The following is a 70,991-nucleotide window of genomic DNA, read 5'->3' as shown; positions in this document are numbered from 1 at the left end:
GCCGCTCCCTCCTTCTCCTTTCTTCCTTCTTTTCGCCGCGGGCGAGTCCGTGTACTCACTCGTGTCCTCCGAATCTGGGTCGTTTGATTATTGTATATTAGTTACTCGAGAAAATGTCCAGCATAGCTTTCAAATCCCTTTTGCGTATCTATAAATGAGAGAAGAGAGTACCTACTGTGGGCAACGGATGAGAGAAGGGAAAATGTGGCGGCTCAGCCGGCGGAGGCAGCGTCAGCAGCGTCGTGGCAGCCTGTTGTTGCACCGGCAAAGGCATTACCGAAGGCTGACCCAAAGCCACTTTTGCGAAACCAGCATAAGGCGGCACATTAGCCGACGCCGCCGCGGCCACCACCGTCTGATCTTTCTTGTCCACCACGTCCACCAATGCTTCGTATATCTGAAGTAACATATTGGAAGGCAAATTGTTCTCTCTTCTCTCATTCTTCTCGATTTTCCAGTACGATTTATCTTCTACTTCCGCATCCACTACTTTCCTCTCGTACTCCCTCACTTTCTTGAAATCCCTCATCAAATTATCCCACTTGTCATTACACTGATTCTGACTCCTAAAACACCCATTTTTCCAGCAATAATCTTCCACCCATTTCCATCTCAGCTCCGCCTGCTTCGCCCTCTGATCGCCGCCGCTTCTCTTCATCCTTCTTTCATCGTCCATCTTCTTAGCTTCTATCAAAACCATCGTTTCTTGAATCGTCCAGTTCCCTTTTCTATAATCCCTCCCCGAAATATCCTTTCCCTCTTGCCCAGAAACCGTGAGATCCATGCAAAAAAAAACACACCAGTGATGGATTCAGACAGAGACAGTTTGTGCGTGTTCAATCTCGTGTGTGGATGTGCGTGAGTGGAGCAGAGGGCTTAGTGAAACCTGAAAAGTGAAGCCACCTAGCGAGAAAGATGTTAAAAATAAAGTGCCCCTTTTTTTTAATAAAATTAAAATTTTTTAAAAAAAAAACCAAAAATTCGACACTTAAATTAACTTCTCCCTTTAATGATTTCTGTACATTTTCGTCACAAATATGATGAGGAATTAAAAGGGTTTGAATTGATCGAATTTCAACTCAACTGAGTACTGCTGGTATTATACTTCACAAATTACTTGCAGTACTGATCGATGACGATGATGATGATGGGAGGAATGCAACCAATTTACTCGCAGTACTCATTACACACTTTCTTATATGTCTACACCTTCGAATTATTCGAAAACTATACACATGTATCGTCGTTTGGCTCGTGGACGAGTAATGATACATGATATAAGAATCAATATATTTGGATGAGATAATATTGCATTTAACTGATGTTTTGTAAAACTTGAGGCAACTATTTAACAAAAACAAAAACGAGTAATCAATCAATGTTTTATGTTTCTTTCAAGCTATACAACGATGTATTAAAAAAAAACAATTTATTTGACATATTGTAGCGTGGGGGTGGTGTACTGGTGTTGGTTGTCAAACTTATCACTCTCTCTCTCAATCTCACTCGGGGATGGTGTATGTCACTACTACTCATGAGTGGCCTGGTGGTTATAATTATTGAATGCTTTTTAATGACTGTGGATCTTAATAAGAAAATTTTCGTCTTGAAACTTACGTAGAAAAATAATTTGGGGCTTATGTTTTGTCCCATGTTTTTCAAATTGATCGTGTAGCATGTATATCGAGATTCGAGACGAGGACGAGATCATGTCCGCAACATATGGTTCTACACTTCGTGCTATGATAAACATGAAAATGATATCATTATCACAAAATTTTCATTGTTTCATAAATAATTTTTTACATTATCGAAATTATTATGTTACGTAGTCATATCATAACGTGAAATGTAGCAGTATGCGTAGCAAAAAATCTCGTTATCCAAAACAAAATTTCATCTCAAATTTAAGATTATAATATTAAATGAGCTAGAAATCAGCCATGTATATGTTATTTTCTGAAAATATAATATGTTGGATAAAATAAGCTTAGATATGTTTGTTTTTAGTGTTTTCAATGTGAAATACTAGTATTTATATTCATGCGTCCAAGTCAGGGAGCATTTAGAGCAGGTTATCCATGTGCCACGTCATCGAACCCTTCCCCACTTTTGCATCTTGCCAGCGAGGACAGCAGAGTGGGCCAGGGTAACTTTGACCGGCTCTGGGCTTTGACCGGCGGAGGACGGTCCATTGGAGCAGGTGATCCATGTGCCACGTCATTGAACTTTTTCGGCTTTTCCATCTCGCCAGTCGTGACAGCAGAGTGGGCCATGATACTTTGACTGGCTCTGGGCTTTGACCGATCGAGGACGGTCCATTGGGCCCCTCACTCTTCAGTGTCCTTCTTGCTTATTGGACTTTGGCCTCATCCTGATTTCGAATCGAGGCAGCTGATCACATTTATGAAATTATTTTTTCCATTTTTAATTTATTATAAAAATATGTATTCTTTTCAATTCAGTTTATCGATTTTTTTTGGGTAAATTATAAATTCATACCCAAACTTATTTTCATCTTACATTTTAATACATCATCCATTTAAACTTATTTTCTACTCCTTGGAGAGAGAAAACTTTGTTTAAAAATACCAATTCTACTCTTATCTATTAAAAATCCTAATAAATCACTAAAATCATGAGTTTGAATTAAAAAAAACAGTGAAAGAATGGAAACTAAAAACAAAACTAATCCAAATAGCATTTATATAAAAATACAAATTAAAATAAAAGAACATAAACCATATCATATACATGCTTATGTTGATACAGGAGCAAGTATGTGTCTAGCAAGTAAACAGATACTCCCAAATCATTATTGGAAGAAATATGATAAAAGTTTAAAAGTTCGAATTGAAGATTGATCAATTATTATGTTAAACACAGTAGCAGAAAAATTAAAAATAGAAATCGAAGAAACAAAATTTGTAATACCAATTATATACCAAATAGAATCAGGAATGGACATTATAATAGAAAATAACTTTTTAAGACAATATCTTCCTTTTACACAATTTGAAGATCACATAACTTTAAACAAAAGATCATCAATGATTTATATTCCTAAAATACGTACACGATGTAGGAAATGAAGGATTTACAAAGAATTTTCATAAACGAAATACAAATCCAATAGAACTAAAAATAGAAAATATTTTAACAATTAATTTTGAAAAAGAAATCATGAAGAAATTTCGTGATATTTGTTCTGAAAATCTTCAGGACAAAATTAAGAAAAGAAAACAATTCATTGCCTCAATAAAACTTAAAGACCCTAATATCACAATCCGTGAAGCACCAAGAAGATGCAACATGGATGATGTAAAAATATTCGAAAAAGAGGTCCAAGAATTACTAAAACTTAAGATAATCATCACAAGTAAGAGTCCACACTCTTCACCAGTCTTTTATGTCAGTAAGAAAAATATTGATAAGAAAAAAATGGTAATTGATTATCGAAAAATGAATAATGCAACAATTATGGATGGATATTACATCCCAAACAAGAATGATTTACTATCTTATATAGGAGGAATGAAATATTTCTCCAGTTTAGATTATAAATCAGGATTCTGACAAATTCAGCTAGAACCACAAACACAACTACTTACAGCATTCAGCTGTCCAAAGGGACAATATCAATGGACTGTATTACCTTTCGGACTTAAACAAGCTCCAGGTATTTTCCAAAGATACATGGATGAATCTTTTAAACCATATGTAGAGTTTTGTTGTGTTTACATAGATGACATATTAATTTACTCAAAAATATTAGATCAACATTATAAAGACCTCATGACAGTACTAGATATTTGTCATAAAGATGGAATTATACTTTCTGAAAAGAAAGCACAATTGTTTAAAACAAAAATAAATTATCTAGGATTACAAATAGAAGATGGAAAACATTGTTTACAACAATATATATTTAAGAAAATTCATGATTTTCCTAGTGAAATCAAAGACAAAGATCAATTAAGAAGATTTCTAGGATTATTAACTTATTCTGGAAATTACATTAAGAAACTTGCAGAAATCAGAAAATCTCTTCAGGCAAAACTTAAACAGGACTATAAGTGGAAATTGTCTAAAGAAGATACTAATTATATAGACACTATTAAAAAGAAAATAATTAGTAATCTTGCTGAGTTATATTTTCCTTCCAAAAAAGACATAATAATAATCGAAACAGACGCTTTAGATGAATACTGGGGAGCATGTTTAAAAGCCTATACAAGAGAAAGAAATTTAGAAGAACTTACTAAAACAACTACCAGGAATAATGAAGAATTATGTAATTATACATCAGAGACTTTTCAAGGTGCACAACTAAATTATCACTCAAATGAAAAAGAATTATTAGCTTTAATATTTACAATCAGAACTTATGAAATTTATCTTATCTCTAAACAATTTCTAGTAAGAACAGATAATATGAATTTAACATAATTCAAGACAAGGAAAATATCAAAAAATGCAGGAAGAAATGCAGCAAGGTTAATTAGATGGCAATTGGAATTGAACCATTATCAGTTTGAGATCCAGCATGTCAAAGGAACGGATAATTCATTATCTGACGCATTAACCAGAGAATTTCATCCAAATTATACTATCCGTAGTAACGGAATAACAAAGGAGATCCTAAGTGATCCAGAAAATGACTGCGAGTCATCCGAACATGCCTTAGAAATCATGGAGAATATAAGTTGATGAAATGAGATTTATATTCAGAAACATGAATTACTCTATGAGTAAAAAATAATCAATCTCATAAAGATTGGTTCAATTCTTGCAAAGGAATTCATAAATGCAATGATATGCATAATAAAACTATCCGAATTACTCACGATAAAGAGTTAAATTTCTAACCATTTATATATATATATATATATATATATATATATATGTTTTCTTGTGCAGGATGGACAAACTAAATCAATTAGAGAAAATATTGATCGATATACAGGAAGAAATTCAAATTCTTCAACAAAAAGAAAAGAATGTAATCGAAAAAATTCAGAGGATAAAAGAGAAGATGACAACCTTATCATCATCATCTTCACCAAGAACACCAAAAAAAGATAGCAACTTCATTTGATAAAATAATGGAGATGAATGAGAAACAGTCAGTGGTCACAGCCAACACTGACAACAAAGAAAAAGAAATGAAAAAAGAACCGGTGGTCACAGCCAACACCGAGAAAAATGAAAAAGAAGAAAGAACGTTTAAAAGCGCCCTCGAAACAAGAGAAAGAAAGATGGTCAATTTGCGACCACAAAAACCAATTTTTGAAAAAACAAATTTTCCAGAAAACTCAAGACCGAATTCTTTGAAACACTAAACTATTTGAGAATAGCCAAACCATCTGCAGGATATTGGCTACAAACTTGTGACACACAAAGCATATCAAGAGCAAGAACACTGGAGAGTGCTCCAGCGCATGAAGTCGCAAGATTCTTTTCAAATGGATTATTAAATTGATTAAAAGTCAGTCCCAACAATCAAGAGATAGAACTATTTCCATATCAACTGAGAAATAGTATCATCAAGTTCAAGAAAGCAGTCTTCAAAGACGATCCAGTATTAACATTGAGTATTCATTCAACTAGGGGTGTTCACGGTTCGGATAACCGCTCGATCCGAACCGAAACCGAAAATTCGGTTCGAACCAAAAACTAAACAAAAAATTCGGTTCGATTTTCGGTTTTCGGATTTCCGGATTTTTGGTTTTTCGGTTCGGTTCGGTTTTTTTCGCGGTTAACCGAACCGAAAAACCGTTTTTTTTTTTGCTTTTTTTTTTTGTTTTTGAATTTGAATTTTTTTACCAATCAATTAATATGTACATCAATATTGTGTGCCCATAAAATTAGTTTTATTGAAAAACTGAAAGAACAAAAGTCATCCTTCGTTCTTTTTTAAAAAAAAATATATAATTGGTTTAATTACTTATCTAATTATTCAAACATACTTGAATTGTGGATTCAACTTGAAAAATGTATTGATTTAGTGATTTTAAAAAATATTGATTTTTGAAATAGAAATAATTAAAAATTAATAAAGTTATTTTATTATATTATATATACAAATATTTGCATTATATATTACATTATTTTTATAAATTCATAAATTATTATTATTGAAATTAAAAACGTTAGAAATTTTTTTGTTCTAAGTGCAATTATTTTCAAATATATTTTTCGAAGTATTAAATCACAAATATTTGATTTAACCATTAATTTTTTCCAAAAAAGTATTCGAATAACTAAAAATATTTATTTTTTTAAAAAAAAAATTATTTTAATTTTTTTTCAAAAAACTGAATTTTAGAAAAAAAAAAGTTCAAATTTTTTTTTTTAAAAAAAACCGAAAAACCAAAAAACCGAAAAACCGAAATAATTTCGGTTAAAAACCGAACCGAACCGAACCACCCATTTCGGTTCGGTTCGGTCCAAACCGCCCGAATGAACACCCCTGCATTCAACCCTTCCAGATTGGGAAAATGACAAATTCTATCAACCAATGATATACATTCAATGTCGAAGAAATAAAGACAAATTCTTATTTAAAGGATCAAATGAAGAGAAACCAGTAATGAATATCTCAACACTTCCTGAGATAAGAATAAATACATTGATTGACGTGATCTCAAAGACAAGAAAAATTGATGGAAATTCAAAGGTTAAAATAAATTTTGCAACTAGTAAAATTTTATTAACCACTGGACACAAGGAGACAATCCAAAAGAAAGATCAAGCCATGTTAGCTCAATTCGATGCCCCAATATATGAAGCAAGAGTTGACATGACCAGAGAAACTCAACAAATGCTATGTCAAAGACTAAGAACAATAATTTCCACTTACAAATGTGGACATTGCCAACCAATTCAGACAGAAGAAGCAGCTGTCAAAGAAGACAAACCAATAAAAAAATGGTCCGAATGTGCCAGTGATTCAGATAGTGACACAATGTAAAAACAAAAGAAATCGTGGACCACACCACATGTGAAAGACATCCACTCAGATGTAAAATGAGCTATTTTCCATTATGTAGTGTCGAGCGCCCCCCCCCCCCCTTCTTTTTCTTTATTTTAATTTTGTATGCGTTTCTCCACGCCTATAAAAGGAGATGTTTGTGTTGTAAATGGAGAAGTGAAGTTTGAGTATCTCTCTCTCTTCTTAAGTTTCTTACAATCTGGTTCATACAAGACGTGTGAAAATTATCAGAAACTAAGAAACATAAAAATCAGAAACAAAAATTAAGCCTTATGGCTAATAACTAAGTAAATAGAGTGAAAGGAGTGACAAGGCTGGAAGCTGATAATTGAAGATCCATGGTTAGAGTAAACCTGAAGATCTGGAAAACAAGTACCATTTGATCAGTAGATCTTTAAGAGAAAGCAAAGATTTGGCCTCTGCTCAAAATCAAGAATCAATCAATTAAGGTAACCTTCCTGAACCTATTGTTGCCCTTAATTTAAAAATTATTCAAAACTCTATCATGTCTAGAATGACTCTGAAGCAAGAAGTACTCATATTAAATAAAAAGTTTCGAGATCTGAGGAATAAAATTCAAAATCTAGAAAATACAGATCCACTCTACATTCAGATCTATAACAAAATGAATAAAATAAATCAACGATTATTCATTGTCGAAACTTATATAATTGTTCGATTTGGTGAAGACAGTATAAAGGAAATATATAATGAAATTGATAATGAAAATAATAATTAAAAAAAAATATTCAAAACATATTAATCATGTCATCGTCCTTTATAAGAAATTGAAGATTAATAATTAAAAACTGGTTTGAAACAGAGGATGATCATGAATATGATACATTTCATGAATATCACATAAATAATTTTGATTTAACTATATTCGAATCAGTTTATCAACTAAAAATTGTAATAGTAATGAATGAATGGAATCACATTTGGATTAAATCATTTATCTGTTACAAATGAATCAGAACTATAAATCGATGTGTAAACTAATAAATAAGAAGAGTTCCGCAACCTGGTATCAGAGCGGTTAAATAAAGCAGATTATTAATGCCTGGATTAACTTTAGATATTGAGATTAAAAATTTATTTGATAAAATAATCTTACTAAAAGATTTACGTCAAATAAATCAATTATGAAATATAATAAAAGATCTTCAAACCCTTTATTTCAAAAATCATAAAAAGAAACATTTTTCAAGCAACTGGAAAATGATAATTCAAATTTCTGAGAATGAAGAAATTGAAGACATAACAATCTATTGTGAATAAGAACAAGCTTTATTATCGAAACACGGTCAACAAAAACAAAATAGTAAAAATAACAATTTTTACTAAATGAAAAATGTATGAAAATACAAAAGCAAATATCTTTAATTTATATTCCCAAAATATAAATTTTGATATAGAAAATTGTGAAAACAAATTGAAACATCTCAAAAATTGTCAATCTTCAATTGACAATTTCGAAGATTTCCAAAATCTATTAAAACAAATAGAATCAACAAAAAAGCTTTTAATAGCTTTAAGAAAATTAAGAAGTTCTATCATCTGTTAAAATGACAGAGATAATAACTTTAAATCAAAACATTCAGATTGATGAATCTGAAGAGCATCAAGAGTATAATTTGAATATTATATTCAATCAAAGTAAGTTTGCTGAAATACAAAAAACAGGATTTTCTAATTCAAAAACAAATTTAATAAATCAACATGAAATATTAAGCTATCTTAAGAAAGTTCTTCCAATATATAAAGGAAAAAGAAAACTGGAAGAAGAACCAACATTCAAAATTGAATCATGGTATAGAAATCTCCTTATTTATGGAAAAACTAAGTATGGAGATTTTTAGTGAAACAAATCAATCTGATTATGAACAAATAGGAATAAATACAGAAGAACTGTATCATTATCATCCAGAAACAGAACAATATAGAGATATGGATATCTCAGAACCAGAATCAGAAGATGATTCTAGACCACGATTAACTCTACGAATGAATGTAGGTAGTGGTAGTGGCACCAAAAATGAAGGATACGAATATAATAAAGACCAATATTTTGGAACATATAAAGATATTAGAGATATTCTTAGAGAATCAAAAACTTTGGGATTTGTAAAACAAAGCATTCTAGATTTAGGATGTTCTACTACTAAGGAAAGAAAATCAAATATAGATCATTGGGCAAATGAACTATCAGTACAAATCCAATTAACACCATTATTAGATAAAAGTGAGAACATCCAAGTATTAACTCATGGAATGGTAAAAATGACATTAGTAGGAGCAGTAAGAACTTGGGCTGAAAACCTGGTAACTACTAATCTATCACAAGGAATGACAGGACATCGATATTTCGAACTATTTGTTGATGCCTTGTACCAAGAATTTTTAGGAGTTTCTAATAATGACGCTAATTTAGTAGCCAAAAATATAGAACAAAATAGAGCAATTTTTATTCTGGATAATATAAAATTATGAAATTTATGTTATCTAGAAGAATTTATTTGTGATTATGAAATAAATTATTATAAGTTAATAGATGCTGATAAAAAAAAACATTATAAATTAAGTATTTTTAATAAAATACCTAATATACCAATAAATAGTAAAGATGAATTTTTAACTAGCGCTTATGCCAAAACACTAGGAGGAGCTATTAAATTTATTAAAGATATTATAACAAAGAAATACCATGAAATAATATTAAATAAAAAAATATCCAAATCTTACAAACAAAATAATAAACTTTGTTGTGACAAAATGAAATTCACAGTAAAAGATTATGATTGCAAAACAAACAAACCACACAAACATTTAAGAAGACATAAACAAAATAAATCTAATAAACATTATAAGTCTTTTAATAGGAAATTTATTCCCTATAAGAAAAAAAAATTTAAAAAGAATTTCTTCAGAAAACCTTACAGAAGAAAATTTTATAAAAAAATTGATAACAAAAAACCACCTTGTTCAAAAGGTAAATGAAAGAATTGCACATGTTGGTTGTGCAATGAAGAAGGACATTATGCGAATGAATGTCCAAAACGAAATGAAAAGAAAAATAAAGTTAAACTTCTTGAAGAAATATATACTATTGAATTTTATCCAATAGAAACAATTGAATTTTCATCTGATGATGAAAATATTTATTATCTTGATGAATCCAGTGAATCAGATTTTGAATCCGATTCCACAGCTGATAATTCACAATATAATAATGATTAAAAGACAAGAGCTTTTTTTGAAACAAACCACTTTGGGTACTAAAATAAAACTTTTGTTTGCCTTAGGTACCTATTTGAAAGTTGCCCTTTTTTTTATATATGTTATGACGTAACCAAATTTTTACCTTAAGTTTAGGGATGCCAATAAGTCAGGTTTAAACCCATCCTCGGGTCAATCTCGCTCCATTCGGTTCAAACCCGGTCAATGAGTTGCAGGACAGGTCCCGAGTTTGAGTGAACCAGTCCCGTATAATATATGTAAATTGTATACATACATAATATATTATTTTAAATATACTATTTTAATGGAATAATTATTATTTTATTTATTATATTAAATATATACTCTCTATATATATATATATAAACACAATATATTATATGGACTTATACATATTATTTTAAATATACCATTTTAATGGTATAATAATTGTTTTATTTATTATATTAAATATATTATAGATATATATACACACACAATATATATAAATATGGATTTGTACATATTATATATATATATATATATATATATATATATATATATATATATAGATTTCATATTTAATATATACTATAAATAATAATTTATTTAAGTTTTTTTAATTAATTGTTAACGGTTCACGGGTCCAACCTAAATTAAGATTTTTTTAACTAAATGCTAGCGAGTTTGCCCGTCAGGTTTTGAGGTGGGTGGGCAGGCTAGCGTCCTATTTTTCCTTGGTGGGACGGGTCTCGGGTTTGGCAAAACTGCTCTGAACCCATCCCGTTGCCATCTCTATTCGGGTTCGGTATGGTAGGACGGATCTTCCAGTCCTCCAATATATGGGTCGACGTGTAAACAAATTGAGCCGGTTCATGAGCTTTTCAAACTTGTACGATAAATATTTGATTTGTATTCGAACTTATCAAACTCGAGCCAAATTTGAACATGTTTGAGTTTTTTTTCGAGCCGAATTTGAACATGTCCGAATTTGAACATGTTTGAACTTTTTTTCGAGCTGAGCTCAAACCAAAATTATTTTGTTCGTTAGTTTGTAAACTTTAATATTTTATCAATGTAAAATGATATAATAAATGTATATATATTTCAAATATTTTCGCACTTTTCGAGTTTTTGAATAAAGTTTTCAAACCTTAATATTTGACCAATAGTTCGAATAGTTCACAAATATGTTCGACTATTTTGAGGCGAACTTGAGCTTGAACTTCATTTCGAACAGAGCTCGAGCCAAAATATTTGAAATTTTCGAGCTTCGAATCGAGTTCGAACATACTTAATTTGAGCCCAACTCGAGCCTTAAATTTTTAAATTTATTCGGATCGATTTGATTCATTTGCACCCCAAGGGTTTTGTTAGAGAAATTGGGCTCTACATACAAAAAAAAATAGAGTTAGGGGCGTTGAAGGTGTGTTCGACGTGACTCCTCTGATGCATAAGTCAGTGCTCATATTATGAAAATGAAGAGCATAATAAAATTGAGAGAGCATAAGAATATAAGTGAGTGAGTGTGTAAAATCATAATAAATATCTGATATTTATAAGGGCAAGAGAGGTTAATTGCCTTGCAGTAGTAGAATACATGTTAGGATAGATTGCTACACGAGGTAGTAGACTATTGACAATAAGACTCAATTACCTCGGTGGCTATGACTTAGAACTGACTTAGTGGTTTTGTTCCAATATCAAGTTTATCGAGATCTTTCTTTATCTTTGAAAGATTTATAAGTATTTCCAATATTCAAGAGTCTCGAACAAGGCTTTCACAACTGGGCCTGGTTCGGCCTTGTTCCCTACCCTATCAAGGCTTGGCCCTTTGGGCCCAGCCGCATGTGCTCAACGATAAACTTATCTTTCGGATTTGTGTGTTGTTTGAGGCCTTCATCAGACATAGTCCTAGTGAATTTGGAACAACTCTCTTCGATATAGACTAATGTACTCAGATTCGATTGAACCTTAATATTTTTGGGACATCAATAATACCTCACCCCTTTGGTCTAAAGGAAGCATGAAGTTTAGACCATGTGGTCTGGTCGGATTCTGAGCCTTACTCATTATAGTCATGAATTTTTTATTAGTTCTATAGTGTGACCTGGCGTGATGCAAGGTCCCGATCTCAATCCGCGTGTCTCGTAGATGGACGTCGAAGATTTATTGACGGTACGGCTCCCAAAGAAACCAACTCGGTTGTGTGGCTTCATTCGGACCTTTGATCAGCCCTCTGATCCAACGGCTAGGATTCAATGCCTATTTCTATAAATTGACAGTAAAAATATTTTGTTTTTTTCTTTTACAGCTTCCGGGCCGTTACTTTGTCCGACCTCCGAGAGCATTCCCGTTTCGAGCTAAGTTTTTCGACCTCGTTATTCGTCCAACCCCTTCTTTTGTAAAATTATTTTTTTGCGTTGCTCTTAAAGTTTTTAGGCTAGGATGTCATCCCCCAATGAATCCGCTATTCGGGAACTAGTAGATTTTTTAGACCCTTTTTCTCCCCCTTCGCAAGTGCTCGGATCATCCGAGCATGGGGTGGTTTCGAGAGGAAAAAAGGTTAAGGCTCCATCGTCTTAGGATAGACGAGGACCAGTTAAGGAAGAAGGGTCGCCCTTGGTTTGAAGTCCTGGTTTCTCATCTAAGTTGAGATATGGGGACAACAATTAGGAGGGGCTCGAGAATTCCCAAACGTTACGATATATTGATCCCAAAGCGTAAAGACCGAGCTCAAAAACCCCAGAAGGGTTTCATACCTTTAACGTGGAGAAAGTAAAATGGGTTTTAAGATTTTTCGTTAAATGGGTTTAAGATCGCATACCTTTAGCTAATTCTAGGAGGAGGATTGTCAAAGTCTATATATGAAATTCTCATAATTTTATCGAACCGATGTGACACAAGTAACACACCAAACCCACCATTTTAACATGGTATAAGAGTCAGGTTCCATAGTTTTGTGTTGGACTTCTCATAGTTGAGCCACTCATTCTTCTCATGATCGGGCCACCCGTTGTCTTGTAAGATATTTATTCTTGGGCGTGGGAGAGTGTGTTGGTGTGCTTATTTTCTCATATTGGTTGGATAAAATTAATAGGATTTGCATATAAATGGACTTGAACAATTCTCCCTTGATCTAGTTTTTGGAGTTGAGATAGGTCCAAGTCTACAATCTTTAAAACTTGACAGCCTTACAAGAAAGTTAATATTTTTTGGTTTTTTTTACTGTTTACCGTATAACTCAATAAATTTTTCTCAATCATGGTTAGAGCCATCAATTTGGGTTAGACCTGCCAGTCAATTTAAGTGGGTTGGGTTGAAATTTTTTCAACCCAACAAAAGGTGGGCCTATATGGGCCAACCCGCCTAGGCCACGACCCCCGTGGGTTGGCCCGCCGCGGGCCTGGAGAATTAATTAATTATTTTTATTTTTATTGTGATATATGTATTTTTTTAATAAAAGTTGTGAAATTTTTTTGTGTTAATTACTTTATATAAAATTTACATACATGAAATCAATAATTAAAATTTTTATTAATAATTTTCTATTAATATTTATTTATGAAATAATATTTATAATTAATTATAATATTTAATTATTTATTTTTATTTGTCGTTAGCCAACCCACGGGCCGGTCCGCCTAACCCGCAATCCACCTTGGATTGGGTTGGGTTGAAGATTTTTAACCCGCCAGGATGGTGGGTCGGCCCGCCCTTGACCCACCAAAAGATGGGTTTTTGGTGGGCCGGCCCACCTCGCGATGGGTTGGCCCATTCGACAACTCTAATCATGGTGTTTGTGAGATGAATCTCTTTATACCATAAAACGTTAACTGATTAAAAATAAATTTGAAGGCAAGACAAAAAAAAAATGCATTTATAGCCGCGCTATCTGAAGTGGCGTGACAACAAACTTTGGAAAAAAAAATAAAAATAAGAACAATAAATTTGATACTGATAAAAACTGAATAATAATAATTATTATTAAAATGATAATGATAGTAATACTATTCCTACTACTTTGATAAAAAAACAATAGATAAATTTAATATTAACTAGATTATTTGAACTTTTAGAGAGGTTTTGGCCTAATCTTTTTCTTTTATAATTCATTTTTTATCTAATAAATGGGTAGGGGTTCGCCTACAAGGGCGGAGGCAGGCTTTGAAGCCCGGGTGACCCAATTTTTTTAAATTTTTTTATATGGACCAAAAATTTAAAAATAAATTTTAAGTTTTATTTTTGGGGCTAATGTTATATTAGTCCGGGGAGCCCAATTAAAAACATGAAGTAGCCCACCTTTTAGTTTTCAAAACTAGTCCAAAAAAACAAAAAATGGGTTTTTTTTCAAATCTACTATTGTGTTAGTGTCATATTCTTCACTTTTCATCTTATAAAGATCTTTGATATTATAATGTTCCCAATTTTATAAAGTATATATCGACCAAACAATTATGAAATTTCTATATACGATGATAAATATTTAATATTTTTGTAACTAATTTTGATGCGATTTTTTCTGTTTTTTTTAATAAAAAATTTTACTATTTTTTCTACAAAATCGGTGTTTTCAGCTTTCATGATTTTTGAATTTTTCGCTAAAAAATTTTAGCCCGGGTGGAACTGAAATCCTGGTTTCGCCATTGTCCGCTTAACCCCCCGCCACAACAGGCGGCTTTCGGAAAAAAAAAAAATCAGATTATTTGTGATGATGAAATATTAAGAATATATCATAATAATATACTAATTCAAAAATGTTAATATATTTAATACTATATACACATTGATTCGATTATTTGTTCCATTTAGTAATAAAAATGAAGAAAATAGTAAGAATGATAATAATAAATTTTCTACTCATTCATAAAATAATAATAAAATGCGTTTAATATCAATGTCATCAATTAGATTATTTGTTCCAATCTATAATAATAATAATAATAATAATAATAATAATAATAATAATAATAATAATTATTATTATTATTATTATTATTATTATTATTATTTTTAGAATCACTAAAATAATCCAAACAATTTTTTAATACATAACCACATAAAAAAAATAGTATTTCAATAGTATGATGCACGGAAGTGTTATTTTATGTCATTATTAATTAACTTTAGCAAATATGAGAATTTTTCTCAAAAAAAAAAAAAACTTTAGCAAGTATGAGAATTTGAATTAGTTAAAATAAAAATAAACAAAAAATAATTATTATATATCATAAAATTAAAAAATAAATAAAAATTACGAATTTTGAAAATTTTCGTATTTTTTAAAAATTATTGAATCTCTTTGGTGGCTTCCACTACCACAAATCAAAATTTTAGTCTTTTATGATTCAATATTCTGAATACAATCTTCATTGAATTTTGTTTAGTAATTTACAATATAAAAACAATCAAAGTGAATATGTCGAATTCTAAATGAAACACTTCGACTACAAAATTATATTAAATTGAAGTATAAAGCTAAGTTTCGTTAAAATTAACCAATGATATTTCACAACATTAATGTTTACATATCATCTACAACAAAAATATTAATTGATATTTAATATATTATTATCTATATACATTAGCTAATATAATATTTTCATATTTCAATCGAGAATAAAAGGTATGCCCGAACTCAAAATAATGGAAACATGACCTAACATCTTCCTGTTTCGTTCTGTATTCATGTCGAAATGAGAGAGACTTCTTCACAGTTCACACTTATCTGAATCAAATTACCAATCTTTTGGTCCAGCTTATGACAAAATTCAGCGGTTTCCATAGAAACTTGAACACATGTTTCCCTGAATCCTGTGTACACCCTTGAAGTTCCACAGTGCCCCAATCACAAATGTGCATCTTCAACATCAGAATACGTAAATGGTTGGGTATCAAAAGCAAATCTCATCTCTTGCGAAACCAATTCAGCAAGGTCATGCCTATTGGAATTTTTGTAAGCATCTATTACGGCCTTGTACAAGGATTCGTTTGGCTCAACAGCTCCATACTTTAATTGGCTATATATGCGCTTTATACCTTCGACCAAGCCAGCTTTTCCGTAACAATTAACAAGACTAATTAAAGTGACGATGTCTGGCTCAAGTCCCTCATCTTGCATTCTCATAAACATTTTCAATGCTTCATCGGTTTTCCCATACGCTACATATGCACGGATTGCAGCATTGTATGCCAAGGAATTGAAGCCCACGTCTTTGTTCCTAAGGGTTCCACAGGATTCAAGAGCATATGCATGCAGGCCAACTATAGAGAAAACAGAGGTTATCACAGCTTGCTTGGCGAATGGTTTCCCTTCCTGGTAAGATGACTTGAGCTGTTCCACAGCTTCATCAGAAATGCCAGCCTTCTTTAACACAGTAAAAAGCACTTTGAAGGTTCCCCCATCAGGGAAAATCTTGTGATTCATCAACATTTCATGCAGCAATTCACCACACTCAACTAGCTTCCCATACGTGGAATAGCAAGCCATAACTTTATTAAATGTTACACAGTCCCTCACCAAACCTGACTTTTTCATCTCCTCCGCAACTTCAATGGCTTCATCAAGCATGCCCATGTTTTTATAAGCATACATCATGGTCGCAAATGTAATCCCATCAGCACAATTTTTCTCCCGTAAATAATTATATAGCAACCTTGCTTCTGACACAATTCCTAATTCTGCATATAAATTAAGCATGCTATTGGATGCTACAATATCAGGACCTCCATCCAAATTTTTCATCCTCTCATACAACTGTTTTGCTCCTTCCACAGACCCAATTTTCCCGTAGGCCTTGATCATGGAGGTCAAAACTATTTGATTTGCTGGAATCCCAGAATCTTCCATGACATTGAAATAATGAATGACATCTTCAAATTTTCCAGCCTCGGCAAAAGCATCGATTAACAACCCATAAACAACTTCATTTGGCTTTACATTAGCTCGAAGCATTTCTTGATACTCATAAACTGCATCAAATAGACTATTTTTCTTTGTGAGACTAGCAATAATAGCGGAGAAGGTTAAACAAGAGGGCTTAAATCCTGCTTCTTGCATTTCAGTCATAAGGCTTCTTGCTTCATCCACTAAAGCACCTCCAGCTAACATTTGTATAAGAGAGTTAAATGTGCACTCGTCTGGCCATGTTCCTTGATTTCTCATACCCTTGAAGAGATGTATAGCTTTGTCATATAGTTCTGCCTTACCATAGGCTTTCATCATGACATTATACTCCAAAACTTCCTTCTTTTTACTGCCATCCCTTATAGCATAAAATAATGCCTCTGCTTCACCCCAAAGTCCCTTCTCTGCATATACATCCATTATAGCAGCATATGTCCTAGATGACAACCACCCACATGATTCAGACTTCTCAACCAAGAATGTTGCCCGTTCTGTTAATCCTTCAGTAACATACATCTTTGCAAGTATGGGAACAGAGTGCTCGTTGATACGCATTTCCGAGTTCTCCATTTCTTCGATCACGGCCTCTACCTCCTGAACCATATTCCTTTCACATAGAATTTTTAGAAAAGCCCTGTGGGTCACATCATCAGGGAAAAGACCAGCCTCCCTAATCTTTCTATAGCACCGAAAAACCGCATCAATGTTCCCCACATTAGCATACAAGGAGAGGAATATGTTGTAAGTTTTTGTATCCGGAAAAATCCCCATTTCCTCCATCTTACTGAACAATGCCTCAGCCTCAGACATATAACCCTGACAACCACAAGTGAATATCATTGTGTTGAAAGTAAATGTATCCAGCGCCACGCCAGACTTCAACATATCAGAAAACACATTGGCGGCATCTTTCAAGCGACCGGCCTTTCCGTACAAGTCTATGAGAGTATTATAAGTAGCAGTAAGACATGGTTTTCTTACAGAACAATCCTTTTCCAATGTGCTCGAATCTGTGGGTGATTTTGTCCTCCCACCAGTCCGAAAAAGCTCAGTCAACAAAAACTCCTTCGCACTAAAAGGCCGATCACCCACATTTTCCAAATCAAGATGATCCAATGCAATCCTCCCTACACACCAATCCTTGTAGAACCTATCAGCCTTGTCATATTCCTCTGCGTCCTTCAAAACCTTAATCACCGTAGACATAGTAACTTCATCCGGGAAAATTCCTCTCGAAATCATATGTTTGATCCATAAAAGGGCCTCTCTCACCAACCCTGCCTTTCCATACACATCGACAAGCATTCCATATGTATTATTCGTGGGAAAGACTCCAAATTTGGACATCTCGATCCAACAACGCCTCAACTCATCCCATTTCTGAGCTCTGCCCAAGGCCCTAAGCACCACATTATAGTGAATTACATTGGGAGCATAATCTTTCTGAGACTTAAACCACTCAAACACCCTCAAAACCTTGTCCCACCTGCGTTGTTCTTTAAGAATCACGGTTTGCTCTTTGGGACTAAGCTTCCCATAGTACAACTCAAGGGTATTCTCAACATCATTCTCGGCCTCTAAAGACCGCAAAATGGACGGCAATATGCCCCCATATTTTTTATTAGTCTTTCCCTTATGCACGTTCTTCGGTATATCAACAATCTTGGAATGACCCAGAGACTTAACCCCCACAAACCCACCATTTTGTTTGCCGACAATCGAAATCTTTCGGTTGGTGTACATACTAGTTCCAAATAGGAGATGATTTTGTGATTGAAACCCAAGAAAAAGCTGACCATAGAAAGGAAAACAAGTAGCTTGGAGCTTACACGGAGCTTGAGTTGAAAATCCAACATCAGTAGAAGCTCGACCGCTACCGCAAGGCTGAAGCTTCATGTTCGGTATCGTACCGCCGAGAGGCAGCAGCGATACTTTGAGATTTGCAAAATTAGGCTTTGGACTTCGGCCTCATCCTGATTTCGAATCGGGGCAGCCGATAACATTTATGAAATTTATTTTACCTATTTTTATTTTTAATTTATAAAAATATGTATTCTTTTCAGTTCATTTTATCGATTTTTTTAAAAATAAATGCTCCTTTTTTTAAAAAAACAACTAAATTCCATTTCCTCCCTTTTATATTGAATAAACCAGATATTATACATAAACAACTACAACAAAATCGGAATTTAAATATATATATTTCACTATTGTACATAGTTTTCTTGATGAAACTCATGACTATGATTGATGGCACCCATATGTCTACTTCATAGGGATGCAAATGAGACGAACGGTTCGCGAACTGTTCGGGTCTCGGTTCGTTAAAAGCTCGTTCGAGCTCGTTTAATGAAGCTCGTTAAGGCAAACGAACCAAGCTCGAACTTTACAATATTCGGCTCGTTAGCTCGTGAACATGCTCGTTAACAAGCTCGTAAGTCATCCCTTAGACGAAAAAATAATAGTATTGATATTTTATTTATAAATTTACACTTTACTTATGAAAAATATTGAAAAATCTATAAAAATTAATTTATTAGAATAAAATTACAAATTTTAATAATAATATTATATTTTTTTTCAAATATATAATTTAGTTTTTAATTAATTTAATGAATATTTAAATTTATAGTTTAAATATATTAAGCTCGTTTAGGCTCGATAAAAGCTCGAATAAGCTCGTGAGCTATGAATATATTCGTTAAATAAGCTCGGGCTCGGCTCGTTTGTAAATAAATCAAGCTTGAACATTCAAAAGCTCGCATCGGCTCGTTTACATCCCCTACTACTTCAGTTAATCACTCGGTTGGCTCATAGATTAAATAATTAAGCATAATATAAAAATAATAAATTAATATTTAGCGTATTACACTAATATTTTGTAAATTGGAGAAAAAAATTATTCTTAAACCTAATAATCAAAATCTTCAACAGATACAAGATATAATTACTGGTACGAAATGATTGCAGAAACCATTAATGTTGTATTACTAACTAAATAATTGGGGTCTTGTTATTATGATTATTTTTCAGTTATAACCTTGTGGCATAAATTATTCGTTTTTTATTTGAAAATTTATATATTTTTTCACCCTATATCACTTGAACTTAAGAATGCCATGGGTTTGGTCAACTAATGGGATTCAAATTTGAATGTGGACAAGAAAGCTTAAGATCTTATTCAAAATCCGGCCCATACTGTAGCCCGACGTCTAGTTATGAAGTATTTGGAGTCCGCATCCCGTTACTTGTTGGACATATTGGGCTTTTTTCAGGCTGTGGATCCAAAAGGACAGAGGCAGGTATAGTCCAATTGAGGCCCATATCCCATGAATCTTGTAAAGGGTCAGCGGTTCCACTAAAATAGTAAAATGGGAATATCGGATTATCGATTACCGAATGAATATTGATTTCATGGACACTCACCGTGGACAGTTATATGAGCATTGATTGATGTGATATTTTGTACGTCTTATAGATTAATGTTACATGTTATGAACACGAACTGTCTTCTTGTACATCAAATATATATATATATATATATGATGAAAAAACTTATTATGAATTCTGAATCTTTCTAGTGCATGCACATTTTCAACAAATTTGTTTTTTGGCACTAAAAATCGAAATATTATTTAAATTAGTGAGAGGATTTCGAATCAAATCATTTGAAAATAAATAAGTTGGGTAGTGGATTCGAAACCGAAGCATGAAATTGTACTTGGATAAAACAAAAAGATTTCAAATTTTCCATTATAATTTCGAACCAAATGAATTTGATTTATCAAATTCACTCAAATTTCTCCATCCAAACATAACCTAATATAATTTCAAATTTATTTCATACCGAGTTAAACATTTCCGGTCATAATTGTGATAAATTTCAAAATATGGTCAAGACGAATGTCATCAGAAATACATTTTGCATATGCTCATTCAAATCAAATCGTTCCAACTAAATGCAACATCCACTATCAAAGCTAAATTATTCTTAATTTTTTTTTTTTTAAAAAAAAATCAAACCATATCATGAGAGTTAATGATAAATAATGAATAACCTAGATGACACTAAATATCGATGGTAAAATGATGGGACATTCCCATGAATACCACACGTAGTGTGTTTGAGCATGACAAAAGGGGGACAAACCATACAGAAAGTTGGAACCACCACGAGACCTGCCTTCTAACTAAAGCTTTTAGAAAATTATTATAAGCTTTTGATGGGATATTACGAATTTAATAAATCTTATTATTTAATAACTATTCAAGCTGGACGCATTTATTTATGCCCCGCATTGAGATCGGGTGTTTGACTGGATCCAGAATCAGTTCACTCCCATTATAATGTTTTTTTTTAAACAAAAAAAAAGGTGTCAGTCTATTGTAAATTATTTTTAAAAAACCCATATACTATCATCTACCTGAGATGTGAGATGAAATTCTTACTCGATGTGATTTACAAAAAAAATTCAATTTTTATGAGAAAATTTAATATTTTTTTATTATTGATATAGATCGTAAGATAATTTCAAATGATTCATGTTTATAGAATCGATTTTTATGTGAAGATTAGTCAAGAAAACACGTATTGCGATGATAATATTTTTTACTCTATATAACACAATAATTTTGTACTAATTTTTTTTAAAAAAAAATTCTATGTACTAACTACATAATTTATTATATTATAATAAATTTTATTTCTTCTTTTATTATTTCGATTTCAAAAATAATAAATTTTACTATAAAATATTTAAAAAATACTTTAGTTCACGGTCCGTTGATTATAATAATAATCACCATCCATTTGAGGGGAAGCTAAATAAATCAAATTAGAAAACAGCCCACGAGGATGTAATTAATTAAAGGCCCACCACAATGCTGAGCTGGCAGCATTTGATTGGATAAACACATTTGCTAAAGCGAAGCCAAAGTGATAAGGCCTCACACAGTCAAACCAAACACTGTCACGGTCCACTGAAATTGCTGCCACTTTCTTCTAAAATATTCTGCTTCACTACTATATAATATACAAATGTATTTGTTAACTCTATTTATTTAATTGCTAAAATTAGTTGGACATATGCTACATAATTTATTTTGGTTGATGCAATCGAGATCTTATTTTGAACTTGATATGAAATTTAGATATTAGATTATTTCTAAATTATATGATACATATTTTAACCGATCAGAATTATTGAATTGATTTATCATAGCATCTACGACATATTACGAAAAGTACTCTAAAAAAAACATAACGAAAAGTAAGAAATTCTTGCAAATCGACCAGTTAAAGTAGTGATTTTCAAATAATTCCATTATCACGGTCGATTATTTTTTCCTTTCAATTAAGTGAGACATTTACATTTTATATGCATTTAAATTTAACTTAATCAAACTTTCAAAAAAAAAATAGTGGTGTACTGACTTCAGCTAAAATTTCATTGATTTTTCGGTTTAGTAGTAATTAGCACTTAATTGTTAGCTGGAATTTGTTTTGCTAAGTCTCATATAAGACGATCTATATTCGTAAAATAACTTGATTTGATCTATATTCTAAGTGAAAATAATGATCTAACATAAAAACTAAAATTTTTTAATGGTCAAGTTATATAGAGTTTTTCGTGATAATTTGGTGAGCCATTTCTAAAAGAGTTTTTGTGTTATTGTTTCATATCCAAAATAAGAACAAATATTATAATTTATTTTCTCACACTTTTCCAAGTGTATATACTAATGTTTTGTCATCTCACTACAGTCTCAATTTTCAATTAACATATTCCTTATTAATTTTCAAAACCACAATTATATCCAAAATTAGGATAATATCATGTAATAAAATTTGACACCATATTTAATTTAAACAATTTTGAAATTGGGTACATGTAAAAGCAAAGTGCAAAATGCAGTCAAAGCCACACGGGAAAAGGCAACATTGTCACGGCGGTCAAGCTGTCACTTTAACATTATTCCCAAGTTTTATATTTTAAGCAAATTTCCAACTCATATTATTAATATTCGTATATATTTGGTATATCGAGACAATTTTAAGTATATATTTATTTAAAATCTTTACTATTCTATTACAAGTCGAGGCTCTCTAATCAACAAGTGGGCTGGCCCCAAGAACAGCAAAGTAGAAAAAAGAGGAGAAGCTCAGCAGAGGAGGCTTTGCTGGAGGTGCCCTTTTCTCTCTCATCTCCAATTATCTCTCTTGTTTTGTTTTTCTGTTGAATAGCAGCTTCTGAGCTCTTCTCCCCATTTTGACAGGTTTTTTTTTTATTTGGGTCTTGGAAATAGTCTTCATGTATGTTGCATTTTTGGCTCAAAATTGCATCTTTTTTCTTGAAGATATGTCTGGTTTACTCTTTTAGAAAGCTTGAAGGGGAAGTTGGAGAGCATTGATTTTTGGGAAGAATATCGATTGTGAATGTCATATGATGTGTTGTATGATGGTGTTGATGAGTCTTTTGACCAGTAAAAAGAGATAATCACAGAAAGTGAAGAGAGAGAGAGAGAGATAAGGGTGTGTGGAGAGGAAAATAAAGGTGTTACTTTTGAAAGAGAGGATTGTTGCTTGTTAGCGTCAATGAAAGCGATGTGCTTTGGGGAAACTTTCATTTTTTGTTCATCCTTTTTTCACTGAATTCATGTGTGGTAGCTGTTTGTGTAATGTACTTTCTTGAAATTGTTCCGGTGGGAAGATTATTGGCAGTGTTTTCACACGGGGTTTTTGCTACATAAAAAAAAAAACCGGACAAATTTTTTTGGTCGGAGGAAGGTCGCCCAGATGCCTATGTTTCTGCCTTTAAAGAAAGATGGGTTTGTTGGGATTGAGGGAGGCGTAGATGGGCGTGTGTTAGATCTGGATACTGCTGTTAAAGATGGAGTTTTGGGTGGAGTTGAGCTAGGGGGTTACGGCGGTGGAGTTGGGGAGAAATTGGATCTGAAAAAGATGATTGAAGAGCTTAATTTACAAGAAATCCCATCTGTGTTTATTTGTCCTATTTCTCTCGAAACCATGCAAGATCCGGTCACTCTTTGCACTGGGCAAACTTACGAGAAAGCCAACATTCTCAAATGGTTTAGCCTGGGGCACTACACTTGCCCCACCACAATGCAAGAACTCTGGGATGACACGGTTACGCCCAACAGGACCCTTTACCATTTAATCTACACTTGGTTTTCTCAGAAGTACGTGCAAATGAAGAAGAGATCCGAAGATGCCCAGGGCCGGGCATCGGAGCTTCTGATTACCCTTAAAAAGGTCAAGGGTCAGGTGCGAATCCAAACATTGAAGGAGCTGAGGCAAGTTGTTGGGAGCCATTCAACTGCCAGGAAGACCATTATTGATGAAGGTGGGGTGACCCTTCTTTTGTCTTTACTAGGCCCGTTTACTTCGTATGCTGTAGGGTCTGAAGTTATCGCCATTCTTGTGAATTTGAATCTGAGTTCGGATTCAAAATCAAATTTGATGCAACCTGCAAAGGTTTCATCAGTCGTGGATATCTTGAATGAAGGGTCGATTGAAACAAAGGTGAATTGTATACGGCTGATCGAAACATTGATGGAGGAGAAGGATTTCCGAGCTGAAACTATATCAAGCCATAGCCTTTTGGTTGCTTTGTTGAGACTGGTGAGGGATAGGAAACAACCTTATGGACATTTACCCGCCCTCGGTCTTCTGAAGCTTATTTGCACTCACAAGCAAGTCCGAAGTTTGATTGTGAGCATTGGAGCTGTGCCTCAATTGGTAGAGTTGATGCCTTTCTTGAATCCCGAGTGCATGGAACTAGCCCTTTTCGTATTGGATGCCTTATCCTCTGTGCCTGAAGGGAGAGAGGCTCTGAAGGATTGTTCCAACACTATACCGGCTACGGTTAAACTTCTAATGAGAATTTCGGAAAACTGTACGCGGCATGCACTCTCAATCTTGTGGTCTGTATGCAAACTATCCCCCGAGGAATGCTCCTTGGTGGCTGTGGACGCGGGTCTCGCAGCAAAACTTCTTCTTGTTATCCAGAGCGGATGCAACGCCGATCTTAAGCAGCGGGCGGCTGAGCTTTTGAAGCTTTGCAGCCTGAATTATTCGGACACCATCTTCATTTCCAAGTGCAAACTCACCAGAACGATTCAATAAACACCTAAGATTGAGATCGATATTCTTATACACAGACATGCTTCCGGATTCGAAGAGTACTATCTCGGTCCGATTCAACTAGAATCCCAGACTGTAATGATTTTCAGGATTTGTGTGATTTCTTTTGTAAAGTTTCTAAAAGATTTGGTGGGTTTTGGCATATGGTATTTGGTGGAGCTAGCAACTGCAATTGTAATTGTTTAGCAGCTGCATAGTTCCATCAATCTCTGCTATCCTCTGCCGTTCATGGTCCAATTTTCCTTTGGCAACTTTGTACAAGTTTTGTTTATTTATGCCTTAATGAGAGTGTAGAGTTTAGTATAAACTGGCTTCTTTGGCCTCCCCAGTCCCCTTGTTCTATATATGTGCAATTTATGGATAATCATAATCTATTTATTTGGTTAAATTTATTCAATATAATGTCTTAGAAGTCATATTAGGAGTGAACAAATTAATTCGAAAGTTCTCACGATATTTCTTTAAAAATTTTGTCTAGTCAATAAAGTGGTCAAAAATTAATTATATGGAACGGCCCCAACTCCCTTCATGTCACGAATTATAACATTAATAATTGTAACAAACAAGAAACGTAAATAGTCTCCAAGCAATTTAAAATACTTCATTTAAGACTTACTTATAAATGAGCATTAATTTTGATAAAGTAACGACAATAATATTCTCATATTAATAGCATCCCGCACAAGCCTATCTCAACATACAAGAAACAAAAAACACTAATTTTTTTTTCTTCAAAAAATGGCTAATTTGATTGGAATAATCTCATTAATCTCCATAATTTTGATGTTTGCCATTCCCGCTTCATCGACTCGCCACCAGCACAAGAAAGAGAAGGATGGAGAGCTGAGAGATCTCTGCTCCAAAACCCATGATCCCGATTTGTGCTGGAAGCTACTGAAATCAGAGCGCAGCAAATTCCACACAGACACCAAAGGTGTGGTGGAAGTCTCCATAGATTTGGCTAAAGAAAAAGCCAAAGAAACCAAGGATAAACTCAGTCGCCTCGGGGAGGAGTCCAAGAACGAAAAGCTCAAGGTGAAATACTTTTCGTGCAAGAAGAACTACGACGATGCGATCCGTGATCTGAACGAGGCGAAAGAGAAGCTGCGCAAGAAGGAGTACTATAGCGGCATGATTCCCGTGCTAGTCGATGATGTTATTGATGAAGTGAAGAGCTGCAATAACGATTTCGATAATGGCGCGTATGATCCGGCTCGTATTCAGAAAATGAATGTGGAATTCGGGGTGTATGTGGATCTGGTGAAGGTGGCCGTGGACTGTTTGTTGAAGGAGAAGAGGGACCGATGAAAGTAGATTAATTTGCTGGGGAACATGCAGCCATGCAAGAGATGTTTTTTTTGTAAAAATAAAAATAAAAATGGATAGAAATAAGTTTTCGATAAACAATTAATCTTCTTGATACGATACTTAAAAAGTGTTGCTTCAATCCTATTTTTATGGTGGTGGGATTGAAATTCAAGATTGGATGTAAATTGAGGATCACTTTTTTACAGCATACTATGTTTCTTGAATGATCACATGATATATATGTGAGAAAATGCTAATGCAATAGATATTCATTGGACGAAATTCCCATGAATTTGAATTTCTTGTTGAAGCTCTTTCTTATGTACATCAAAATAGAGCTATCCGAGATTCAAACGGATCGCCCTGTCTATTTGACAGTGTGGGAAAAACCTCAACCCGAAAAAAGAAAAAAAGAGTAAATTTTGGATCGGCGGAACCATATTTGTATTGACCATGTATAAATTTTTCATGAGTAAGATCAAATCGCAAATTTGTTTAGCAAAATTGATATGTAAGATGATTATTTTTTTGTGTCAAAAAATAAAATATTTCAATACCACCGATTATATTTTAAATAAAATACCACGTACTCGAGCAATATGCATGGATAACGTACATACATAAAACCTAACTATATATATATATATATATATATATATATATATATATATATAACACAAAAGTAAAACATTATGAGTACATCAAATACCAGCTAGCTTTAACTTCTCAAACAATATATTGTAAATGGAAGGGTTTTCATACAACAATTCACAAATAATTAATATAAGTTAGAAATTTATTTTTTTAAAAAAAATTTGATGGGACAACGTAGCTCCGGCCTGCCTAGCTCGCCTCAACTCGCAACCCAAGCGGGCTAATCTATTTTGATCTGTCTCTACATGAGTTGTTTAATCATAACCCAACCCTATTATATTGTATAAGGGGATGGGCTAACTCGACGAGCTTGACTTATATATATTGAAGGCTTTACATCAAAACATGGCCACAAATAAAGCCTATGGCATGCGACATCCTATATATCCATTGCATTCAATCGTGTTGGTGATTATAATGTCCTTGTACATTTGGTTTCGAATACTAATTCCCAGGTTAAATCTACACGTACCACAGCGTGTCAAGAAATATATAGTTAGTGTTTGAGATAGCTTTTAAAAAGCAATTCTCAGCTTTTTTTTCACAAAATCTTGAAAATTTGTGAAATTTTATGAAAGAAAAGTTGAAAAATGATTCTTAAAAGCTTTCACAAACACTACCATAGTATCATTGGATTGCATTCCATGACTTTTGAGTTCTTGAGGAAAGTAGTGTTAATTTCACAAGTAATTCCAAGCCACTCTCTTTTTCTTTTTTCACAATTTCAAGGAAATATGTACTAAGAATATAGTAAAGAAATGTAAGTCAGTTCGAAACGCAGCATTAGTCGAATATAAGTTTGAAGAAAAACTAACTAAACATGGATTAATTTACTTGTGTAACTGATTAAAGACAAAGAACAGATAAAAGAGCTACCACTGAACATGCAAGAGAAGGGGGAGTTAATTCACTTTAGTTTCCAATGACAAACAAAAGATTCAGTACGATATAACAGGTAATAGATACAAGAATTTGCCATCACTGCACACAATTGCCATAAAAAACTCCTTCACTGATCTTCTCTTCCCATCTCATCATGTCTAAACCTACATCAAAAACCACAAGTTACCAATGAGTATTCATTTCTTGCACAGATCAAGGTACAAAACAGAGACATCCACGAGTAAGTAATGAGTTTTCGGCACCTGAGAATGAGGATTTAGACATTTGGATCAATGAGTTCCCCATTCAAGAACTCTCTGTAGGCTGCAACAGGCCAGATGAAGCCTCTCCAGATGAGGGAGTTAGCCAATGGGACGTCGATGATGATCTCCTTCATGGTCGGCTTTTTATCGTCCCTTATGGCGATCAGATAGCTCCTACCGACCCACCCGATCCATCCCGCAATGTACAAGAACAAGATCCCTGGAGTGATGAATTCACCCCAGTGTCTCTGATCCCCGCTGACGATCAAGTGTGGTAAGCCATCCGATCCACACAACAGCCCTTGCTTACCGTAATTATCGAACCTATGGGGATGATCATAAGCAGCAAAAGATGCATTCTTTTAGAACCAATGCCTAATGATTCTAAAAAATCAAAATAATCCTAGTACTGAATAAGAAAAAAAAAGGGAAGGGAGATAACAATATCTTCACCTTCTCTTGGTTTTCTCGATGGTGGCATTAATGGCAAGAGCAGGAGCACTGTCAGGTGCATATAGCTTGAGGGAAGACTCGAGTTTCTTGATCTCCAGCTTCTCACGCTTGGCGAATTGCTTGGACTCCTTGCATGGGGTGAGGCCAGAGATGTCGGCAGACGCCGGAAGCACGGGGGCCGAGAGAATGATGGATGAAATCGCGAGTGCGGCGGAGAAAGCCTTGAGCTGAGAACCAGAGGAGGAAGATGATTCCTCTGTGTGGGGAGCACCTGCCTGGCAAACTATGGCGGCGGGCCTTGTTCTTGTGGAGGCCAGAGAACCCAATCTGGGGGTGGAAAGATTAGCGGGGATGGTGAGCGACATTGTAATCTGGTTTCAGATTGAGATTCTCAGAGGGATTTTGTCCAGGAGAGAAGATGATATATTGTAGATTTTTGTGGAGAAAGGATTGGTGGATGTGAGAGAGGATAAGATTGGATTGAGGCTGAGTTGGATGTAATTGATTGGGTGTCGCGGGGCTTAATTTATCCTGGAATTCAGCAGCATTCGTGTTGCCTCCACAAGTTACACTAGATAAATCTTATTATATATACAAATCGAATATTCTGAATTTAAATTATTTTATTTTTATGAACTAAACAATTTAATTAAGGTTAAAACAATCATAAGACACTGTTTGGTTCGTGTGATAGGATAAATAAGATAGATAAATAATAAAATATAATAAAAAATAAATAAAAATGATAGTTAATAAAGCAATTGATTTGATTGACAGATTATAGTTGATTTGATTTGACTCATTAAATTATATATAAAAATGATAAATTATTATTTTGTCTTTTTAAAAATAAATAAAATATGAATAATATTATTTATAGGGGTAATATAGTAATTTAAATTTAATGATTTGATTGATATAAGATAAATGATTAATGATTTGATTGATGCAAAATAAATAATTAATATATGAATAAATAATATGATGAGAAGAACGAGTGATATGATAAGATAAGTTATACATAAATTATTTATACTCGAGCCAAACAATGCCTAAATGTGCATCCAACAATGAACATTAATCAATTTATGTCAAGGTAAATCTATTTTTTAATGCATGTCACCCTTTAATACACCTTTAAGATATTAATCTAAAGATACCATGAAATTTCCCACAAACTCCTCGTAGTTTAATGCACAGTTTTAGAATTCGGGCCAAAAATATAGTAAGAAAGAAAAAAATATGGTTGATATTATATATTTTTTTCCCTCCAAATGGCCACACTAGCGTGATTTTGATTTTATTGAGTATTAATGAGAATAGATCTATACTCTCTGTATTATTTTTTTTTTTAAAAAAAGTTAGAGATATCTCTGTAGTACTTTATTATTGTGTAGATATATCTATTCCAACTCATTTTGGCATATAAAACATAAAAAAAATTAATTTTCAATTCCCACTAACTTATTATTTTTATCAGGAAAAAAATCAATTTGAGCAACATCTGATAAAGGGGAAAAAAAATACTACAATATAAATGATACTTTATATTTAACATAAAATTTCTCATTATATTAAAATTTAGTGCATGCAAATATATGTACTAATGACATTTTATATCAAGGAACTACTTGTTTTTTTAAAGAAAAACTCACAATTTTATTAAGATGAATTATTCATTACAAGTTTAACCAAACAAGAAGAAAATTCACCATTTACTCAAATAAAATATAACTCGAAAGAAGAAAAAACAAATTGAGCAATATTATGTGCTACTCTATTAGCTTCTCTGCCGATATGACCAAGCTTAGAGACCACTCGCATCTTCAACATTGATTATATTTCCTCTGCACATATACCAACATATCCAAGATGTTTCTCATTGGTAGTGACTGTTTGCACTGCCAAAAAAAAATTTGTTTTAATCTGCACATTTCTGAAGTTCTTTTCATAAAGAAGATTAACCCCTTCCCTGATTGCCAGTAGTTCACCATAGACAACGGAAAGAGGCCGAGTGATTTGCTTACCCAAGGCCAACAGTAGACGACCTTGGCTATCCCGCACAACACCCCCAATGCTATATTGATTCAAAGCAGGGTTGATTGCTGCATCTGTATTAAGCTTTACTGCATTTAAACTTGGCGCCACCCAGTTCCTCACCGTACGATCCCTCTCCGACACCAAGCTTATTCTACCGATATCTTTAGCTTTACGAAAGACAAAGAGAAGAGCCGAACTCCATCTCATATCAATTATAATTGGACCCTTCCTGTCACCATGCAGATAATTTTGTTTAGACTTTCAGACAACCCAAACATGCATTGCAAAACTCTCAAATTCCTCCTTTCTCAATTTCTCCTCCATCCACCAACAAAAATCCAACGTTCCAGCCCATTGACCTCCACGAATCGAGGCTGCATATTGAGTGGGCTTCCAGAGATGCTTAATAGCACTACAGTAGAATAAATCATGGCATGTTGAGTCATAAGAAAATCTACATAGATCACAACCTTCACTAATCGGTACATGATGTCGCATCCTTCCTAGAGATTAATTTGAAAATGTTAGGAATTATTTGAGGAGTCTGTACAACGTCATCTCATCAATAAGCCCCAGGGAACACAACCAATAGAAGTGCACGAGGAAGCATTCTGGTAATAATTTTTTTGTTATAGTTTCATAATTATTGTTAAAACTATTACATATTGTTTGATGTTAATTTTATTTTTATATAGTGATGTATTTGAACCTGAACATTCTGGTCGAGTTCGATGTATGGGAGCCGAGGCATTGCCTAGTCAAGTATTTCCTGAGCGTTGTAAGTGTATGCCCATTTATATTTTGTAACACTCCAAAATTAGCCTAAACGAGATTTTATAAGATTAAAATTGATAATCGGAGATTAAGAAATTCGAGGATTTAATTGTTATTCGCTGAGGGACTGAATCGTAATTTTTGAGATTTCGGGGACCAAAGTGCAAAAATGAGATTTATTATATAACACTTGGCCCTTACCTTTTTGACTAGTCTTCCTCCTTCTTCCCTAAGCCGTTCCCTCCATTGAAGAGCACCCAACGTTTCTTCAAGCTTTTTGATTTCAGTTTTCGCTCGATCCGTCCGTTAGAAATTAAATCGGAAGGCATTTTTGCGATCACGGCATCGAATGCTCCGTTGTACGGTAATTTTTTCTTCGATCGGTTTTATGTCAATTTTTGGACGGCGTTAGAATTTGATGAAATTCGGATATAACGTTCTTGAGATAAGATAGATCGTATATTTGCAGTCGGATCAAAAAAAGAACGTCATTCGGAATTGTTATGAATTTTTAGGCATAATTCGAGATTTTGGGTTTTTTATATTTGTTGGAATTGGATTGAATTGGATGAATTATTGTTGTTATGAGTTGTTAGAATTGTTAGATTGAGGTTTGCATATACGGTTAGTTGAATTTATAGCCGTTATGCCGCCGATTTTAGATTTCCGGATTATAGGAGTTGGAATTAAGTTTTTGAATGGTTTTGAATTGATTGGTTGATATTGTATTGTTTTGTATCTCCATACAGATTTATTTGAAGATCGTGGAGTTCAGAATTAGCATATTCGAACCGTTGAAGAATTGATCAAGAAACGATAACGAGTTTACTTTAATCGTCGAATTACGATTGAATGGATTCTGATTTGAATTCTTGTTCTTATAGCTTGTCCAGTTCGCAACTACGTCGAATCAAGAAGAGGTAAAAGACGACTTAGAATTGATTAAGGGTACTTGAGTTTCGATCGATTCTCGAGTTCCTAAAACCACATACTTCTATGTTTAATTGTTGTTGATTAAGAATGTGATTACATTCGTTCATATGCATCCACATATATACATTATGTAGTCGGATACGAACTACGAGGAGTTGGGATAATTATATCAAGATCGGATATGAATCTTGATGTTGAGATTGGATACGAACCTTGATAATAAAAGAAACTCATGAGACATTCATTGCATCTACACTATATCGGGAATTGATATAGAAACTTTATTACATGTTGAATTGGATATATGATCTTGAATTGCTTGTCTCGTTGTTATATATATCATGATTTGATATTACTTGATATTGCATGTTTTGTTTTTTTTACTGGAAATTGTATTCTCACCGGAGTTATCCGGCTGTTGTCTTGTTTTGTATGTGTACTTGGCAACAGGTATGACAGGTTTGAGTCAGAGGTAGCATGACTAGACTGGGATTGTGACGATAGAAGAGAGGGCTTGGTTTACATGTTGAACTTTGTATTCGAACTCCTTTGGGGTTGTATTTTGAATGGTAGAACTTAGAATTGATGCATGTTCTACTAGATCGATTATTGTACAACTTAAAACTATCATGTATTGAATTTATGCATGGTGTAGGTTGAGATTGAGTATTTGAGTTGATTTTGGATTGCATGAACTGTTGTCTGTTCTTTTATTTTTTCAAAAAAATCACAGGGCACGGACCCCGTGTGTAGGTCCGGGTGAGGGTCCGTGTTCCCTCGCACTTTGTCATGCACAGACCACGGACATGCATCCGTGCATGGGTCCGTGTGCTTTCGTTCCAAGGCAGTAACATGTGACGCCCGGGGCTGATGAGGCAGGGAGTGATCGCCGGTGCCAAGAGGTTGCACGGACAATGAGCGGCTCTTGGTAGGCTTCTAGGCGGAGGGAGACATGAATGAACCGATCCCGTGCCGGAATGAGAGGGGATTCTGAGACTGTGTAGGTATGGGACTACATAGTTGAGGAGGGCTTAAAAGATTTCATATGTACTGCTCATATCAAGAAGGTGCATCTTCTTTTCGGAAGCTCATCACATAAGAACTCCAAAGTTAAGCGTGCTTGACTTGGGGCAATTATAGGATGGGTGACCCCCTGGGAAGTTACTCAGGGTGCGTGTGAGTGAGGACATAAGCACGCTGAAAAGACCCGTCTTGATACAGTGGGTCGTTACAAATGGTATCAAAGCCGACCTCTCTTAGTACGGTATGGTTCGGGGACGAACCAAGCGGAAGCTGGTGGGCATGTGACGCCCGGGGCTGATGAGGCAGGGAGTGATCGCCGGTGCCAAGAGGTTGCACGGACAATGAGCGGCTCTTGGTAGGCTTCTAGGCGGAGGGAGACATGAATGAACCGATCCCGTGCCGGAATGAGAGGGGATTCTGAGACTGTGTAGGTATGGGACTACATAGTTGAGGAGGGCTTAAAAGATTTCATATGTACTGCTCATATCAAGAAGGTGCATCTTCTTTTCGGAAGCTCATCACATAAGAACTCCAAAGTTAAGCGTGCTTGACTTGGGGCAATTATAGGATGGGTGACCCCCTGGGAAGTTACTCAGGGTGCGTGTGAGTGAGGACATAAGCACGCTGAAAAGACCCGTCTTGATACAGTGGGTCGTTACACAGTAACTTGAAGAATTTGAAATGTTGGGCACGGACCCGGGCATGGAGGGTGCATGGAGTCCGTGCATTTATTCAGAGAGTTGGGTTTTGTGCATTTTGAGTGCACAGACCTGTGCACGGAGGTGTGCACGGGGTCCGTGTATTTTGTGGCCTCCGAACCCTTGACTACACAATAATGCACGGACCCGGGCACGGAAGGTGCACGGGGTCCGTGCATGCCTATTGAAAAAAAAAAATTAAATTCTTGACCTTTTGGTCCGGACTCTCTGTTGATTTTTGAATGATTATCCTTGATTATATGATTATAATCCGAGTCCTCACATATTCAAACCTCTCATTCTACTCCAGATATATCAGACAAATTTAAGGAAATGGAAGAGAAAATGAGAGATATGGAAGCTCGCCAAAATCAAAGGGAGGCAGAAATAGAGGCACGAATGATGAGACAGATGCAAGAACAACATATGCAACATTTAACACGCGCATCATGCAAACTATGACATCTGAAACTGCTGGAGGATCTCATGAACCCGAGTCACTACCAAGGCAAGTATAAATTCTTTATCCCAAGAAATAAGTTATAATTATTTGTGTAAATTAATGATTTTAAAATTATATTTATTTTTTAGATGGCAGCTGTGATGGAGGATATTATGAATTAGCACAGAAATACTCTTTCAACCACAAATGGAAGTATGCGCAAATCTTCACCACGGGAATAACATAATTTCTAGTTAGAATGTTAATGACAAGTACTTTGGTTTTTATTATCATTTTCGTATGTTTTATGGAGACTTATTTGTTGATGGAGTTATTTTATTCTGTGGATTGATGTGTGGTTTTGCTTGGTATAAAAGTTTATTTGTTTTTATTATATATTATTCTTGAATTGCGGTTGGGAATGCACCACTGTAGTATGCAATATTTAGCAGCAAACCGTGGTAAAAAGAGTGTATAGATATACAAAATCTATAGCAACGATTCATCTAACAATTAGAAAAAAAACTATAACCATTACTAATTTTTGGTTAAATCAATCTTGAAAACCGCTTTTAGAACACATGATTATCGGATAAAGATATAAGGGCGGTTCAAAACCGCTATAGAATCAAGCATTACAAATGGTTAATAGCCGATGTTAAATCTTAGGTTACGCACAAATACCAATGAATCTGAAGTATTTGTGAACCGCTTCTATATCAATGTATATAAGCGGTTATTCTCCGATGCTATTGACGCATTCGCCGCGGTTTACAACCGCACCGATAGGACCTATAGCAGCGGTTATACCACCGCTGCAGGAGTATCTATAGAAGCGGTTGTAGCACCGCAGCGGGAGTATCTATCGAAGCGGTAATACCACCGACGCTAAATCAATGAATTAAAAAACGAGTATTGATCGTTGCTAATAGTAGAGAATGTGACTGAAACCAAAACTGTAGCTACGTTTCATAACCGCTCTAACAGATGCCTATAGATGCGGTTCAGCAGCCGCCTTAATTGAATACCAATCAAAAAGGTTATATGAGTTGTACCACCGGGAGCGACTTCCGCTTCTAAAACCTTTAGCTGCGCCAACAAGCGAGACGGGAATTGAACCAGAGGTAATAATTTAGAAGCGGTGGCAAACCGCATCTAAAGCTTATAAATAACCGGTGCGAAATCCGTTTGTTTTGTAGTGATCACACTCAAACGATCAATTAGTCTTCATCGGTTATATGATAATAAAATCTTACAGACACGATCTATCATGTTGAAATGAAAAAATTATTTCCATTGATTAGAAGAGAAATTTACGCGTGGTATTTTGATAGTTATAACCACGTCTCATACTTTTTTACTTTTTTATGAGATGATAAACACTTATATAAGATATATGTTGTTAAAATATGATTGTGTTTGTATTTTTTTTTTGACGGGATGTTTCATCCTGTAAAAGAGTAATCAACATGCATATTTAAATTACTATAAATATAAATAAATAAATGTTATAAGTACAACCAATATATCGTATAACAATGATATCTACAATAATTATGTCGTGAAATTATGATATTATATCGTGTGATTTTGCATTTAATATATCATTAGATTTGATAAATTTAATTTTTGTATTGAATTTTGTATGATATAAACATTATTGTATAAATTTCGTTGTACATGTAACATTACTCTTATCTTAATTATTACCACATATTATAGTTTTTGCTAAATGACTAGCATACATAATTAACATTTTGAACATGTATAATTTATAAATAAATCATCTCACATCATATATATATATATATATAGTTTTTTTATGGTGCCCAACACTATATGCCCATTTCATGTCCACCATATACAAGTCAACTTATCTATTGTACCGGTCAACTCATCTATTGTACATGGTGGGCATGAAGTGGGCATATAGTGTTGGGCACCATAAAAAAAATCTATATATATATATATATATATGCATATGCCTAATTAAATAATTAAAGAATTTTTATTTAAAAGCAAAGCAAATCGTATAAAGTTAAAAGTAGTTCGAATTCTTTATAAGAATGTAACAAAATATGGTCATGTTATATCGATACTTTATAATAATTTTGTAAAATTGGACTTTTTATAAACCTAATTTTGTAAGAACCTAATATGGTAATGTTATATCGATACAATAAGAAAGTATTATAATAGATATTAAATTTTAACAAAATTTATTGGATAGTTTATAAAATTATTGGAGAACTAAAAAAAAATGTTTCGTCAAGATATCTCTTAATTAATTTTTTAAAAAATAAAAACTCTCTAAAAATAGTAATTATAATTTATACCGAGATATGCAAAAAAAGAAAATAGATTATGTTAAAAAATAATAATAATAAATAAATATTTTTATGAAAAACAGAATTCTGGGAGACTAACTCCCGTCGCGGTTAACAAAACCCCAGATTGGAAGCGAGATTGGGCGAAGCAAAATATGGAAGCAGGGTTTAAGACTCTTGAACTGAGGTAAAACAATTGGCAGAAGAATGATAATTGGAATTTAATTGTATAAATGCTCAAGAGGATTTTGATCTCATTTGCGTCAATCCTCTTGAAAGATTCGCCTTCCTGTAAACATTGTTTCCACACAACCATTAGTCACCTACCAAGCGAGATCCTTTATTTTCCCTTCACTGAGGACGTTTTGGCATCCCATCTCGCACCACTTTTACGAGTAAAAGACCCTTCTTTATCTCCTTCCGTTGTTCAACAAGTGCTGCAAATCCACGCCCAGATTACTGTCAATGGATTTCAAAACATGGGTATTTTGGGTGCAAGAATCTTGGGTATGTACATTCTGTGTAACAGATATTTTGATGCCAAGAAATTGTTTTTTCAGCTTCAGTTGCGCTACGCTGCCCCTTGGAATTGGATGATAAGAGGATTTATGGCGATGGGTTATTTCGATCTTGCAGTTTTGTTTTACTTCAAGATGCTCGCTTTTGGCACTCTTCCAGATAAATATACTTTTCCTTTCGTGATAAAAGCTTGTGGTGGCTTGCACGCTGTTGATTTACTGAAATATATTCATGCGATGATTCGAGATCTGGGTTTTGAATTGGATGTGTATGTGGGCAGTGCTTTGGTCAAATTCTATTCGGAGAATGATGCTTTAGGCCTTGCACGTGGATTGTTTGATAAATTGCCAGTAAAGGATGTTGTTTTGTGGAATATGATGCTTAATGGTTATTTAAAGTACGATGAGTTGATGCACAATGTAATTGGGTTGTTTGAGGACATGAGGAAAAGTGAAGTGAAGCCCGATTCTGTAACTTACGCATGTGTTCTTAGCATGTGTGGTTCTAAATCGATGGAGCAGTCTGGTGCGCAGCTTCACAGCTTAGTCATCAGGTGTGGCTTGGAGATGGAAGCTCCGGTGGCCAACTCTCTAGTCTCAATGTACGCAAAATCCCGTTGCTTGTCTGAGGCTAGAAAACTGTTCGATTCTGTCATGCAACACGATCTTGTCACTTGGAATGGGATGATTGGTGGGTATGTTCAAAATGGATTTATGAATGATGCATTGGTTTTGTTTCGGCAAATGGCTTCATCTGTTGTGAAACCAGACTCAAGAACTTTTGCAACCCTGCTCCCTTCAGTCTCTGAATCAGGTTGCCTCAAACTAGGAAAGGAAATGCACTGTTATATTATAAGATATGGGTTGTTATTGGATTTGTTTCTGAAGAACGCTCTGATTGATATGTATTTCAAGTGCAAGGATGTTGATAACGCCTGCAAGGTCTTTGACCAAAGCTCTGCAGTGGATATAGTCATATACTCTGCCATGATCTCGGGATTCGTGCTCAATGGGATGAGCATTGATGCCTTGGAAGTTTTTCGATGGTTGCTTTGTAAGAAACTCAAGCCCAATGCCATAACTTTAGCAAGTGTTCTTCCTGCTTGTGCAGGTTTGGCCAGCCTGAAATTGGGTAAAGAATTGCATGGTAACATCATAAGAAAAGGGCTCGAGGGTAGGTGCTACGTTGGAAGTGCGATAACAGACATGTATGCAAAATGTGGAAGGGTAGATCTTGGCCATCTTGTTTTCACTAGGATGAGCGAACGTGACTCCATTTGTTGGAACTCGATCATTACTAGCTGTAGCCAGAACGGTAAACCTGAAGTGGCCATTGATCTTTTCAGACGCATGGGGATGGAAGGAGCTGAGTATGACCCTGTAAGCATATCAGCTGCTCTGTCTGCCTGTTCAAATTTGTCTGCTCTGCATTATGGAAAACAGATACATAGCTTTATGATCCGAAGTCCACTCAATTCTGATTTATTTGCTGATAGCGCATTAGTAGACATGTACGCTAAATGTGGCAATTTGGATCTAGCACAACATGTTTTCGACACCATGGAGTCCAAAAGTGAAGTATCTTGGAATAGCATTATCGCTGCATATGGCAACCATGGCCATCTTAAGCAATGCCTAGCCTTATTTCATAGAATGGAGGATCAGGGATTTCAACCGGACCATGTCACTTTTCTTGCCATTTTATCGGCTTTTAGCCATTCGGGGGATGTTGAGGAAGGAAAACGTTACTTCCATATCATGACCCAAGATTATGAAGTTTCACCAAGGATTGAACACTATGCGTGCTTAATCGATATGTTTGGTCGTTATGGTCGTTTAGAAGAAGCACTTCAAGTGATCAAGGGCATGCCATTTATTCCTGATGCGGGCATATGGGGCACATTATTGGGTGCTTGCCGAGTTCATGGAAACCTTGAGCTAGCCGAAATGGCTTCCGATACTCTATTTACTTTGGAACCACAAAATTCTGGTTACTATATGCTGTTATCAAACCTGCATGCTGATTCTGGAAAATGGGAGCGGGTTCATCAAATTCGACATATCATGAAAGAACGAGGAGTGATCAAACTACCTGGTTACAGTTGGATTGAAGTCAATAAGTCCTCCCATATGTTTGCTGCCGCTGATAAATCTCACCCTCAAGCTTGTGAAATCTATCTGTTGTTGAAAAATTTGCTTATTGAGCTCCAGAATGAAGGATATGTTCCTCTTCTTCTCTGTCTTCCAGAATGAAGGAAAATTTTCATTTAAATATTCCTCAACGTTCATTTCTATAATCTATTTTGTGGTCACGGGGCATATCATCAAAATTTTCAGCAAGAATATCAAAGATTCCAGAGATGGCTCAAATGTCATCTATTGGCATCTCTTGTTTTTTTGCATTCATTTCTTTATTGAAGAGCACAATTATCTTGATGTTGTCTTGTTCTATTGAAATTATGGGTTGTTTTTTGTCATGAAACATATTGAGAAAATGTCATAATTTTCTTTAGAAGGTGATCCCAAAGACAAGTCGCTTTTGCAAGTCATCTTTTGGTAAAGGTAGTGTGGTCTATCTGTCAGCGTTTAAGGTGGAGGACAAATTTGACGGTTCACAACGTACGTCTATGTAGTGCAGCAAGTGGTAATTATGGAGTCAGTATATTGATTATTCACACTGTTTGGGACTTGAGATATATATTATATTATATTATATTATATTATAATTATAAATAAATAAATATATAGCGGTGGTTGAGAATAACATTTCCTGTGGGTCCCTCTCTAAATGCACACATAAAAATTCAGTATTATTTGAAAAATAGTCCCGCGATGAGTTGTCGAGGGTATTTATTTTTGAGACGAATTCATAAGAAAAAAATAATATTTTTTTACGAAAAAGATTGTAATTGTATAAGATATTTATCTTATTAAATTGACACATGAGCCAGAATTGTTGTATGAATTATTTGGACTTGGCTCCATTGATTATCACGTCATTATTATACACCGGAAATTCCTTGGCCATTTTCCACAATCTGCCAAATCAACTCATTCCCCCCTTTTCAAGGACCACTTCATTTGGAAAAATAGAAATCTATATACCGGTAAGTTAGATTTTACCTATACAGGCACTGCATTGAGATAGATCTAACAGTTCAAATTTATCAATAAATGTGGGATCAATTATTTAATGGACCCCAGGTATATTGATAAATGAGGACTCTTAAATCTATCATGGGGTAATGCATGTATAGGTAGGTTGAAATGAACCCTATATACATATATATATATATATATATACACACAATTTTTTTATTCTGCCCACTCACTGTGTCCACCTAATGTGCCTACCATGAAGTGACACTCAATTATTGAATGTGATGAATTGTGCGTCCAATAGTTGAGTGACACCTCATGGTGAGCACATTATGTGGGCACGATGGATAGGCAGAATAGCAAAACTCTATAAATATAATAGAAATATATATATTACTTTTGTTACTATTTAATAGCGTGTAAGGATGTTGTAATATAATAACTGTTACCCTCCATTCAATAAGTAATTTTTTAAAAAAAAAAAATCAAATGTGGTAATTTCATTTGATTTTCTAAATTTGTAATTTAATAATATATACATTAACAAACAAACACACACACATATATATTATCTATTATCTATTTCTATTATTATTATAAATATATGAGTTCCAATTGTGAATTTTCAAATTTGCCCTTATTTATCTTACATAATATTAATTAAATATTTTTGTCATTTCCAATGTATTTTTTGGTTTTTCCTTTTATTTTCTAGATTACTCTAGAGTAATTAATTTTTTTTATTAATTGTTAACATTTAATTCATGTCTTCAATTAAAAAAAGTTATTAATTAAAATTTATCTTAAATTTTGTGTCTATTTAATTATTCAAAATAAATTAATTGTTAAATTTAATTCATTTCCTAAACTAAAAAAATTATTATATTAATTAAAATATGTCTTAATTTATTTGTTATAATATATATCTATAAAAGTGACACTTTAGTTATTATCACTTTTCACTTTTCATTTCTAAATTAGTTCCAATTGTCAATTTTATAATTTTCCTTCTTATTTTACATAATTAATTAGTAATTAATTAATTAATAATAATAATAATCTATTACTATTATAAATATATGATTTCCAATTGTGAATTTTCTAATTTGCCCTTCTTTATCTTACAAAATATTAATTAAATATTTTTGTCATTTTCAATGTATTTTTTGGTTTTCCCTTTCATTTTCTAGATTAGTCTAGAGTAATTAATTTTTTTTATTAATTGTTAACATTTAATTCATGTCTTCAATTAAAAAAAGTTATTAATTAAAATTTATCTTAAATTTTGTGTCTATTTAATTATACGAAGTAAATTAATTGTTAAATTTAATTCATTTCTTAAAATAAAAAATTATTATATTAATTGAAATATGTTTTAATTTATTTGTTATAATATATATCTATAAAAGTGACACTTTAGTTATTATCACTTTTTACTTTTTATTTCTAGATTAGTTCCAATTGTCAATTTTATAATTTTTTCTTCTTATTTTACATACTATTAATTAAAAAAAATAGATGTAGTTTAAAGAAGTGAAACATATAAAATATGATTATAATTAAGTTTTAAGTTGATATTTGTATTACAGTATAATAATTGGCTAATAGAATCAATTAATACTAATAAAATAAAATAATTATACAAGTAGTTAATAATATTAAGTTAATATGGATAAATTGTTGAAAGAGAATGACATATGATATTCAATATGATAACTAGATTATATAATTGAGACAATCTCACATGGGCATAGGTGAGTTGGTAAGGTCTGAGGAGACGTGAGAAGAGATTCTCCAGCGTTGCGGGTTCGATCCTCGTGTGGAACATATTTCCTACTGAAATATTGTGGGGGTATGCATTGGGGGTTGATGTTGCTCCCTCCTTCAGGTCTCTCCCGATCGTGCACATCTCTCGATTTAACCTCCGCATAAGCCAATGAGCCTCTGACTCATGTGGAATGAGGTCCCCTTCGTGGTCAACTTTTTATATATATTATTGAGACAGATAAAAAATAAATTTATTTTAAATAAGTGAGACAAAGAGATCGAGTATGATTATGACTAAATTTCATGTGGATATTTGTATTACAATATAATACTTGGCTAATAGAATTAATTAATGTTAATACTTATGAAATCGTAAAATATTGCGTGACAAAACTTAAAAAATCACACTAATTTCAAATCGATTTTAAGTTAGACAAGTTATTCTTATATCTAAGTTACTTGAATGATTTATTATAAAAGTTTTTAAATTGTTTAAAATATGATTGTTCATCCTTTAAAAAAATATTTCTCTTCTCATTTTTTAGTCTACTCAAATTTTTATTGCAAATAATATATTTAACATACTATTCTTAAAAATTATAAATTAATTATCACACTCATATATAAATGTTTTTTATGGCATGTACAACAACATCTACTTTAAATGTATATAAAATTTAAAACAACTCAATTGGATTATTATTGAAGAAAATTAAGAATAAAAGCATATATTCAAGTCAAAAATTGAGATAGAACATTGTTGAATTGTCAAATATCACGTCAACAATTGAACTAACAATAGTCGAAAATTAAATGTTAGTGCACCAAAACCAAATTTGACAAATCAATGGACTAAAACTCAAATTTAGATAAGTTAATGAATCAAAAAATAACTTATCTGAAAAAGATTACTGTAGCAAGTTAATTTACAACAATTGTCTTATGATTAACATGGTTTCTCAGAGAAAAAATAATGCGTGATTTTTATTTACTTTATCAATGGAATATCAACTTTCATATCTAAATAAAAGCTTTTAAATGAAGAAAAAATAGTTTTTTTTGTTCACTAACTTATTTAACATTATGATTTGGTCTACTGAGTTTACAAAATTTATTTTTGATACGCTAAATTTTAATTCGGCTATTTTAGGTCTAATTGGGTTAGAGGCCCATTGGGAAATACTGACTTATAATAAAAAAATACTGACATGACGTAAAAATGCTGAAGTGAGATCGAACATTGTTGAATTATCAAATATCAAGTCATCAATTGGACAAACAATAATTAAAAATTAAATGTGAGTGCACTATAACCAAATTTGACAACTAAATGGACTAAAACTCAAATTTGTACAAGTTAAATCAAAAAATCATTTTTCTGAAAGAAATTACTGTTTTTTTCCTTAAAAATCAATATAAGTAAAATTATCATTTAACATAAGTTGTTTAAGCTGGGATGAAATAATAGTCTCTAAGAGCAATCGAAACACGATGCTTGAGATTTTGTAATATTTAAGATATTTGAATCGTATTGTTACCATCAACTATAAATTTTGGTAAAGCGATACGTATTCGGTCATACAATTAATATCACAGTCAAGACCATAGTTTCGATTCACATTTATTGAAAGCACAATTGTTGATAAGGTGATAGTTTTAGTGCAATAATTGTCCACTTGGGTTGAACAACTAAAATATGTATTTGTTTGAACTGTGATACGATCTAAAAGATTTGTGTTACACAATTACCACCAACTATAATTTTTAGTAAAACACAAATCTCTTGATCCTACCGTTTGTAACAATATAAATATTTTATATTTTTCAATATATATATAACATATGTTATTGTTTTAAAGTTGTTAGCTTTAAAAAATAAAACTTAATGAATAAACATATAATATCACTAAAAAAACGTCTATCAGAAACCGACAAATATAACAAAAAAGAAAATTAAATAGGTCATATGATCACTTCAGTAGCTAATTAGATATTGAATCATAGTTACTGAAGTTTGAACTAGCACCCGTAAAAAATATAACACTTGATTTTAATAAAACTAAACATTCAAAATTTGATAACTCCGATCACAATCAAATAAAATTGTTATTACGTGCAACACACGTACATTTTGCTAGTATATATATATATATATATATATATATATATATGGAGTTTCTTTCAGCTGCCCATCTACCATGACTACTATCATGCCTACGAATGATATGACATTATTTTATTGAATATGATAAAGATGTGATAAATTATAGGTGCAATAGATTAATGATACATTATTGATGGGCATGATAGTGACATAATAGGTGTGCAGCTGAAAGAAACTTTATATATATATATATATATATTATATAACACTTAATATATGATTTTTTCAGCATTCTTAAAAAAAAAAAATTTCAGCATATTTCTCCTGCATGCAATCTTTTCTTTTCTCATCCCGAAGCTGTGACAAATTTCTAGAAAACCCAATTATATAAATAGTTTACTTCCCCAAGATGATTACACTTAGATATTCCATCCTAAAATGTCAACTTTTGTGTTTGCTAAACTATCTGCTGCTTGCAGATATAATTAATGTGAATACATGCGTGCTGCTACTTTAATTTTACTGGAGGCCTAAATGTTAATAATATACATAATTTGATTTGAAGTATGATATAAATAATATATAAATAATTAATATAATGTAATAAAAAATAAATAAAAAATGATAGTTAAAATTATATTGGATTTGATTGATAAATTATGGTTTATTTGATTTGATTGATTAAATTTTATATAAAAATGTTAAATTATTATTTTGTCTTTTTAACAATAAATAAAATAAAAATTATATTATTTATAAGGATAATATAGTAATTTGAATTCAATGATTTGATTGATGTAAAATAAATAATTAATAATTTGATTGATGTAAAATAAATACTTAATATATAGATAAATAATATTATAAAAAAAACGTGAAATAAAATGAGTTATACATATATTAGTAATACCTTGAACAGAGAACGGTGCCTTAATTTAGCTCAAACTCAACAAGGCCGATATTCTTCCAAGCAAAACATGTTCAAACAATTCAACTCAGTTCATATCTACAAGGGGAAAAAATTAAAGCAAGGTCGATTGATCTTTATGACAAGATCAAAATGAAGAAAAAGGTTGAATTTCGATCAGAGAAAGTAAATCGTGGAACTTATAACAAAGTAGATGACATAATTTAAAAACTGCAGCAATGCCAGTACAGGCAGTACTAGCTAGCTCTAATTAATCTAATCAAAGATCCATTCTTGAACTGGTAATAACAATTGGGCACAAGCCAAAAGATGAGTTCATCATCATCATCATCACTTATTCAGGATCGAAACTATGGATGATATTACAGCAGCTAGCAGATTAATTAATTCTAGAAATAAAGTATCATGAGTAAAAACACCAGACCAGTAGATGCATATGCATATATATATATATATATATATATATATATAAAGATTGTTTAAAAACAGGCCGGCAAAGAAATCCTACTGCTGACAGAGTTCCTGCCGGCACCTGACGATCCCGCCGCCATGATCATTATGCCTCCTCCTCCGCCGCCATCTTCATCTTGTTCCTCTATCATATTCATCGGAGCTAATTCCGCTTGCTTCTGTGGCTTCTTACGCTTCTTTTTCTCGTAAGCAATCCCTCTCGCCTTCGCTTGACTGTCCCTCACCTCCCTCAGATACAGCCTCACCGCCCGCGCCCCGAAAGGGTTGGCCTCCGGGGTTCCGCCGTTCTCTTCGAAGGCGGCGCGTAAGCGGCCCACGAGCGCGTCGAGGCTTCCCCACGCCTGCTTAAGCGGACACGGGCACGGAGCCGGGGGGTGTGGGTGGCCGAAGAAGAGGCAGGCGGCGTTGTGAACCTTGGTTTTCCCGAACTGATCCAGGTACCTGAGGAATTCAAGAATGTGCGCGCCGCTGCAACGCGACAGCACCAGCGGCGGCTTGTGGTTCCTAAGGTACTGCCCGAAGGTGTTCCAGTCTCTCCGCTTCTGCGACTCGTAACGGCTCAGCGACGTTTTCTGGCCGCCGATGTTTTCTGACGGCGGGCTGTTAATTATAATGTCGCCGGAATTGAACTGGCCGGTTACAAGTGTTGCCGCCGACATTTTCCCCACTGCATGTCCTAGATGATATATATATAGTTATAATGTTAATAATTCTCTCACGAAAAATGAAATTCTCATGAGGTGAAAGACTTTGATTAATAATAATAATAAGAAGATGATATAGCTAAGTGACACAGGGGGAAGGGGTGTGGGGGTCCTGGGACTGCATGCAAAATTCGGACGAGACGTGATGACAGTTTGCACATCACTTCAACCTGTCCTTTCACGTATTTAATTTTAATATTTTTGGGGGAAAATTCCAATTGTGGTAGTACAAATCTTGCAGTGTAGGGTTATATCAGACTAATCAATCTACTTTTAAGCTGAATCAAGGGGGTGGAGTTTGTTTTCAGTCTTTTAATTTTGACCAATATAATATTCAATATCTTGCATGGGATCGCCACACTTTAGTGTATATATAAATTAAATTATAATATGCATATACAGCAGATATACTTGCACACATACTCAAATAAATAAAATATAAATATTTAATGCCTGATTTTGATCATTTTATGGACATCACACTTTGTTTACGTGAATATTTCGTTGATTGTATCGAATGTTTTTAATATATTCACGTGAAACTCTTGCAATATTTATAAAATATCCATGATAAAGGTCAGTATATCAATATATATATATATAATTGACGTCTTTCCCATCAATTCATATATGTAAAAAAAATGAAAACATGATTTCAATAGTGATAGTGGGGTTTTCTAATTATTATTTCTTAATAGAAGCAGTTTTGTGTTGATTTGAATTTGTGGTCTCCGTTATTACATAATTTTTCAAAATAAAAAATAAGTAGAAGATTTCTGGTTTTCTAAAAAAAAATTCCATCCAAACATGCTCAAATCATTATATATCTCAATATAATACGTATTAAAATACATGATATTTTTGAAACACTTTTACGCTAAAGAGTCCACTATTATATATCACTCGTGAATATCCATAATAAATAAATATTTTGGACATTCGAAGGTGAATTATCCACGCTCACGCATACTTCTTTTTGTAGGACATAAAATCCACTAGGCTTTGATGGAAATTATCATTATCTATATTAATTGATGTATATATATGTTATAAATTTATAATGTATGTACATGTATATATATACATGTGAACGTCGCGTGGGTTGATGGACTGAGCTAGATTTTGACACAATTTTTCCTCGGAAGGAAGTGGTAAAAAATATATATATCTATATCTATAATGTAAAAAAAGTCAAATATAATTTTCTAATTAAAAAAAAACAAATAAATTTCCAAAGGAGAAGACCAAATTGAGTTGTGGCAATGCTGTCAAGTTTCGACAAAAGGTGTGTGTTTGTCTCAATTTTAGATTTTTAAAACAAACATATCTTTTTTGACATCTCTGTTCTCGTATTTATTCTTGGATGGTATGAGATAACATATAAATATCAACATTTGAGGCTTCCACACAAACTATAACACTGTCTACGGAGGTTGAAGTGTTTTATTCGAATATATACTTCAAATGCATGAAGGAAGTAGGATATACTTAATTACAAATAATTTCAATGACCGAAGTTAAGGATCTTCTTTTGCATATTATTTATGGGAAAATGCTACATGTACATATATAGAAAATTACACATTGAGTTACACATTCTACATGAAATTACAAAATTGTGTCACCCTTCTTTATCATGTTCATTTAAGTTTGGAGACTCCAAATAAATTTCTAGACGTTTTTTTAAACAACAATCAGTTTATTTTGACGACAATAAATCTGAATCCATTGATGATTTTGATTTATTATTATTATTATTATTATTTTTTTCTTTTTTTATGAAATCAACTGATCATATTGGTCTATATATATCTTGAATCCGAAAACAAAGAGAATTAATTTTCATGCAGAGGCGTTTGGAATAGTATTAAAATAAATAAAAATAAAAATATCACCTATTTAGCTCTCTAACACAAAACTTTTTCAAGTAACAAAAAAGGCTAATTGCATTAATTTTTTCGGTGAAAAGTTTAAAAATTATAAAATCTCCCAAGAAATATTAATAGATTAATGCATCCCTTAGTTTTTTAAAATGTAGCACATTTCACCCCTATGTTATACAAACTCGGGCACATTTATACCCTCTCATAAGGGTTTTTATGCTATTTTTTTAAAATATAAGGTCTAACATGCTATTAATTTTACATATGGTGTTTTATGTCTTTAAACTTTTTACAGGGGTTTGAATGCAATTAACCCAAAAAAAAAATAAAAATATCACCTAGTCTATCATTACTTATAATAGGTAATATTATAAAAAAAAAAACAATAACTTTCCCTGAATAAATCATGTGGATTAGCATGAGCAGATTAATTTTGAATTGAGTGGTGGCTTTGGCATACACACAGGGTTTTGAAATAAATGAAAATTAGTACGTAAAAATTAATTAAATTTAGGTAAGGAAACATCTTGTCGAGGCGTCAAATCATCGATATGGTGTTTTTGGCTGAAAGCAAAGGAGAAAAAGGGCAATGGCTATGATTTGACCCATATTATTATTATTATTATTATTATTATCATTATTATTATTATTGAATAAATTTGACCCATATTATCACACTTAAGTCCTTCGAAGTCGTAGCTGGGTCCCTTCACCAATTCTCCAATTATTACACCAACGCCTTTTTTCCACCACCTTAATTAATATAATATATATATTTTATAGTTGTGTCATGAAATTGTTACATGTCAAAAAATATTGAATAAACAAAAACAACTTATAGTTCTATATATTCTCCATATAATTTTTCCCCAATCATCTTTTAATAAAATTTCAATAACTATTATTTTTGAAACAAAAGTTATTCATGAATTAAATAAATATTTTGATTCATTTAATTTTTTTTCATTTTTTTAGTGATACATATTTTTATTATCAAGTATCTATTATTTTTCAAATTTCACCATTTTTTAACGAATATACCGTTGATGTAACATAGTGTCAAAAGTTTCCTGTTTCACCTATTTTTTATTTTTTATTTTTATTTATCATGGCGTAAGTTATATGATTTATTTTTTAGGTTCGAAACAATCTAAACACGAGTCCTAAATATATAATTATGTTTGGACACAAACAAATTCATAGATGAAATATTATTTGGAAAAAAAATTATACGCTATATCTTTAAGTCAATCTCTCCTTATCAAACACCTTCTTGTTTCTTTCTTTTTTTAGTTGCAAACCACTTCATTTGATGGCGGTCAACAAATAAGCATAATATACATTTAATTTGTTTGGTTCATTTATATACTTGATTGATTGATTGAAATGATTCTATATTCTATGTACCCACAAATTTCATATCCCATATTTGACATCAACTTTTGGCATTCATCTCCACCTAATATCCATGCAATAAATTCGAACAAATTATAATTTAAGGACAAAGTAAAAAACCATCCAGAGGAAAAATTTGGCAGATATTCACGATAATTTATAGATAAAAAATACATATACGAATGTCTTTGGGTTGTGAATAAGCATGATTACATTTTAAGCCACGATTTCTTTACAAGCAAACTCACTTTTCCTCACAGTTATTAATCAATCCAATGTCGTTACACAAAAATTTAAATGCTTCGGGATTATGTTCGATGCTTACTGAGGTGATAAGCGAAATGGAACCTAATTTTTCGTGTTCAAAACGACAGCCAAGTCTCGTAGTTCCTCGAATGCGTGCATTGTTTCTGCATCAAATCCTCCAGCAAACTGCACAGCATGCAAAAACAAGAAATATTTACGCACATGATGATCAACAAACGAAAGAACGGCCAGTTCTTGAAATGTGAACAAACCTGATGAATTCGGAAGGCGAATCTCACTCCCTGGAGCAACATATAATCCAGGGAAGAATCTTTATCTGATGTTCCCTTGGTCTGGAGTTCCATGGCAACCCTCTTCATGTATATCTTGGCCAGTTTGACTGATCCAAACTTTATCTGAAATCAAGAATGGAAAATGAAAATATATTTGTGCTCGTGTGTACTAAGAAAGAGATTTCCTCTAAAAATTGTGAAAATGCATCCAAGAGACCAAACCTTGCTCACGATTCCCACGTCGAGTAGCCAGTCATTAGGAATGTGGAACTCCTTGCAGTGTCTGATCAACGAGTCTCTGGTTCGGAGAATGTTATGCACAGTACGCTCCATCCTAATGAATGAGAGTTTATATCAAAGTCTGGATTCTTACAGGAGGAATCTTAGGCCAAGTTGAAAACTTATGTTTTGAAGGCAACTACAACTACTTACCTCTCAGCTAGAGCTGCAAATTTTTTCAATGCAACATCACACGGCAAACGAGGGTCATCCTTATAGTTCGAAACTTCATGCTCCATCTTCTTCAAGTCTCTGTAAATGAATGCTGCTTCTCTTAGTGTGTCAGCTTTCTTTTCTGGCCATTCAAAGTGCTTCAGAACTGCCCTTTCATCAACCTTGAGGACGAATTAAGCAGAGAAAATTAAACCACAGGAATTACCATCTCCTTTAATCAAAATTTGAAAAGAACATGATAATGAATTCTGCACTATAATTTAGAAACTTACAAGAAAGCATAGTTCATCATCAAGCCACTTCACAAATGCCACTACATCTTCAATGTTCCGATAAACTGCACTATTGACCTCTCGAATCAGGAAGTTCACAAATTCTCCTTGAGTCTCAACATCTGCCTTTATCTGCTCACAAGAAGGAATATGCAGGGATATTTTAGAATGGACTGATGAAAAGAAGAGATAGAAGGCTGGTATCTTCAGAGATAATTTATTTGCACGCATCAAATCATCAACAAGAAAGCATATTAAAAGAATTTTTACTTGTGCATCTACTTGCGTAACAATCACAGACAAGGATGATAAGTGAAACAATCACTTACAGCAAGCAAATGAGATGACCGGTTCTCGATTTCACCAATCATGCTACTCCGAACATTTGCAACATCCGGTGCATCTGTTGCCCCTGAATTTAAGCATTCTTTCCTAGAATCCCTCTTCATAAGTGAGTGATAAAATTCGACTACTTGGGGAGAACGCTTCACTATTCCGATCATGCTTCTACCCATTAACTTCGGAGGTGGGGGTGGGGGAGGTGGTGGCGGTGGGAGAGTTGGTGCAAGATTTTGAGAAGATTTTTCTTCTTTTAATTCATTTTCACCAGAACATGAAGGCCTAGGAGGAGGATTTGGAATTCGTAAGGCCCGTTTTTCAACATCAAATGAAGCAGCCAGCTTACTAATTTCTTGGCAGTTGGTATAAACATGAGACCTATTGCCTACTTCCAAGTCGTATGTTTGGGAAACTAGCACATCCATCCCCTTATCCACCTCCTTGGAGCATATAAAACCATCAGACTGCCTTCTCTTATTAACCATCAGATCCTCAGAACAGAAGTTTGATCCGCTAATAGAGTGCCGACGTGCTGAACCTTGGGAATCACTCCAATTAGTATTGATAAGGTCATCCGTGTCTTTCGTTTGTAGCAAGTCTTCATCTGTAATAGGCCATTTCTTGAACTTCTTAATCAGATATAACCTCGTTGTGGCATTTTTTTCTGAACCTTCATCTGTCTGAAGAGATAATGAGCATTTAGACTCTTTGCTCTTCTCAATAGAGTTATGGCCTGATGGCTTGTCACAACTCGAAGTAGAGGCTTTGTGCAACTCATGTCTCAAACACGAATTGACCCATCTCAGGTAAACTAACTCCTCCACTTCATTCATTCGGCTCATTTGAAGGTTTTCCACTTGTTTACATAGATCTTCATTGGTATGCCGTAGCAATGAAATCTCTGATTTAATCTTCTCAACAGTATCACTCTGCCCATAAAGAGTTCAAAATGAATGGAATAAGATATCAAGATATCCTTAGTTCTATTTTCGGATCCCAAGGCTGTTGTAAAAGTTGATATTCACCACCGTTTTAGTTCTTATAAAACTCCATCTAAACTTTCAAAATAGTTTCTATGTAATTAAATTCGACGATATGAAAAAATGAATGAAAACAGGATAGATTGAAAACACATAGAAAACTGTTTCTTGATGAATCCTTAGATTTGAATTTCGAGCATAGCACAGACATATAAATTGAAGAAATGACAATTCCTCCTGACCTTCAATTTCCCTACATTGCAAATTTACAAGCACAGACCGGATCAACGAGCTCTATGACAAATAACTTATCAGTTGAGGCAGTTGATAAATAGACAGTGAACAACATCAATAGCAAGAGCTTAGATTCAGTAAGTGGTAATAATATACCTCAGAGACTTGATAAAGGTTATTTAACTGAGATTCCAAGGAAGAAATCCTGCAAGCAAGGTTCCTCTTCTGAAGCTGCAGCTCCTTGTTCAAACGCCTCAATTCCACAACCTCTATCTCCACAGAACTCAAATTTTCATGTCCTCTGTTTTCCAACATTTCGTCCTGCTTCCCAACTAACGCAGCTAAGGACCCCAGCTGTGCAGAAAGGCTCTCCTTTTCACTTTCAAGCAATCCCACTTTCCTGAGAAGGCCATCGATTTCGCTCTTGTTTAATTCAAGTTCCAACACTCTGGGATATTTCTTCAACTCTGATAACTCAGCTTGTAGTTTAAGCTCTCTATCTTTTGATTCTTGAAGCATGTTCCGCAGATGATCAATTTCAAGAAACAAATCCTCGGATGAGCCTAAAGATTTTTTCTTGTTTTGGGCCTCCACAGCCTGTGGATGCACTTGCGTTGGATATATGGAACATGAGAGGTCACCTATAAGAGACCTCTTGATTCTTGAATTCGGAACCGGTGGCTGATTCTTCTGGTTTGTGACATCGTCGAATGGTAATTTATTGCTGTTAGCTGTGGTTTGCAGTACTCTAGTTTTGGTTTTCTTATCTGCAGCTGAGAATCCTTTTACTATGTGAGAACCCCATGAAGATTTCATCCTTGAAAAGTTGCCGTTTGCCTTCACATTGCTAGGATTACCACCCTTTGGGACCTGATTTTGATCAGCAAATTTTGAAGCTTTCACTCTATTCCCAGATGGAATTTCTTCTCTCATTTTGAACAAACTAATAAAAGACGAACCTTTATCACTTGGAAATGCAATGCATCGATTCAGTACTTGGATATAGTAGCAAGAAAAAGTGAACAACCCCAAGAATTTTTTTTTAAAAAAAAATCCCAATCCAAACAAAAAGATAACTGATAACAAGTGACCCACCAAGAAAAACCTCAAGAACCCGAATAAGACGGAAAATGGGCTCGGTGAAGAACAAGAGAACAACTCAAAAACCCCAAAAAATCAAATATGGGTTTAATCAATGATGATAAATGAACTCAAATTAATTGAATTAACTGCAAATAACATTTAATATTTCAGCTCAAATCACATTTAAAATTTAAAATGAGAGGGTTCTATATATTTCCAATTCCCCTTTTAGCTAGCAAGCTAAAAACAGAACTCAACCAATAACAGGTTGCAAAAAAAAAAAAAAACCCTTCTCCTCCTCCAACTAGTTACACTCTCGTCATCATTAATTAATCTTGATAATGACACATGATACAAGTTCTCTCAGGATGGAGAAAGAGTCCAGAGCTGAATCGGTTCTGTTTTAGTATCCTGAAACAAGCAAACAGCAAAAGAGGGTACCGTAGCTGCTTTCTCTGTTCACCTTTTATTTTTGAATTTGAAATTTGAATTACTCTTCCCATAAATCACCTAAACTTCATTTTTTTAAATATAATAATATATAACATAATAAGCTTCGATCCAAGCGTCGAAAGAGAGATTATATGTTAAGAGAGTCTGTTATTTTTCCTTAAAAAAAAAAAAAAGAAAGTCTGTTATTTTCTTGCAAATGTTGACATGATGACATCATGTTAAGAAACAAAAAAACAATATTGATGGATTCCATATATTTTTTTTTATGTGATACTCATGCTCAGTATTGTATAATCTCCCCGTACATGTATGTAGGGGTGGGCAATCGGTTCGGGTAGTTCGGGTCCCGACCCGACCCGAAACCGATCGGGTGCAAAATTCGGGTAGATCGGGTTTTTAATCGGGTTCGGGTATTAACCAAACCCGACTAAAACTTAATCGGTTCGGTTTCGGATAATAAAATACTACCCGAAATACCCGATCGGGTACCCGACTATCCAATTATTATTTTTTTAAAATATATATATATATATATATATATATATATGGGCTTTGGAATAGGAATAAGCTCATTAATTTCAATAAATTTGATTGATATTAACCTTCATTTGGAAAACCCGGTCATATTGTAAATTTGGATCAAATGATATTTAAATTTTTTTTTTGAAATTGATTTTTTTAAATCTTAATCAAATTATTTTTCATAATTTTTGTTTTTATTTATTATTCATTCTTTCATGGGAAAATCTTGTCGTAATTGGAAACCTATGATTCAAATGATTTTTTCATGCTCATTTTTTTTGTTTTTGAAATTGACACTAATAAAAAAAGAGCAAGAAAATTAAAATTATTTTTCCTCATTAGGCACAAGGTTAAAACCGACCCGACCCGACCCGAACCCGATTTAATCGGGTACCCGACTAGTCGAGTACCCGAGGTTGTCGGTTCGGTTTCGGGTAGTGCAAAACACAACCCGACTAATCGGGTACCCGACCCGAACTACCCGAAACCCGAATTACCCGACCCGTGCCCACCCCTACATGTATGCATAGGATGACCCACTTTTCAAATGGTTATGCACACACTACAAATACAAACGTTCACTAGAAAGAACTACTTTTTTTCATGAAAAAAGAACAATATTTTGGTTTTTTTAAAAAAGAAAGCGCTTATAAAGAGCCAATGGCCAAAAATCACGAAATTTTACTTTTGCGTTTTGAATTTTTTTAGAAATAAAAAATGGCCTGCATTTAAACCTCATATAACGATTCTTGTTTTTTCAAAAAAATTATTTATATTTATTCAAATGGAGTGCTAGATTTTTGTTATAAGACATAAAATTAACATACTTCTTATTGAAAGATCAGATAAGTTTATGCCATAATATCATTACGGGTTGTCATAGTTTTGTTTCTTGTTTTTAGATGCTTCATTTCTTTACCCAATCCAAAATCCAAATTGAACATTTCAACTTCATCCGAAATTAATTTAGAATGTAATATTTTAAATAGTTTCAAAAGCACAATGAAAGCCTAATATATATGCTTATACCTTGTGAGTTAGTGAAGTAATAATACTTACTAATATTAATTGACTAATAAATAATCTGTATATAATTCGTGGGCTAGAGGTTAAATGGGCTAGGGCGATGTATTGGGCCTCAATGAATTTGGGCCGTCCATACAAATTACACAATCGCCAAACCATACCCAATGATTCTTCTCATTTCCAGCCGTTGTGTCAAAAAGAATATCTTGTTATCTGCTCCCATAAAACACCATCACCCGAATCTTTTGTATCAATTGTACCATTTTTGTGTCTGAACTTGGATGATATGTCAAATTAAGGAGAAAAGATATGGTGGGTACCGTATATTTTTCTGAACCCGCCATTGAAATTGTTTATTTGATCAATCAGACCCGCAAATTCAATTCGATATACCCGTTTAAGGGGCAGAACCCCAGTATTATATTAGCTCCAAGAAGAAAGAAAGAGGGTAGAATTACGTCAAGAAGCTCTTTAATTGATGGGGGTGGTGTTGTTCTGGATAAAGAGTTTGAATTCAAACCGTCCTTTGATGAGTATTTGAAGGCCTTGGAATCTGTCACAACGGACAGAGATAATGGTTCTAATATTAGTAGTCCGGCGAAAAAGAAGAGTATCAAGAAAACAGTTCAAGAAGAAAAGGGTGACGATGCACGGGCATATGCTCAAGAGGATTCCAGAAAGGGTGCTTCTCAAAAGAAGAATGTTTTCGTTCGAGAAGATTCAAGAAAGGGTGCTTCTCAGAAGAAAAATGTATTTGTTCAAGAAGATTCAAGAAAGGGTCTGAAAAAGTCACCGGAACTCATGAAGAAGACGCAAAATGTCAATGTTAAGAATCTTCGTGCTAGAAGTAGTGGCAGCGGTGAGAGTGAGATGCCGGACTTGGAAAGAGCTGCATTCAAGCCACTGGAGAATGAAGATGATTTCATGGACAGGCCAAGAATCTCAAAATTAGACATGGAGGAGAGAATTCGAAAGCTTGCTAAGAGGTGGGTAGATCGCTTGTATTGTGAGTTATTGTGATAAATTAATCCGTTATGAGATTCATGTTGATTTTTTATATTTTTTGAGTTATTGGGAATTCTGAAACAGGGTTTAATTCCAAGTGAGAGTGTGAGACAGTCAATAGAAAATTAACTCAATAGCATATGTTTGTGCCATGAGTAAGGATCTTTCGTTTAGTTGCCACAAGAAGGTGATTGGTATGATGCTTGCTAACTAATTGGTGGTTTTTATTGAGTTCCTTTCGGCAGATTTTATTTTTTCAACCAAGGACCTCATCCCTTTATCCATTTTGCATCAATCATTGACATGCACACTTCACTTCTAGTGTTAACTGGAGAATTAATTAAAGAACCCATGTCAAATCTGATGATTCTGAGTGTTAGTGCTTTATTACCAAGTCTAAATTTTGACTGGTAGAAATCCTTTCGGGTAAAACATGCACGATGTTTCTAGTATTTGTCGTGAGTGCACCAATTTTTATGGTCCAAAATCTTTTCTTCTACCTCATAATGAAGTAATGTACTTCGTTCCTACAGTCTGAATGGCGCAGACATTGACATGCCTGAGTGGAAATTCTCTCAAACTATGCGTAGTGCTCAGATAAGATTTTCAGACTACTCCATCCGAAGGATAGTTCAGATTTTGGGTGAGTTGGGAAACTGGAGACGAGTTCTTCAACTCGTTGAATGGATTCAATCACGTGAGCGCTTCAAATCGCACAACATACGGTACTTTTTCACTACTTCGTTTCCTACCCTGTCTCCATATTCATATTCTGAAATTCATCTGAAAATTAATAATTAATTGGTTGCTAATACATTCAGTTGTGAAGTTGTCAACAAGATGTAGTGTGACACTCCTACCCGTAGTTAGTTACCTGATTTTGAGTCTATTGCCTTAAGATTTTTGTCTGATACATCATGCATCCAATTTATTAGTACACTATTCTAAGGTTTCTTTGTTATCCATTACATTAAAATCTAGCATGAGAAAACTTGCAATTTCGTTTTTTAAAATTTAAAAATATCGTGCCATGTGAATTCTTTTTTTTTTTTATAGGAAACAAAATTATATTAATAAAGATATAGACGATATTAATTACAAAAGTGGACAAGAGGATTAGCCTAAAATAGACTCCAATCCTTGTACAAATCTGTAATTGAAAAGTTTTTGAACAACGCATTCTTCAAAATCCAAAACCGAACTGTGGATTTTATCATGTCCTAGCATCACCAACCGATTCTTCCCCAGTGTCAAAAATCTTCTTGTTTCTCTCCATCCAAACCAACCAACCTACATATACAATGGACTACCACCACTCAAAAAATTCCACCCCTCTTACCTGGATTGCAGCCAAGATCTGCTGGGAATAAATCCATAGCTGATCTCGGGAATACCCAAACCAAGCCCAACTCCGCCAAAGCTCTGAACCAAAGAAAACTCGTAGTAGGACAATGAACGAGCAAATGGTCATGTGTCTCCACCTCTTACCTACACAGCACACTCCAACTTGGGCACAATGAACAAGTGGGATACCTCTTTACATCATCTCGCAAGTCGGTAGTTTTCCGAGCACAGTAGTCCGCGACAACACTTGAACTTTAGATGGAATCAGCGTTTTCCATGTGAATTCTTTTGCATAAAAAAAAAAGTTGTATGAGCATATAATCTGGAAAACCATCTGTGCATCTAGAAGGCCTGTTTTATATGCTCGGAAGTCATACCTAGGATGCGATGTTCTTCAACGAGAAGGTGCAATAATTCTGAGGGCTGAAGTCATAAATTTATTAAAAATCATTTGATGCTCCTGGAAATTCTTATTGGGGTTAATCTATTAACTCGAAGTTTTTTCCCATGGGAGGGGAGTGGGTGTGGAATATGGGTCCACTTGTCAATCCATGAGAAAGTGTTATGCATGATTGCCTTAAGAAATTTGTCCAAAGATGACTAAATATCTATTTTAAAAATCATGTTTTATTTTGCTTTTGACTTTGAAATTGCGTCGTCGTTAAATGTTGCCATTCCTTTTTCTTTCAATTGTTGGAATTGCTGCATTGTTACAGCTATAGGTGGCTCCTCTTTCTCAATCGAGGAACTGTTGGATTGCATCCAATCAAATGCATTGCAGTTATATATTCATTCTTCAGCCATCATATGATTTTTATGATATACCCATATTTCTAGCCATGTTTACACTGCTGCGCTTGATGCGCTTGGAAAAGCAAGAAGGCCCGTGGAAGCACTAAATCTCTTTCATGTTATGCAGGTAATACTTTGTATTATGTATATTCACGCATAAATTCCCAATAGAGAGGATCAAGGATGTGGAATGATTCTTATTCTTCTTTTATCTGATAGGGGCAAATGGCCTCTTACCCTGACATTGTGGCATATCGGTGCATTGCTGTAACTCTTGGACAAGCGGGGCATATGAAGGAACTATTTAATTTGATTGATTCGATGCGATCTCCTCCACAAAAGAAGTTTAAAACTGGATATCTTGAGAAATGGGATCCGCGATTAGAGCCTGATATCGTTGTCTATAATGCTGTAAGTAGGTTGATTTTTTAGTTTAATGAACTTTTTTTTTTCTGGTTTGTGGAGAATCATTGCCTACCAAGGAATTTTTGTTTAGTTTGGTGATTGATTATGTAACTTACAGTGTCAATGTTTCAATGGGTAAGAATGGGGGTTTTTCTCTGGTGAGGCTCTGAGAAAGCAATTATCTTGCTACCCGTTTTGATCAAAAGCTATTTGTTTTGGGAAATATCATAGCTGCACGTCCAATCTAGGTTTCAACTCTTGGGTAGAACACATCAGACTGTTCTGGTGCAAATGAAAAAGCTTCTGGACTGTATTACATCATACCATGTGCTACTTTCTAGTTTCCTTTTCTATGTAGGCAGTTTGATGATTACAAATATGTTGCAAAAATAGTCTTTTTAAACTTCCCCTTCATTTAAAACTTTATCTTTTAATAATACCACTATCATTTAGTTTTAGGGTTTAATTTTTGAAGATTCGTGAATGCATTTGTTGCAGGTCCTTAATGCTTGTGTACGGCGGCAGAAATGGGAAGGGGCCTTCTGGGTCCTACAGCAAATAAGCCAACAAGGCCAACAACCTTCGATGACAACATATGGATTAGTTATGGAGGTAATGGAAACTATGGATGGTGTTGGTTAAAAGTATTCATGTTTCTATATTTTTCCAAAGTAATTCAGTGTGTTGATTTTGTTGTTGGGTTCTGATTAAATTACTTATTTTCACATCCATTTTTATTCTTATTGTTTTTTTTTTCTCACCTCGTGTATTGGGATAACATTTCACCTTGACATGTATTGTTTGTGACATTCTTGACAATACCATGTGAATATTTGAATATGAGCGGAGTCTAATTAGGTTGGTTGATCTATTTTTGCCTTTTCTCATATTTGCACTGAAGAGATTGAAGATAACATGTTCAATATGATAGAAACTACGTGGTGGTTGCAAAAGTGTTTTCTCTTGTGCTTATGTAGCACAATTCTCTTTCTAGTCAAAAATATTATTGGTTCGTCTTCCTTGTCTGTAGCAGAAAATTGGTCTGTATTTGTGCAGGTAATGTTGGCCTGTGAGAAGTACAACTTGGTCCATGATTTTTTCAAGAAAGTACAGAAGTTATACATTCCAAATGCTTTGATATATAAAGGTAAATTGTCGAATTGCATCTTTATCCAATGCATAGGAGATTAATCCACGTCATTTTTTTACTTTTAATTTTTTTGGTGGTCTGTAGTTCTTGTGAATGCTTTATGGAGAGAAGGTAGAACTGAGGAGGCCATAATGGCTGTTGAAGAGATGGAGAGACGAGGAATAGTTGGTAATGCTAGTTTGTACTATGACCTTGCTCGCTGCCTCTGTAGTGTGGGAAGGTGCAACGAAGCGTTAAAGCTAGTATGTATTTTCTAATTTGTTATGTTTTGTGTCTTTTTTTTTCCTTCCTATTTTTGCAGATCTTTTGCTTACCATGTTGAATTTTTACTTTGTTTTCTCTGTGGTGATGGTTTGTACTCATTGCTTATTCAGTGGTAGTTTGTAACATGTCTGAGAATATTAATGAAGCACTATTTGTTTGAAGCAATATAACATCAGATTTTCAAGGGAAAAAAAAAGGAAAAAAAGAGGTGGGGAATCCAACATGTTTACGTCTTTCTACACAGTCCTGTGTTTAATATCTCTAGTTCCATTGGGTAACTCTAATTCAAACTTTGAATCAGAGAATACTAGACAGCAGGAGTGCATCATAAATTAGAAGGGCATTTATTTATTGTTCTGACATATGGAAGTTGCACAAAAGTTTGCATGTTTTCTGTTGGATGGAATACGATTGCAGATTCTTGTGTTGGGAAATTGAATCTTTTCTCTTTTCTCATTTCCTCGCTATTTTTTCTCCGCAGATTGACAAGATATGCAGAGTTGCGAATAAACCACTGGTTGTAACTTACACTGGTTTAATTCAAGCATGTCTGGACTCTGGAGATGTTCAAAATGGTGCATATATCTTTAATCAGATGCAAAAGTTTTGTACGCCAAATTTGATAACTTGTAACATAATGATGAAAGCTTTTCTGGATCATGGAATGTTCGAAGAAGCCAAACAATTGTTTCTGAGCTTATTGGAAAATGGAAACTTTATCAAGCATGGAGAAGATTATAGAGTTAGAGTCATACCAGATATCTATTCATTCAACACAATGTTGGAAGCATGCCATGCGAAACACAAATGGGATGATCTTCAGTTTGTATATGAGCAGATGCTGAAATATGGTCACCACTTCAATGCGAAACGTCATCTTCGCCTATTATTGGATGCCCGTCGTGCTGGAAAGGTATCGTTTTGAAATTCACAAGTTTAAACTAGACGGCTATAAATTTTAGATTTTCATTAACTACAGAATATGTTTTTTTTTTTTCGGGGTAAGCTTTTTTATGCCGGTCAAGGAGGCGCATGGTAGTTTGATGGTTTTTGCAGGGTCTTTGCAAATTCTACTTGATTCTTGAAAAACTAACTACTGTTTGGTCATTTTTGTTAACGCCTCGGTGAGGTTTCAGATGAGACTTAAATTTCTGCACATCTGAATGCTTTTCTAGGACGAGCTACTGGAATTGACTTGGAAGCACTTGAATGCAACTCAACGGGTTCTCCCCCCATTGCTTGTTTTAGAACTATTTTGCGCAAGACTGGAGCAGTGTGACCATGGTTCTGCTCTCAACTGTATTACTAATTATTGTGTTGAGTCACAGCTGTTTTCTAGAAAGTCTTGGTCAAAATTTTTCATGGAAAATGGGCACCGATTCGAGAGGAGCACTCTAATGAAGTTGGTGCATGAGATGCACATTGTTTTAGCCAAGAACGAAAACGCTGCTCTCGAGCAGCTAATGAAATCTTGTGAAGAATTTTTGAGGACCCTAGAAGCAAGTGCGACAACAGAACTCAGGGAGCTAGAAGTGGCTAGCAGGTCTCATGGTGAAACTGCTTTAGTATTTTGAAATAATGTGTAAATTATAGAAGTAAGATGGCTTGAAACAGAGGTAGTATGCTTTCGATGCATTGGAGCATTGTTGGCCATATTTGTTTCGGATACTCACTCTGAAGGTTGACGAGTTTTTTTTCTCTGATGTTTCTGGAAATATTATTCCATGGTTTTTTGTTTTTTTTTTGAAAATGAATATTATTCCATGTTAAAAATGAATTGAATATGGGATACAAGAATAAAAACCTTGTACAAAGATAAAGGGCGCCATTGATATCCTGTTCAGATTTTGTCCCGAGGTAATATTTTAGGAATCAAGACCTATTAACGAGTTGAAAACGGTAGAAAACTCAACTGAATCAAGCAAATTCACGTGGTCTATTTTTTTTTTTTTCCCTAGATAAAATGCAAATCGTTATATTTTTTGCAAGAAGCATTATGACTTGACAATCATTCAAAGGAACTAACATGAAACCACACTATTTATTTTACTTATTATTTATTATTAGTCTGCGATATGTTGCCATTGTTGAGCAGGTAGTATATTCAGTGATAAATGTTTGAGATTGCTCTAAAAAAAACGTGTAAGAACTTTTCGTTTTGGAATTTTGTAAAACGAAACTTATGAGCACTTTTTGGAATCAATCTAAAATATTGCCTGTGAGACCATATGTTTTGTCTGGCTTTCAATTCTTTATTCTGTTTCAGCACAAATGTGCATTTGTGTTTGAATGGAAGGACTTAATTATAACTCTGAACACAATCTCAAACGGCATCTTGAAATCAGTGTTGTTGCGCGATGTGGAGGAAGTTTGACAGAGCCTATCCAGGAAAGATGAACCCGAAGGAGAACAAAACAGGACACTCGGAATAATTTGAAGGGTGCGGGACGCAGGGGCTCTACTGACGCTATATACTGAATAACCAACTACAACATTTTAAGCCCCTCCAAAATGTGTCACAATGTTTTACTTACCGAATTTGGCATAAAGAAAAGTCGAACCAAAAAAAAAAGGATTAACAAAAGTAAAGTCCGCAAAGGCAGCAGGTTTCTTGAATATGGATGCATAATATAATTCTCATATGGTTGGACCTTGACAAGCAAGCATGCCGGTCTACTCTTCAAGCGACATTTTGAACTGCTCTATCGAACTTCTCTTCCGCTGTTGACGCGGCTTTAACGAGTAAGTGGTCTGGGTGTGACAACTTCAACTGGCTGCAAAATATCATGGAAGCATCACAATTCCATTGCAATTCTGTTCCGTAAAATAAGTAGCTCTACGAAGTACAAATCAAATAGCATATAATAAGTACAAATCGTACTTCAAATAGCGGGAGGATGGCTTCCCATTGTGAAGACTGCAGACAACAAGATTGGCAAGAGTTTCTGGGTCCTTCGCATCCTATGTAAACCATCAGACAATGTCATATGGACAAAAGAATGTTGATTCTTCCTTACAGTATCTAGCACACAATACAAACTCTCAAATCAAAAGTCAGACAAGATATGAGACATAATTTATATGCATCCAGCGGATCAATTTTTTGAAGGGATTCAAATGCCAATTCACTGCATACTTTTGGACTCATAGCCATAGACTTCATGTTTTTAAAGAAAGCACCAAACATATCAATGATACAACACACAAAAAAATCTTTCCACAAACATCGCACTAGATAACGGTGTGGGGGATTCAATGAAAGCAAAAGGCTAGAATTGTATACAATGTTTAGGGCCTCAAGCAGAAGTCTGTCAGCGTCAGTAAATTCACCCTTGTGCATGCAGCACAGTGCCTTCCCATTAAGAATCAAGCTAGTCACTTGATATTTTTCTGCGAAGTCCTGGAAAATCAGATATGCTTCCTGTATCTTTGAACCACCCTTGTACAAAGAAAAATAGGTAGGTCAATAGAACTTTAATTTTCTGATTAAACAGAATGACTGCACCAAAAAAAAAAACCCATACCACAGCCAAGTTTAGCCATGCATTTGCAAGTTGAGTTAGGGTATGATCCTCATCTACTTGTTGCATGATTTTCAGTTGTTTCTCAGCATAATCTGATCTATACATTTTGAGAAAAATTTGGATATTTAAAGCATACCTGCGAAATGGATAAAGGTGTCAGACTTAAGTGTTTAAATAAAATACGTAAACATATATTATGCAAGAAAAGTTGCATGTAATGCAGTTATTTACAGCATGGAACTTGTCATAATCACCTTATGCTTTGCCACAATGCACAGCACAGACATATGTAGCAAAAATTGGCAGGCATCGATTCATAAGCACACATATTATACATTTAACAAGCATGCTAACTGTTAAGGTGAACAAAAGACAGGTGCAAAACAATACTAACAGTATGATGACAATAAGATCGGGGACACATCAATATAGCCCAGATCACCAAAATGTTTCCAGAAATCACAGCCATGAAAAGATTTAACATATCAAATTATAAATGTATGATGAAATGTGAACACAAAATAGGACAAGGCACCGACATGTTACGAGAAATTGAGAGTATTAACAACACTTGATATATAAATATTGAATGGATAGAAAGTATATAGCAAAGCCATCATCAAATCCAGAAGCAACTCACAACTCCATGGTTCCCTCGGTTCCCCCAACATTTGTGTGCTTCAAGGCTTCATTATAATCCTGCTCATGCATGAATATAATTCCAGCGACAAGCCTCAGCATAGGGTTGTTTCCAATGGCTGGATCTCCTAACCACTCACGAAGACTAGAAATTGCCATTTCCTACACATCACAAATTAGCTCATTGATTAATCAAGACCAACATCTTGCACCGATCATTACAATCTGCTTCATCTTGTTTGACATCTCATTAGCATTCTTTCAAATCTCAAGTGTTTTCTAGTTTTCGAATGATCAACTTTCTCACGAATTTTGCTTGCCTTAATTTCATTGTCTTCATACCACGCATTAATTCTCACACTAAGGATGGAGGCTTATAATTCACACGAGCGACGAGACAAATAGAATTCTGTGAACACTAAAGAAATTGCTTCCTGGACAAAAATCCGCTAAGCTAATTGCGCATGAATTGTTATATAGAATTACTAACCGAACAAGATTAGTAGATTACCTAAAACAAAAACCAGTACAACCAAGGTCTACATCCAGCATTCCGACTCAAGATTCAAAGTCACAAAAATCAGATCAGTTACATTGATTTGGTTTTCTAAGAAATCACCTTGTTGTCCGGGCTCGAGAGGTATAAAGCCAGCAATTTCACGGCCTGAAGTGGCGTCGCTGCTGACGAATCAATCTCATTTATCACAAGCTACATCACCAAACAAAACCGACAAAAACAAATCAATCGAGAAACTGTAATACACAACAATACCAAATTTAATCAAAAAAACGAATCTAGATCGGATTCCGAAAATAATTTGATTGTACCTGGTAACTTCCGAGGGCAATGTAAGAACGGTAAACAAGGCAGTCTCTCTCAACGACGTCCCCTGGAGAGAGATTGGGGATTTCGCTGTTGTTGATCGCCGCCTGGTATGCTCCCAAGTAAAAGTTGCTCCTCAACCCAAACAGCGGGTCGGGTCCTCCGGCAGCCGCAGCCATTTCCGATCTTCTAAGCTTTCCGTTCTTTTACTGTCAATAGATCGAAGAGTTCAGATCTCCTTTGGGAGGAAATTGTAGAGCTGAAGAATGATGCAACTAACAAGTGCCCCCAACGTTATTATGTCAAATCGCACTTTGAGTAACTCGGCCCATACCTTCTTGAACTGGGCCATCTGGCTTCTTGGGCCCATTTGTTTTTTTCCTTAGGACATCAACACAAGTATTCCGATTTCCAGCCCATCCCAAAAAAGTCCCTCACACGTTGGCTAATCATCTCTGTTTCTTGTAGTGAAGAAACTATCGAGTGTTCGTCTTTTCATATGTTTTAACTTTTATTATAAAACACTGTTATGTTCATCATATTACTAATATACGTATAATTCATTTCATCTCATTTCACGTTCTTCTCATCATATTATTTATTCATATATTAATTATTTATTTTACAACAATCAAATCATTAATTATTTATCTCAATTCAATCAAATCATTGAACTCAAATTACTATATCACCCCTTATAAATAATATAATTTTTATTTTATTTATTGTTAAAACTACAAAATAGTCATTTAACATTTTTATATAAAATTTAATCAATCAAATCAAATAAACCATAATCTATCAATCAAATCCAATATTATTTTAACTATAATTTCTTATTTATTTTTTATTACATTATATTACTTATCTATATATTACTTATATCATAAGTCAAAGCAAACAGTGTCTAGAGTATAACTTATAAGCTAATAAGGATTTTTCTAAATTTCACTGGAATTATTTAAGGCACAATTTCGTACTTTCGTTTGTGAAATATAAAATTTTTAATGATCTATATCATAATATCATTCGTATGGATGGCATAATAATTTATAATTCTAATATTCATAAAACTCGTGTCAAACGATGAAATAAATTCATGTAATCAACGAATATATATCTTTTCTCGTTCATTTCATCAAATGAAGCCTAAGATTAATTTTTGGGACCAGTTGTCTTATAAATACTAGCAAAATATACACATGCTACGTGTGTGTGGTCAATATGACATAAATCAAATTGATTGTAGTTTCTTTCAACATAGGAAAGTGAGTGCAATTATTAATAATGTGGTAGAATGCAGTTATCAAAATGTAAATATATAAAATTTTAAATAACTACCAAAGGTTAAATGGTAGTGATACCCCATGAATGTGCCCATCACATGTTTAGGCCCAACTGGAGTCCACGGCGAAGAAACAAGGCTCGGGTCCAGTTCTAAGTGTTAAGATTGGCCCATGGCGGTAGGTGGTTGAGGCAAGGCATATTGGGCTTGGAGTGAGAGTGGGAGTTGGAGTTGGAGTTGAGGATGAGCCTAAGAGTGGAGGAGTGGAAGGAGGTGAGAAGGTGATGAGGTGAGGTGTTGATGAGCCTAAGAGTTGAGGAGTAGAGCTGAGGATGAGCCTAAGCATGGAGGAGTAGAGATGAGGTGAGAAGGTGATGAGGTGAGATGTTAATGAGCCTAAGAGTGAAGTTGGAGCTGAGGATGAGCCTAAGAGTGGAGGAGTAGAGCTGATGATGAGCCTAAGCGTGAAGGAGTAGATATGAGGTGAGAAAGTGATGAGGTGAGATGTGGATGAGCCTGTGATGATGTGAGGTGTGGATGAGCCTAGGAGTTTATGATGACGATGGCGGAGGAGAGTAGCTAGGATAGAGCATACCCGAGGTGGGTGAGCTCTTAGCCTAAGATTCGTCTCAAGGTCAAGACCTCTTAGCTTCAGCCTCGCCTCAAGGGCGAGTCCCGGATGAACAAGCGTGTGAGTCTCACTCACATGGTCCCCTACGGAATGTGCGTGGTCCCCTACCTTCTACTCTATAAATACCGGGTTTGCTCACTTCATTTGCAACTCCATTACTTTAATTTTTGAGGGGCGCCCAAGCTCTCATCTTCACTCATATATTTCCAACTCTGACTTGAGCGTCGGAGAGGCTACGCCGGGATACTCTCCCGGCCCCCTCTAACACTCTTTGCTTGGTTTCAGGTTCGCCTACGGACTTGGAGCTTTGGGCTTAGGTTGGACTCGGGTCATCAAATTTTAGTGAATATTACTTGGCGCCGTCTGTGGGAAGTTTGAGTTGAGACGTAGAGATGGTTGGAAGGAGAGGGAGTAGAAGAGCTCACACCACCTCATCTCGCCTAGGGCCGATGATGGAGGAGCCTCCCCCTAGGAATACGGTGGGAAGTATGACCTTGGAAGAGCTGGGCCAATTTATTACCAAGTTTGTGGGAGAGGCCTTGAAGAAAAATCAGGAAGTCTCGCAAGGCCAAGGTCGTGAGCAAGAGCGAGAGCAGGAGCAAGAACAAGAACAAGAGCAAGTGCAAGTGCCAGAAAAGGATGAAATGGGTCAGCGGAGTCAGGTAGGGGGAACCCTACCCCCTTCGGGCATGGATGATCAAGAGAAGGAGGAAATGTGGAAGGAGATAAGGATGTTGAGACAACAACTTGGAGGCAAGGGTTCAACTCTTAAGAAATAAAGTCCTTTTTCCCTTGCGATTTTGGAGGAAGAACTTTCAGCTAGTTTCAAGAAGCCAAGTGTGGGAGAATATGATGGAAGTACGGACCCGGAGGAACATATGGGAAGATTCGAGAACGCCGCCTTATTGCATCAATACTCCGATGGTATAAAATGTCGAGTATTCTTGAGCACGTTAGTGAAGTCCACCCAGCAATGGTTCAATATGTTGAAACCTGGTTCCATAAGGTCTTTCGATGATTTCAGTGTGGTTTTTATGCATCAGTTTTCTAGTAGCAAGAAGTATCAAAAGACCTACTTGAGTTTGTTTGTGATGAAGCAACAAGACCAAGAAACTTTGAGGGAGTTTATCCAACGCTTTAATGGTGCGGCTTTGGAAGTGTCGACTGCCACTCCTGATATACTGATAAGTGCTTTTACCCAAGGGTTGAAAGAAGGTGAATTCTACAAGTCTCTGGTTAAGAAGCCTCCATCAAGCTACGACGATCTTTTGGCACGAGCGGAGAAGTACGTGAATCTAGAAGACGCTCAAAGACATAGGAGGACCGAGCAAAGGCAAGGAGGTAGTAATGTGGAAGGGGCAGATAAGGGAGGTAGGAAGCGAGGGATGGGAGAAAGAGAAGATGATCGAGCACGAGGCAAAGGGCAATTCTCACCCTATGCTCCCTTGGCTCAAAATTGGGACAAGGTGATGGAGGTGGAGGAGAAAAGAAGAAATCAAGGAAGTTCGCAAAGGATTGATGAAGGTCCTAAGTTACCTCCACCTATGAGGAGATCAAGAACTCCGTCAAGAGGTAATCAAGAGTTTCATTCGCCCCCGAGGCGAGGGCGAGGCCCTCCTTGGATAAATCAAGGAATGGAGGAGCCGAGAATGGATATAGAGGGTCAGGGTCCTCCTCAAGGATTTGACCAAAGAAGGAGGATGATAGATGATGCTAACAATCCTACGAGAAGTATGATTCATATGATTTCAGGAGGTGCCACCGATGGTGATTCTGGGCGAGCACGTAAAGCACATGGTAGAAGGATAGAACTTTGAGATATCTAAAGAACTGAATTTACCACAAGATCCCGTTATTAGTTTTGGACCCGAGGACCTACGAGGTGTTGTGGCTCCACATAATGATGCCTTGGTGGTAACAGTTACAATTGCGAATTATGATGTAGCAAGGACATTTGTTGACAGTGGGAGTTCAGTGAACATATTGTTCAAATGGACGTTTGACCAAATGAAGATAGAAAGATATGAATTAAAGTCGATCTCTACACCTTTGTATGGATTCACAGGTCATGCTATTCTACCAATGGGACTAATTGATCTCCCAGTGTCCATGGAAAGCGATCCTAAGAGGGTAACGAAGACGGTGAGCTTCACGGTGGTAGATGCTCCCTTATCGTACAATGGAATTTTGGGTCGGCCGGCTATGAAGGACTTTAAAGCCATCGCTTCTACATATCATCAGAAGCTCAAGTTTTCAGTAGGGAGAGAAGTTGGGGTCTTGCATGGGGATCAAATGGTGGCACACAGATGTTATGATGAGGTGGTGAGAGAGGGAGGTAAAAGGGCGTGGATGGAGGTTAACATAATAAAAAGTGGAAGGAATATGTTGTCGATGGTTGAGGAATAAATTCAGGTACTAGAAGATGAGGAAAGTCATGATGAAGTAGAATTGGGGTCCTGGGAGGAGAAACTTAGTTCTTGAGCTTACTACTAGGAGACGCACATGGCGGGGGCTTGGAAGAGGTCTTGGAACCCTTGTCGCCTTAGAAAATGTTATCTTTAAACTAATTGTTGATGTATTTCATTTTTAACTATTACTCGTGTAATCGTTTGAATTTCAATGAAATCAACTTCTCTTTTTAAAAGTAATAAGTGTTATTTTGATCGAGGGTGAAGAATGGTTTTGTTGGGTCCTTAGGTGTATTTCGCCTATAATGAATTTTTCCTACTGTGGCTTAGGCCAAGTAGAGGAGTTAGTGGGTGAATGGTGAATATTTTCCTACTATGGCTAAGGCCAAGTAGAGGAGTTAGAGGGTGAAAAGTTGAAGTTCATATTTTCCTACTGTGGCTTAGGCTAAGTAGAGGAGTTAATGGGTGAAAGGTGGAGACTTGAATTTTTCCTACTGTGGCTTAGGCCAAGTAGAAGAGTTAGTGGGTGAAAGGTGGAGACTTGAATTTTTCCTACCATGGCTAAGGCCAAGTAGAGGAGTTAGTGGGTGAATGGTGAAAATGCATATTTTCCTACTATGGCTAAGGCCAAGTAGAGGAGTTAGAGGGTGGAAAATTGAAGTTCATATTTTCCTACTGTGGCTTAGGCCTAATAGAGGAGTTAGAGGGTGAAAGGTGGAGACTTGAATTTTTTCTACTATGGCTAAGGCCAAGTAGAGGAATTAGTGGGTGAATGGTGAAAATTCATATTTTTCTACAATGGCTAAGGCCAAGTAGAGGAGTTAGAGGGTGGAAAGTTGAAGTTCATATTTTTCTATTGTGGCTTATGCT

At 34.5% G+C, this 70,991-nt stretch overlaps 11 protein-coding genes across 12 annotated transcripts in view; 5 read left to right on the top strand and 6 right to left on the bottom strand.

Moving 5' to 3' along the window:
- Positions 1-784, bottom strand: part of LOC140893208 (uncharacterized) — a 1,110-nt gene extending 326 nt beyond the window's left edge. Inside the window, exons 1-2 of the mRNA XM_073302270.1 lie at positions 172-784; positions 1-74 (exon numbers count right to left, since the gene is read on the bottom strand). The exon at positions 1-74 is cut by the window's left edge and continues 326 nt beyond it. Of these exons, the coding sequence (XP_073158371.1) occupies positions 1-74; positions 172-784 (687 nt within the window). The remainder of the gene's footprint in view (positions 75-171) is intronic.
- Positions 785-15,705: 14,921 nt separating this feature from the next.
- Positions 15,706-19,102, bottom strand: LOC140887725 (pentatricopeptide repeat-containing protein At1g73710-like). Its single transcript, XM_073295164.1, has one exon. It carries the CDS (start codon positions 19,014-19,016, stop codon positions 16,062-16,064), a length of 2,955 nt encoding a protein of 984 aa, XP_073151265.1. The 5' UTR covers positions 19,017-19,102; the 3' UTR covers positions 15,706-16,061.
- A 4,128-nt stretch (positions 19,103-23,230) lies between these two features.
- Positions 23,231-25,612, top strand: LOC140890443 (U-box domain-containing protein 30-like). Its single transcript, XM_073298225.1, has one exon. It carries the CDS (start codon positions 23,917-23,919, stop codon positions 25,264-25,266), a length of 1,350 nt encoding a protein of 449 aa, XP_073154326.1. The 5' UTR covers positions 23,231-23,916; the 3' UTR covers positions 25,267-25,612.
- A 386-nt stretch (positions 25,613-25,998) lies between these two features.
- On the top strand, positions 25,999-26,788 carry LOC140893577 (pectinesterase inhibitor-like). The gene has a single exon (XM_073302658.1). It carries the CDS (start codon positions 26,023-26,025, stop codon positions 26,590-26,592), a length of 570 nt encoding a protein of 189 aa, XP_073158759.1. The 5' UTR covers positions 25,999-26,022; the 3' UTR covers positions 26,593-26,788.
- A 1,343-nt stretch (positions 26,789-28,131) lies between these two features.
- Positions 28,132-29,259, bottom strand: LOC140891280 (photosystem I reaction center subunit III, chloroplastic). Its single transcript, XM_073299694.1, has 3 exons — positions 28,845-29,259; positions 28,392-28,715; positions 28,132-28,292 (listed from the first exon to the last, which is right to left on the bottom strand). The coding sequence occupies exons 1-2, from the start codon at positions 29,207-29,209 to the stop codon at positions 28,406-28,408; spliced, it is 675 nt and encodes a 224-aa protein (XP_073155795.1). The 5' UTR covers positions 29,210-29,259; the 3' UTR covers positions 28,132-28,292; positions 28,392-28,405.
- Positions 29,260-37,199: 7,940 nt separating this feature from the next.
- On the top strand, positions 37,200-40,074 carry LOC140886437 (pentatricopeptide repeat-containing protein At4g21300-like). Of its 2 annotated transcripts, XM_073293012.1 has the most exons (2): positions 37,238-37,268; positions 37,642-40,074. In XM_073293012.1, the coding sequence occupies exon 2, from the start codon at positions 37,675-37,677 to the stop codon at positions 39,850-39,852; it is 2,178 nt and encodes a 725-aa protein (XP_073149113.1). In that variant the 5' UTR covers positions 37,238-37,268; positions 37,642-37,674; the 3' UTR covers positions 39,853-40,074. The 2 variants fall into 2 exon arrangements, with proteins under 2 accessions (XP_073149112.1, XP_073149113.1); XM_073293011.1 differs by having other exon boundaries at positions 37,200-40,074.
- A 5,618-nt stretch (positions 40,075-45,692) lies between these two features.
- On the bottom strand, positions 45,693-46,740 carry LOC140886438 (protein G1-like1). Its single transcript, XM_073293014.1, has one exon. The coding sequence runs from the start codon at positions 46,625-46,627 to the stop codon at positions 45,977-45,979; it is 651 nt and encodes a 216-aa protein (XP_073149115.1). The 5' UTR covers positions 46,628-46,740; the 3' UTR covers positions 45,693-45,976.
- Positions 46,741-50,095: 3,355 nt separating this feature from the next.
- Positions 50,096-54,336, bottom strand: LOC140891513 (protein CHUP1, chloroplastic-like). Its single transcript, XM_073300035.1, has 8 exons — positions 54,163-54,336; positions 52,924-53,710; positions 51,544-52,482; positions 51,215-51,346; positions 50,922-51,103; positions 50,712-50,823; positions 50,469-50,612; positions 50,096-50,382 (listed from the first exon to the last, which is right to left on the bottom strand). Exons 1-8 carry the CDS (start codon positions 54,174-54,176, stop codon positions 50,299-50,301), a joined length of 2,394 nt encoding a protein of 797 aa, XP_073156136.1. The 5' UTR covers positions 54,177-54,336; the 3' UTR covers positions 50,096-50,298.
- Positions 54,337-56,045: 1,709 nt separating this feature from the next.
- LOC140887707 (pentatricopeptide repeat-containing protein At1g30610, chloroplastic) lies at positions 56,046-62,533 on the top strand. Its single transcript, XM_073295139.1, has 9 exons — positions 56,046-56,837; positions 57,390-57,581; positions 59,038-59,119; positions 59,212-59,403; positions 59,896-60,009; positions 60,454-60,544; positions 60,632-60,789; positions 61,293-61,724; positions 61,987-62,533. The coding sequence occupies exons 1-9, from the start codon at positions 56,161-56,163 to the stop codon at positions 62,383-62,385; spliced, it is 2,337 nt and encodes a 778-aa protein (XP_073151240.1). The 5' UTR covers positions 56,046-56,160; the 3' UTR covers positions 62,386-62,533.
- Positions 62,534-63,123: 590 nt separating this feature from the next.
- On the bottom strand, positions 63,124-66,054 carry LOC140891017 (coatomer subunit epsilon-1-like). Its single transcript, XM_073299225.1, has 7 exons — positions 65,803-66,054; positions 65,594-65,683; positions 64,976-65,136; positions 64,336-64,471; positions 64,095-64,250; positions 63,693-63,772; positions 63,124-63,585 (listed from the first exon to the last, which is right to left on the bottom strand). Exons 1-7 carry the CDS (start codon positions 65,974-65,976, stop codon positions 63,492-63,494), a joined length of 891 nt encoding a protein of 296 aa, XP_073155326.1. The 5' UTR covers positions 65,977-66,054; the 3' UTR covers positions 63,124-63,491.
- Positions 66,055-68,591: 2,537 nt separating this feature from the next.
- Positions 68,592-70,119, top strand: LOC140890342 (uncharacterized). The gene is made up of 2 exons (XM_073298097.1): positions 68,592-69,510; positions 69,635-70,119. The coding sequence occupies exons 1-2, from the start codon at positions 68,592-68,594 to the stop codon at positions 70,117-70,119; spliced, it is 1,404 nt and encodes a 467-aa protein (XP_073154198.1).
- The last annotated feature ends 872 nt before the right edge of the window (positions 70,120-70,991 follow it).

This window comes from Henckelia pumila, chromosome 3 (assembly GCF_033568475.1).
Source record: "Henckelia pumila isolate YLH828 chromosome 3, ASM3356847v2, whole genome shotgun sequence".
Classification (NCBI taxonomy): Eukaryota; Viridiplantae; Streptophyta; class Magnoliopsida; order Lamiales; family Gesneriaceae; genus Henckelia; species Henckelia pumila.
The sequence above is the reverse complement of the archived record's forward strand: the minus strand, read 5'-3'. Positions and strand labels throughout refer to the sequence as shown.

Coding starts and splice junctions, on each gene's coding strand:
- LOC140887725 (XM_073295164.1), bottom strand. CDS start 19,016: ATGAAGCTTCAGCCTTGCGGTAGCGGTCGAGCTTCTACTGATGTTGGA.
- LOC140890443 (XM_073298225.1), top strand. CDS start 23,917: ATGCCTATGTTTCTGCCTTTAAAGAAAGATGGGTTTGTTGGGATTGAG.
- LOC140893577 (XM_073302658.1), top strand. CDS start 26,023: ATGGCTAATTTGATTGGAATAATCTCATTAATCTCCATAATTTTGATG.
- LOC140891280 (XM_073299694.1), bottom strand. CDS start 29,209: ATGTCGCTCACCATCCCCGCTAATCTTTCCACCCCCAGATTGGGTTCT. Junction 28,716..28,844: donor ATCGAGAAAACCAAGAGAAG/GTGAAGATATTG, acceptor TCATCCCCATAG/GTTCGATAATTACGGTAAGC.
- LOC140886437 (XM_073293011.1), top strand. CDS start 37,315: ATGCTCAAGAGGATTTTGATCTCATTTGCGTCAATCCTCTTGAAAGAT.
- LOC140886438 (XM_073293014.1), bottom strand. CDS start 46,627: ATGTCGGCGGCAACACTTGTAACCGGCCAGTTCAATTCCGGCGACATT.
- LOC140891513 (XM_073300035.1), bottom strand. Junction 51,104..51,214: donor ATGATGAACTATGCTTTCTT/GTAAGTTTCTAA, acceptor TTCGTCCTCAAG/GTTGATGAAAGGGCAGTTCT. Junction 50,383..50,468: donor TCGCCTTCCGAATTCATCAG/GTTTGTTCACAT, acceptor CATGCTGTGCAG/TTTGCTGGAGGATTTGATGC.
- LOC140887707 (XM_073295139.1), top strand. CDS start 56,161: ATGGTGGGTACCGTATATTTTTCTGAACCCGCCATTGAAATTGTTTAT. Junction 56,838..57,389: donor ATTCGAAAGCTTGCTAAGAG/GTGGGTAGATCG, acceptor TCGTTCCTACAG/TCTGAATGGCGCAGACATTG. Junction 61,725..61,986: donor ATGCCCGTCGTGCTGGAAAG/GTATCGTTTTGA, acceptor ATGCTTTTCTAG/GACGAGCTACTGGAATTGAC.
- LOC140891017 (XM_073299225.1), bottom strand. CDS start 65,976: ATGGCTGCGGCTGCCGGAGGACCCGACCCGCTGTTTGGGTTGAGGAGC. Junction 65,137..65,593: donor TCTCGAGCCCGGACAACAAG/GTGATTTCTTAG, acceptor TGTGATGTGTAG/GAAATGGCAATTTCTAGTCT. Junction 64,251..64,335: donor CATGGCTAAACTTGGCTGTG/GTATGGGTTTTT, acceptor TCTTTGTACAAG/GGTGGTTCAAAGATACAGGA.
- LOC140890342 (XM_073298097.1), top strand. CDS start 68,592: ATGGGAAGATTCGAGAACGCCGCCTTATTGCATCAATACTCCGATGGT. Junction 69,511..69,634: donor GCGAGCACGTAAAGCACATG/GTAGAAGGATAG, acceptor TGGTGGTAACAG/TTACAATTGCGAATTATGAT.